The following is a 72089-nucleotide window of genomic DNA, read 5'->3' on the forward strand; positions in this document are numbered from 1 at the left end:
ACCGAGTGGAGCACCAGCTTACAGTTCTCCTTCTCCCCCTGGGGCTTGAATGTGCAAGTGCGCTTGTCCTGACTTAACTCCCCTCCTGCCAAGGGAGAAAGGGATGGATATGGAGTCAGGGAGGCCCAGTAGAGGCTCCCCATGTCCCTGCGCGGGCCTCAGCCCAGGTCACTCACCCCAGAGCACGGTCCGCTCCATCTTTTCCGCCGAGCTGTTGCTGGTGCGGCTCATGTCACTGGGTGGAGCGCTGGGGTGGCAGCTGTGAGAGGGGACTGTGGTTAGGCAACACCCCGGGCCCTGGCTGCCCACTGTCTAGGGCAGTGATGAGCCAGGAACATGCAGGACAGCGGCGCTGCGCAGACGTGAAGATTCCCTCTGGCTCAAACTGCCGAGCTCGCAGGGAGCTCACCTGGCTGTCCTGTGGGCCCTCCCCGCAGCCGGGGAGGGTGCCAGAGGTGCGGACACCTCCATGGGGTCCCAGAGAAAGGGTGTGTCTGGTTTGCCCCGTTCCTCTCAGCACCGGGGGCCCAGCCCTCCCTCTGCTCACCCCTCGGTCCTGCGGCGCGGCTGCTCAGACCCCACGGCCGCATCCCCTCATCCCGTCCCACCGGAGGAGGGCTGGCTGCTGCCCACACGTGGCTGTTATGAAGCCGGGGAAGGGGAGGGGGAGGCGAACAGATGGACCTTAAAGCAGCAGCCCTTCTTTCTCCAGTTCATTCTTTCCTCCTCCTTGGGCCCCAGAATCACCTGGAGGGCTCGTTAAAACACACACGGGGCACCTCTAGTTTCCCGCTGAGTAGGTCTGGGCGGGGCTAAGAGAATTTGCATTTTTAAACAAGTTCTCAGGTGAGAATGATGCTGCGGGTCCAGGACCACTGTGGGAGAACTACTGTCCAGACCTTGGGGACTTACTGGAACTTATTCCCCGGCCTCCCCGTACTAGGAATCGAACCCAGGGACATTCTACCTCTGAGCTACACTCCCAGACCTATTTTATTTTATTATATTATATTATTTATTTATTCTTGCAGTACTGGGAACGGAAACCAGGGGCATTCTACCTCCGAGATACACCCCCAGCTCTATTATTTTATTATTTTTTTAAATGTTTTTTGGTGGTACTAGGGGTGGAATCTAGGGGCTTTTCTACCTCCAGGCTATACTCTGAGACCTATTTTATATTTTATTTTGAAACAGGCTCTCACTAAGTAGCTGAGGCTGGCTTCAAACCTGTGCGATCCTCCTGTCTCAGCCTCCCAAGTGCTGGGATTACAAGTGTGTGCCACCACGCCCAGCTGAGCCCTACCGTTTTTATTCTTTTATTGTGAAACAGGGTCTCACTGAGTTGCAAAAGGCCTCACTAAGTAGCTGATGCTGTCCACAAACTGTGATCCTCTTGTCTCAGCCTCACAAATTCTGGGATTATAAGCGTGCACTACCACGCTCAGCCCTATTTTATATTATATTATATTATTATTGTTGTTGTTATTATTACTATTATTATTATTTTGGTGGTACTGGAGATGGAACCCAGGGGCCTTCTAACTCAAAGCTACACTCCCAGACCTATTTTCTATTTTTATTTGGAAACAGGTCTCTTAAACCAGCTGAGGCTGGCTTCGAACCTGCATGATCCTCCTGTCTCATCCTCCCAAGTGCGGGGATTACAAGCATGCGCCACCGCGCTCGGCCATATTTTATTTTTCATTTTGAAACCGGGTCTCACTAAGTTGCTGAGGCCTTTGCTAAGTGATGGAAGCCGCCCTTGAACTTGTCAATCCTCCTGTCTTAGCATCTGGGATTACAGGTGAGTGCCACCGTGCCTGGCTAGTTTATCTTTTTTTTTTTTTTTTTTTTTTTGTACTGAGGATGGAACCCAGGGGCAATCTACCTCTGAGGTACACCCCCAGTCCTATTTTCTGTTTTTTATTTTGAAACAGGGTTTCACTAAGTTGCGGAGGGCCTCACTAAGTAGCTAAGGCTGTCTGCAAATCGTGATCCTCCTGTGTCAGACTCCCAAATGCCGGGATTACAAGTGTGTGCCACCACGCCTGGCTTAATTTACCTTTTAAATGGTGTTGTTTTAACCTGGCATGGTGGCCCACACTTGCGATTCCACTTCTTGGGAGGCTGAGTCAGGAGGCCTGCTGGTTCAAGGCCTGCCTCAGCCACTTAGAGGGGCTCTCAGCAACTTAGCAAGACCCTGCTTCCAAATTAAAAAAAAATAATAAAATAGGGCTGAGGGTGTAGGTTGGAGATAGAATGCCCCTGAGTTTTACCCTCAGTACCAAAAAAAAAAAAAAAAAAAAAAAGATGTGTTTGAAGAGCAGAGAATTTAAGTTAAGAAAACTCAATCTGTTTTCTTTCTTTTCTCCTTTTTTTGGTACTCTAGCACTGAGCAACCACATGCCCAGACCTTTTTATTTTTCTTTTTATGGCTCAGGCTTTTGGTATCTTAAGACATCTTTGCTTAATCCAAGGTCATGAAGGTTTTGCCCAAATTTCTTTCTAGAAGTTTTGCAGTTTTAGCTTTACTCCAGCCCTATGATATGTTTTGAGTGAATTTTTGTGTATGGCGCTAAGGATCAATGTTGGACTACCCTCCCCCCAAGTGCATACCCAAATCCTCCAGCATCAACTTTGAAAAGGCTGTCGTTCCCTGTCCATCTACCTTGGCATCCTTCTTGAAAATCAATCAACCATATATGTTGGGATATTTTAGACTTTATTCTCTTTCATTTATCTATATTATCAACCCTAGAGCCACTACCACACTGCCTTCATTACTGTAGCTTTATAGTAACTCTTTTTCTTCGGTTGACACTGGGGATTGAACCTAGGGTCATTCTCCTTGGAGCTATACCCTCAGCCCTCTTTTATTTTGATTTTGAAACAGGGCCTCACTAGGTTGTTGAGAGACGCACTACTTGCTGTCCTCAGACCTGGAACCTGTCCTTCTCCTGTCTCAGCCTCCCAAGTACTAGGATTACACATATGCACCGCCACACCCAGTTTATAGTAAATTATGGAATCTTAAATACTCTAATTTTGTTCTATTTTATTTTATTGTGGTACTGGGGATTGAGTCCTGAGGCATTCTACCTCTGAGCTACACCTCCAGCTCTATTTTCTTTTATTTTCTTATATACTTATTTTTGCATTAGTGGGGATTAAGCCCAGTGGTATTCTACCTCCAAGCTATACCCCCAGTCCTATTTTTTATCCTTTACTTTGAAACAGGGTCTAACTAAGTTGCAGAGAGCCTCACTAAGTAGCTGAGGCTGGCCGTGAACTTGTGAACCTCCTGTCTCAGCCTCCCAAGTACTGGGATTACAAGCCTGTGCTACCACACCCGGCTTCTATTTTATCATTAATTTGAAACAGTGTCTTGCTAAGTTGATGAAAGTCTCACTAGTTGCTGAAGTTGTCCTAGAACCTGTGATCCTCCTTTCTCAGCCTCCAAGTACAAGGATTACAAGCATGTGCCACCACAACTGGTTCAATTTTGTTCTTGTAATCCCCGCGCTTGGGAGGTAGAGACAGGAGGATTGTGCAGGTTCGAAGCCAGCTGCGCTGGCTTAAGAGACCCTGTTTCCAAATTTAAAAAAGTAAAAAATAGGTCTGGGAGTGTAGCCCAGAGGTAGAAGGGCTTCCAGGAACCCCAGTACCACCAAAATAATAATAATAATAATAATAAATAAAATAAATAAAAAGTATTTTAGAGCCGGGCGTGATGGCTCACGTGTGTAATCCCTTGGGAGGCAGAGACAGGAGGATTGTGCAGGTTTGAAGCCAGCCTCGCTGGCTTAAGAGACCTGTTTCCAAATAAAAATATAAAAAATAGGTTTGGGAGTGTAGCCCGGAGGTAGAAGGGTTTCCAGGAACCCCAGAACCATCAAAAAAAAAAAAAAAAGATATTTTAAATTCTTGACATTTTCATATACATTTTACAGTCAGCTTGTCAGTTTCTACCAAAACAGCCATTTGGGATTTTTACTGAAATTTTGTGGAATGCAAAGGTCAATGTGTGGATAATTGACATTACAATTTTGAGTTATCCAATCTATCTACTTAGCTTTTCTTTAAATTTCCTCCATAGTATTTTATATTTTATAGATTTTATAGTACAGATCTGTCTTGTCAATATTGTTCTCCTGTATATATATATATATATATATATATATATATATATTTTTTTTTTTTTTTGATACTATAGCAAATGGTATTTAAAATTTTTATCTTCTAATTGTTTCTTGTCTCATCAATAAACAATTTTTTTTGGTGGTCCTGAGGATCAAACCCTAAGTCATGACATCTGTGAATAGTTTTCTTCCTTCTAGATTGCTATGTCTTTTCTTTCTTGTGCTTTATTGATTTGGTTAAGATTGCTGGTAAAATTTTGAATGGAGGTGATGAGGCTGGATATCCTTGCCTTTCTTTGATTTTAGGGGAGACATTCAGTTTTCACCTTTGAGTATGTTGCTGGCGATAGGCGTTTTGTACCTGTCTTTTATCAGGTTAAAAATGTTTGTTTAGGGGCTGGAAGTATAGCTTGGTGGCATACACAAGCCTTTTGATCCCTAACACTAACAAAAAAAAGTTTTTCTATTCCTAGATTAATTTTGGTACTGAGGATTGAACCCAGAGGCATTCTACCTTCACCTGGGATTATTCTTATTCTTATTATTAGTGGTACTGGGGTTCCTGGAAGCACTTCTGGGCTACACTCCCAGACCTATTTTTACATTTTTATTTGGAAACAGGGTCTCCTAAGCCAGTGCGCACGGCTGGCTTCAAACCTGCGCCATCCTCCTGTCTCTGCCTCCCAAGCGCGGGGATTACAAGCGTGCGCCACCATGCCCGGCTCACCTGGAATTATAGATGTGTACCACCACGCCGGCTCTCAATTTCTAGTTTGCAAAGTTTTTTTTTTAAATCATTTAAGTTAAATTTGTCATAGTATTTCTTCATTGAGATGATCTATTATTATTATTATTATTAATTAGTATTATTATTTTTTGCAGTACTGAGGATTGAACCCAGCGGCACTCTACCTTTGAGCTACACGTTGGCTGTATTTTTGTTCTTTATTTTTAAACAGGGTCTGGCTAAATTGCAGAGGGCCTAAGTAGCTGAGGCTGGTCATGAGCCTGTGATCCTCCTGTCTCAGCCTCCTAAAGACTGGGATTATAAGTGTGCACCACCATGCCAGGCTCATCATTATTATTTTTTTAATGTGGTGAATTACATTTTTTTGAATGGTAAGCCAACCTTGCATTCCTAGGATCAATCAGTCCCACTTGATCCTGATATGGTATCCTTTTTATATACTGTTGGAGTTGACTTGCTTATGTTTTTCATTTAAAATTTTAAAGAATACTAGTCTAAAAGGTCTTTATTTTTTCTTCTTTTAATGTCTTTGGCTTGAGAAATGACTGTTTAGTAAAAGGAGTTGTGAAGTGTTGTCTCCTACTGACAATTGTGCGACTGTTACTATTTGTAGGAATCAGTTCTCTTTTTTCGGGGGAGGGGGTATTGGTGATTGAACCCAGGGGGCATTCTACCTCTAAGCTATCCTCCCACTCCCTTTATTTTGAAACAGGGTCTCACTAAGTTGCTGAGGCTGGCCTTGAATCTGTGATCCTCCTGTCTCAGCCTCCCAAATACTGGGATTACAAGTGTGGGCCACCCATCCCACTGGAATCAGTTCTGGACATCTCTCTGTAGCTGCCTGCAAAAGCAGACTTCCATTCAGGCTCACAAAGGCTCTGCTTTTCCTACAAGGCCAGCGTTCCATTACTGCCCTCAGCTCAGGCTTCTTCTTCCTCATTCAGCTGTGCTGTTCTGGAACCTGGGACTCACAGAAGAATCATCTTTTCTTTACCCTCCAAATCCAGCTGGTCTCAAAAGCCCTGTTGACTCCCCCTCTCAGTATCATTCCACTCATTCCCCACAGCCCTTGCCTTGGTTCAAACATTACTCATCACCTGGTGAGTTCAACAAAGATTGGTCACCAGGCTGCTTTGCCAAGTAACCTTTGGAGATTAAGAGCTTTTAGCTGGGCGTGGTGGCGCAAGCTTGTAATTCCAGTACTTGGGAGGCTGAGACAACAGGACCACAGGTTCGCAGCCAGCTTCAGATATTTAGTGAGGCCCTCTGCAACTTAGTGAGACCCTGTTTCAAAATAAAGAATGAAAAGTAGGGCTGGGGGTGTAGCTCGGAGGTTGAATGCTCTTGGGTTCCATCCCCAGTACCGCAAAAAAAAAAAAAAAAAAAAAGGGCTGGGGGCGTAACTTGGAGGTAGAATGCCCCTGGGTTCCATCCCCAGTACTGGGGGAAAAAAAGTTAAGAACTTTTAGGATCAAATCTCAGCCTATTGTGGTAGCCTGCATGTGTTCACGTGCGCACCCACACACAATTATATGGTACTGGGATTGAAGCCAGCCTTATTTATTTTTTTGTGGTACTGGGGATGGAACCCAGAGGGTTCTACCTCCGGGCAACACTCCAGACCTATTTTATATATATTTTTATTTGGAAACAGGGTCTCTTAAACCAGCACGGCTGCCTTCGATCCTGCGCCATCCTCCTGTCTCTGCCTCCCAAGCGCGGGGATTACAAACGTGTGCCTCCACGCCCGGCTCTCAGTTCCTTTTATTTTATTTCTTTTTATATTGTGTACAGGAGGCTTCACGCCTGTGTTCCGCGGCCTCCGCCGGCCAGTCCTGCCAGGGCTGCGCCGGGCGCTGCTCCTGCCATCTAGCTACAGCGCAGCCCGGTGAGCATCCTTTTCAGTTTGCTCGCTCCCCTGAGTTCTTCCACGTCAGGGACCAAGTTCTTACTCCTTGCACCCTAAATCTTGAACAGGACCTGCGATCACGGCTGCGGATACTGGGTGTGACGCCACGACGCATGTAAACTTGAGCTTACAGTCCGCTCCCGGCAGGTTGCGGGCCTTTCCTATAAACCAAGCTGCGTGTGGCCAGCAGGGACGAGCCGTCTGCGCCTGCGCGGGGGCGGCGGGGCGGGGCGAGCACTCGTGAGCGGGTCTCTGTGCGCAGGCGCAAGGGGGCGTGGCCCGTTTCGGGCGCTGGGGACTTGCCGAACCACTTCCGGCGCTGTGGGCCGGTCCCTGGGGCGCGCACACCAGGACTTCTGCGGGTTCCCGCTGGGATCCTCAAGATCTTTTTCCGGTTTTCCCCATAGGGCCCAGGCTGGAGGGCGTCAGCGTGTTTTCTGCTGTTTTCCTTTTGGTAAAGGCAACGATGTGAGTTTAACCGGTCCAAACCAGGTGGCCTGGGTCTCAGCAGCTGAAGCTTTCCACTTTCTCCTGCCATTTTGTGGACTCCCCCACGAGCCGATCCTGCATATCCTCAGCCTTCATGATCATCTGGTGCTGGCTCTTAAGGAGAACATTTTGGTTGCTAGGGCAGGGCAAATGGTGAGGTTAGGAATAGCTCGAGTGAGCGAGTGGGTCTTAAGGCCCCCAGAGAAGTGGGCTCGACTGTGGGGCTTGGAGAGGGTAGTGAGCCAGGGCGTTCTAGGAGGAAGGGCTCTGCAGACTAGGAAAGAGCTGGAGATGGGGAAGTTGGGAGGTGGCAGTTGCACCAGCCTAGTTGTTTGGAAAATTCTGTTGTGGTGTTTAGTTGAGGTTGTAAAGTTTATTGACTTGTTTTGCTTTGTGACACATGCCCCGGGCAGGGAATTTTCTAGTGGATAATGGCCGGTTACACCCTTTCTTTTCTTTTTGAGAGCCAGATTACTCGGGATTGAACCCAGGAGTTCTCTACTACTGAGCTACAACTCTAGTCTTAAAATTTTTTTTTTTTTTTTTTTTTGTTACTAGAGATCGAACTCAGGCACATCCTACCTCTGAGCTACACTCCAAGCCCCGCCCCCCCGCCCCCACTTTGTTTTTGAAAGAGCAGGGTCTCCCTTAGGTTGCTGAGCCAGGTCTTGAACCAGTGTCCCTGTCTCCGCCCTCTAAATGCTGGGATTACAGCCTTGCGCCACCACACCCCTTTTAATTTTGAGACAGGGTCTAAGTTGCCTAGGTTGGTCTTAGATTTAGTCCTCCTGCCTGTCTCTGGAATAGCTAGGATTACAGGCTGGTGCCACCGTATCTGGCTGGCTTTGTTAGAATGGCTTCATTTCCTTTCATAGTTGACACACTTTTTTTTCAGAACTAGTTTGGCCTCGAGTGGATGTTTTACCATTGTTAGAGTTTTAATCTGACAGTTGGAGAGAGAAGGCTTGGGGTTTCTAACTTCCAAGGCTATATTCAGGGTTACCTAACAGACTGCCTAGTGGCCCCTGTTCTCCCTAGGCCAAATCCAGTACCCTATAGCCAGTGCTTATTCTGAACTTAAAATCAGACCTTGAATCCGAATTCCTATGACTCAGTAGTAGGGATTAGGTGATTCCCAACTTGTCATTCTTCATTCCATTGAAATCCAGTAATGAGATGGGTTAGGCCATACAGCTTCTGCTGTGGGCTTAAGTGCATTATGACTTGTCCTTATGGGTATCAAGAAATTAAAAATAACTGTTGTATAAGCACTGTTCATGGGCTTTTTTTTTGGGGGGGTACATTGGGGCTTGAACCCAGGCCCTGACATATGCTAAGCACTTGCTCTACCCCTTAGTTCAGTTTTATTTTTGGGACTGGGGACAAAACTTAAGTGGGCAATTTACCCCCAGCCCTTGAAAAGATAAAATTTCTTGAAACAGGGTCTTGTTGAGGCTGGCCACGAACCTCCCAAACGCTGGGATTACTGGTGCGTGTGCCACTGTATCTGGTTTGGTTGTTTATTTGGGCACGGAGGGTTGAATTTCCTGCTTGTTTCCTTTTGTTGCTGAACATCAGAAACTTATTTCTAGATGCTGAGTATGTCATGAATGAACAGATGACACAGGCAACATTTAGGCTGAACCATAAGGGTTTTCTGAGGAAGTGGATTAATTTTTCAAACTTGATTCCATCCTCCACCTTCATGGTCTGGCAACTACTTCATTTAACCCCACGGTCCTGGAAACACATCAACCACCGAAGGTATCTGAGATGCATGTTAACGGACCCAGAAGAAAACTCAAGGGAAGAATCCCCTAGGATCTTAGCTAGCATCTAATAATTATGGTGGTGGGCACATTTTTATGTATTTTTGGTGCTAGACTTCATACATGTTAGGCAAGCTCTACCACTGAGGCGCATCCCCACCCCAGACCCATTTTGATTCTTTCAAACCCGTTTCTCAGGTCTAATTACGACATTCATAATACTTTTTTTTTTTTTATGTGTGTGTTGGTGTTTGCCACTTTGACAGCATGTGTCAACTTAGGTTAGAAACCCAAAAATCCCAAGTGAGGACCAGGTTGGCTGTGGCAGCCAGGGTCAAGAAAGTGTCTGGCTGTAGGGTTAATTCATGTCACCCCGTGCCCATGGATGTTTTGGAAAGAGGTCTGTGTACCCAGGTGAAATTTCATAAGGTACTGAAACATCTTTTCATTTGTAGAGGGGAAAAAGTCTTAATAATAGTCCATGTTTTGGAGAATGAAAAAATATTATTTCTTAGTAGGTTGTTTTTTGGCATTAGAAAGTTGACAGTTCTAAGTCATTACTTTTTTTTTTAATTATTATTTTGAAACAGGGTCTCACTGAATTCCAAAGGGCCTCACTAGGTAGTTGCTGAGGCTGTCCTTGAACCAAGATCCTCTCAGCCTCCCAAATGCTGAGATTGCAAGCGTGCGCCACCATGCCCAGCTCAAAGCCGTTACTTTTTTTTTTTGGTGGGTCTGGGAATGGAACCGAGAGGCATTTGACCTCTGAGCTACACCCCCTGCCCTATTTTTTATTCTTTATTTTGAAACCGGGTCTCACTTGAGTTGCAGAGGGCCTCACTAAGTAGCTGAGGCTGTCCACAAACCGCGATCCTCCGGTCTTAGCCTCCCAAATGCTGGGATTACAAGCATGTGCCACCACGCCCAGCTCAAAGTAATTACTTTTTTTTTTTTTTTTTGTGGGTCTGGGGGTGGAACCCAGAGGCATTCGGCCTCCGAGCTACACCCCCTGCCCTATTTTTTATTTTGAAACCGGGTCTCACTTGAGTTGCAGAGGGCCTCACTAAGTAGGCTGTCCGCGAGCCTCCAGTCTCAGCCTCCCGAATGCTGGGATTACAAGCCACCATGCCTGGCTTGATTACTTAAGATTTTATTAAAAACTTAAAAATTGCAACCTCGAATCATTTCCCTCCTTTTTTCCCCCTGGTGTACTGAGGATTGAATCCAGGGATGCTCTCTCGCTAAGCTACACCCCCAGCTCAGCCCTTCTGACCTCTTATTTTTGAGAGAGTCTAAGTTGCCCCGGTCAGCCTTGAACTTGTGATCCTCTCACCTCCTGGGCAGCTGGGATTATAGGTATGCACCACTGTGTCTGACCTATTTGCCTTTTAGATTAGAATAATTTTTTTTTGCCTTCCAAACAATTTAGGACCGAGAAGGCGATACAAGTTCCCTGGAAGCTGAAATAGCAAATAAGCATTAGTACATCTAAGTCAGGTAGACGAGAGTGGCACCTTGTACCTGTGGATGTTAATCTGTAGTAAGGCACATCCTGTCTGCACTTTGTCTTCCAATGTCCGTGGCAGTGAAGCTCTCTTACTCGTACTTACATAGATACTATCCAGTGCGGGGACTAGGAGTAGTCCCTGTTCACGAATGCTCTTCATTTGCTGAACCTAGCCTCCCCGCCCCTCGGTCTGCAAAGTATCCAGGGTATAACATCTGCTCTTGAACTTGTCTACTGAGTAAAGTCGAGCCCATATCAGAGGAGACGTCAGGACATTAACAAAGCAGGCCTTTTCCCAATTACTATTTGCCTGTGGTGGCAGTGTTACCCGAAGCTAGTAAAGAGGTGAAGTGGCTTCACTTTCATAGCTGCAAGCAAGTGCTTTGCAATAGGTATGCTAACTTCTAAAAGAAGCTGAGTACCAGGCATGGTGGCGTAGGTTTGTAATCCCAGCATTCGGGAGTCTGAGACAGGAAGAAGGATCACGGTTCGCGGACAGCCTCAGCTACTTAAGTGAGGCCCTCTCCAACTTAGTGAGACCCAGTTTCAAAATAAAAAACAGGGAAGAGGATATAGCTTGGAGGCTGAGTGCCCCTGGGTTCCATCCCCAGACCTGAAAGGGGGGGGGGAGGCTGAGTCAGAAACAAGACAATTTTAGAAGGCAGAGAGGCCCTTGCCATCCAGTGGCTTTTAAGAATGCGGGTTCCAAATGGTGCGTTTAGAGTGAGACATGTTTCTGGACACATACTGCACTTGATTGCTGAAACCAGGTCAGTAGAAACCATTGAAGTTTATTGGCGGTCACAATGCTTACAACTGTATGCAGCAAACACCCTTACAAGTCTATCCGCAACCTGATCACGCGAGAAAGGATTCACCACACAGTCGCCAGGAGAAGGAAAAGAAATTAACAGGCTTGTTTCTGGGGGGTAGCGGAGAGAAATAAAAATAAAACCTAATTGATGAGTGTCCCATGGGCAAGAGCTGAACTAGAGATGTGTTTAACTAGCAGCAACAATTGTGGAAAAAGTACAAGGCAAATAGCTTTCTCCATTAATTTTCCTCTGTAGGTTAATTTTTAATATTCAAAACATTTATTATGGTTTTCATTTTATAAAAATGTATATTTTTCAAGGGGCAGGAAATGTTAAATACTTCATGCTAGGTAGACCTTGTTATTAAGAACCCCTCCCCTGTAGCAACTTCCTCCAGTTCATACATTCACGAGTGCAGGGCACATACATAAATATCCACACGCACACATCCACACACGCTGCCTCGAGGGCTGGGGAAGACAGTTACGGCCGCACGGGCTGGGCCTCTGGTGGACGCATCCAAACTGCTCAGCAGGAGAGCAACTGGCTCAATGACTTCTTTCTGGTCTCTTCCTATGCAGAGACCAAGAACCCTAAAACACAGAGTTAAATCCAACTTTTAAAAGCAAGAGGCATCTGTCGAGGAGGAGGGTAAGCAAAGTGGGAAAAAAGGATGGAGGTAAGATCAAACACTTTTAGCTGGAGTTATCTGTCACGGCAAGAGGCCAGGGGACCTAGGGCAGCATCCGTGGCTAAACGGGAGGGACAGTGCTCTGGCATGGCTTAGAGTTCCTAATAACAAGGGTTAATACAGCAACAGGAAGTGATCACTTTGGGGGTGAGGAAAAGGGCAATAAGAAAAAATATACATTTGGAATTTTTACTTTTTTCTGCCTCTCTACACCGTCACTAAATATATCTCTGCACTTTCACACATCCTTGTCCAGTAAAGCTTCAGGCCACCAGAATACACATTTTCTTCACTCGCATACACAACCCCTCACATCAGCATTGGTGCACTAGACTCTGTAAAAATTTTTCAGTCACACTTTTTGTTTTTAAACTTGAGTCAATATAAACCTTGTTCAAAATGTTATGAAAAAATGTACATGTTTATACAAGGCAGGTTGTGGCAGGACACTGGGGGTTCTCCCCCTGGGTGGCCCTAGGAGGAGGGCTGAGTCTCAGACCCTGGGGTCCGTCTCCTTCCTCCCCTTCCCAGCCAGCCCCAGGAACCAGCAGCGCCCTGCCCTAGCGAGTGCACGCACACCCCACTCCCTGGGGAAGTAGCTGGTTGACCTTTGCCATTTTCCCCACACCCCTGGAAGGAGCCAGGATCAGCCAGGCCCTCTCCCTTGCAGTTGTTCGCCCCTCTGGGCCAGACCAAAGGGACGCTGCTCTGTACAGGTAGAGTCCAGGAGGTGTCAGCTCATCATGTCATTGCTATTCACGCCGTAAGTGGAATTCTTCATCGAATCGTTGACTTCCCGACGAAATGCTGACAGGTTCTGGGTGAACCTGAGGAGAGGATGCATGTGGGTTGGGAAGAGGGTGATAGGGAAAGATCTTTGATTAAAAAAAAATTTTAAAGCTGAAAAGTGAGAGAAGTAGCTACTGAGAATTAGAACACCAGAATTGATAGGTTCTGTTTCTAGACAGTTAACTTTAGTCCTAAGAGAAAGTTGACTTAGTCTCTCCCCCCTTTCTACCTGGTGACTCGATAGCAACCTAGAGATCTGGGGCCCGGAAGGCCGCCTTGGGCCCACACAGGATTGAAGGACATCACTGACAGAGGTGGGAAGTGAGGGTAGTAAGAAGAGGACGCTATCTTGTTTCATAATGCCAAGAGACCAGTGGTACAGAGCTGTGCTGTTCAATATGGCAGCTGCTAACCACATACAGCCAGTGAGCACTTCATCTGTTGTCAGTGTGACTGAAAGCTAGATTAAATCAATAAAATTTAAAATTCAGTTCTCCAATCACTCTTTAACTTTAAATTAAAACACCTTAAAGCTGGGCACTTGTAATCCCAGCATTTGGGAGGCTGAGACAGGAGGATGGTGGTTCTCAGCCAGCCTCAGCTATTTAGTGAGATCCTCCGCAACTCAGTGAGACCCTGTTTCAAAAATAAAGAGCTGGACATGGTGGCAGACACCTGTAATCCCAGCATTCAGGAGGCGGAGACCGGAGGATCGCAGTTCACGGACAGCCTCAGCTACTTAGCAAGGCCCTCTGCAACTCAGTGAGACTCTGTTTCAAATAATAAAAAGACTAAAAAATAGGACCGGGGGTATAGCTTGGTGGTAGAATGCTCCTGGGTTCCATCCTCAATACCACAAAAAACACCTTAATTAAAATTAATTAAAAAACCCAGATATGAAATTCAATTATTAGAAAACTGCTAAGTATGTTTGGAACAACCTGGGTTGGGAATCTACTATAAATTTATGAAACCTATAATGAAGGATTTCCGTTTTTTTCTTTTGTGGTACTAGGGATTAAACCCAGAGCTATACCCCTAGCCCGATTTCCTTCCTTCCTTCCTTCCTTCCTTCCTTCCTTCCTTCCTTCCTTCCTTCCTTCCTTCCTTCCTTCCTCCCTCCCTCCCTCCCTCCCTCCCTCCCTCCCTTCTCCTTCATTTCCTTCCTTCCCTCCCTCCTTTCTTTCTAGGTCTGGGGATGGAACCCAGGGGCATTCTACCTCCAAGCTACATCTCCTGCCCTATATTTTTTATTCTTTATTTTGAAACAGGGTCTCACTTAGTTGGGGAGGGCCTCACTAAGTGGCTGAGGCTGTCCATGAACCACGATCCTCTGGTTTCATCCTCCCAAATGCTGGGATTACAAGCGTATGCCATTTTATTTCTTATTTGGAAACAAGGTCTGGCTAGTTTGCTGAGAGTATTTGCTGAGGCAGGCCTTGAACCAGCGTTCCTTCTGTCTCAGTCTCCCAAGTATAGGGATTACGGGGATGCGCCACCACGCCCTGCTCAATTAATTAAAGATTTCTAATGAAAATTTAGCATTAGAATTGAAGTGTCCCATTACTATAAAGCACATAAGATTTTGATGACTTAGTACAATAAACAATGTTAAAATTCTTAATTTTAAAGTATTGATTATGCTGGGAATGGTGTTGCACACTTGTAATCCCAGCATTTGGGAGGCTGAAACAGGAGGATGGCAGGTTTGTGGTCAGCCTCAGCTACTTAGGCCCTTCGCAACACAGTGAGACCCTGTTTCAAAATAAAGAATAAAAAATAGGGCTGGGGAGTGTAGCTCAGAGATAGAATACTCCTGGCTTCGATCTCCAATACAATGAAAAAATTGTATTGATTATATCTTGACAATGTTTTAGGTAAACTGGGTTATATAAATTATATAATTTTTTTCTTTTTGTAGCACTGGGGATAGAACCCAGGGGCATTCTACCTCTGAGCTACACCCCCAAGCCCTATTTTTTTTCTTTCTTTCTTTATTTTTTTGGGTGGTACTGGGGTTCCTGGAAACCCTTCTGCCTCCGGGCTACACTCCCAGACCTATTTTATACTTTTTTTTATTTTTGGAAGCAGGGCCTCCTAAGCCAGCGTGGCTGTCTTCGAACCTTGCGCGATCCTCCTGTCTCCGTCTCCCAAGTGCGGGGATTACAAGCGTGCGCCACCATGCCCGGCTTATTCTTCATTTTTGAAACAGAGTCTCACTGAGTTGCAAAGGGCCTCGCTAAGTAGTGGTTGAGGCTGTCTGAGAAGTGTGATCCTTCTGTCTCAGCTTCCCAAATGCTGGGATTGCAAGTGTGTGCCACCACGCCTGGCTAATATAATCATTAATAATGAGTTTTGCCTGGGTTTTTCTGGTATTCAGGATTGAATCTAAGGGCATTCTACCTCCAAGCAACACTCCTAGCTCTTTTGATTTAGGAACAGGGTGATCCTCCAGTCTCAGCCTCCCATGTATGGGGATTATATAGGCACTAGCCAGAATGTTTAGCTTTTTTAATTTTTAAAAATGTGGCTAAGAAATTGAAATTACACATATGGCTTGCTTTTGGACAGTGCTGCTTTAGGTGGCCTTCAAATATGCATGTATAGAAACTTTTAAGGAAATGCCCTTGTTTCAATGATTTAAGAAATACCAATTGCCACGATTTCAAGATTTCTCGGCAGGCCCTCTGCACTCACCTGTCTCTGTTTTTTGTTAGAAGATTCCGCTCAATGCCTTCCATCAGGTTTTCAAAACACAAATGCATGGCCTGCTGCTTCTCCGGTGGCTGGCTATTGACGATACTGTTCCTTAGGTCAGAAAAATACTGTGGGGCAAGGAGTGAAACAGAAAATAAGGTGGGGAGGCAGACTGGCCTCGTCATCTACAGGAGGAAGCATGTTCTTTAGGAGAATGGAATATGCTAACTACTAAGACTGGATGCGTTTTAAAGTCCAGGCAGACACTCGCAGGACAGTAGCTCTTCATTCTACCTAAGTTGCTGAGGCTGGCCTTGAAGCTGCAATCCTCCTGTCTCAAGCCCAAGTGCTGACTTTCCTTATACTAGGGATTGAAGCCAGGGTGTTCTACCACTGAGCTATAGTCCCAGCCCTTTTTTATTTTGAAACAGGTCTCACTAAGCTGCCTAGGCTAATCTCAAACTTGGAGTCCTCCTGCCTCAGCCACCCAAGCAGCTGGGATCCTAGGAGTGTGCTGGCTACAAAGCAGTACTTTTTAATTTGTAAGCATTCTATGGGTCTTTGGCTCCAGACCCCTCTTTATGAGAATCTCAAGACTTGTTTATGGCAGAGCTGGAACTAGAATTTGGGTCGTAGGTGGTGATATCCAGCTACATTTTTCCTTGTAAAGGAGTTCTCTTAATAATCAGGGAAATACCTTCCCACCTTTTTACCCTTTGTCTGAAATGCCACATGTGTTGACTTCTAACAGGTGAGCTGATAAGAAGGCAGGTTCAGTAAATAGCCATCTTCCCCAATTTGCCATCCTGGGGCATTACTATGGGCTTTTTTTTTTGCACTGGGGATTGAACCCAGAGACATTCTATTTTCGAGAGATACATCCTTAGCCCTTTTTATTTTGCAACAGGTCTTGCTAAGTTATTGAGACTTGCCTTGCATCTGTGATCCTTCTATCTCAGCTTCCTAAGTACTGGAATTATGGGTGTGTGCCACTATACCCATGTTCTATAAACCTTTATTTATTTTGCGGTGCTGGAGATTGAACCCAGGGTCTCACACATGTGAGCGAGGCAAGGGTTTTCCCACTGAGCTACATCTCCAGTCATCTTTTTTATTTTAAGACACATTCTTGCTAGGCTCCCCAGGCTGGCCTTGAACTTGTGATACGTCCATCTCATCTCCTGAGTAGCCGGGATTGTAGGTATGTGCCTGCCACCACTCCTGGCTTTCTGTAATCCCTTCTCATAGTGCCTGGGACGTGACAGCCAAATGTGCGCTTACTGCCACCTCTGGCTCGGCACCAGGAAGCTGGCTCTCTTACCTTTTCATTAAGTAGTATTAAGCCAAGTAGGGGTCGGGACATGGACCACTGGTTCCTACAATCTTCAAAGATGATGATGTTCAGCACCGTGGACAGCATCTGTAAATGGAGAATCTGGGGCAGTGACCTAGTGTCAAGGTTAAGACAACAGATTCCAAGTAGAGGAACAGAGAGAATATTGTTGGATTGAAAGGTTTTTACGTGAGAGTAAACCAGAAAAATATTTTGTGAAGCTTCATTTTTTCCTTCTATTTTAGTGTAGGTTTTTCTTCCAAGATATTTCTTTTCCTGTTATCAATGGACCTCTCCAGTTCACCCTGACTTGTGGAGAATGGGACAGGGTCAAGTAAACAAATTCCAGTAGGCAAAACCACCTTGCATATGACACTTTGGATATGACAGAGTTGTGAATTATTTCAATGCTATTCAGAGAACAATGGACAATGGTGAGATTAGCTAAGGTATTACTAGCTTAAATATAAATAATTCTACTGACCTCTCAGTTCCATGTCCATTTCAGTATTACATTTCTGCAAGTGGCTTCAAATCCTATTTTGTTACATACAGGTGGAATACGCACAGGCGTATGGTTTGATCTCTGTGTGGTCAGTTCCTGGCCTGCTTTGCAATGGGAGCAGAAGCCGTACGAGTGCTGAACACTGCAAAGTCACACTCCATGTTTGAGAACAGGAACCAAAGTAGTTCCAGGGAAAGATCATGCTCTTGAGATAAGGACAAGGAACAGGGGTGGTGCCATTCAGAAGAACACTTTGGAACCCGAGTTTCCTAATCTAATGATGACTCAGAAAACTCAAAATTCACTACAATTTTGGGACATGAACTGATGAGATGATAGTTATGCACATCATCTTGCTTGGCCTCCCCTCTCCTGCTGAGGTTCTTCCTACTGCAGGACAGCCCACTGCTGCCTCTAAGCCCAGGAGTGTCCTCACCTGTTGGATCATCTCTGGATGCTGCTGCATTATATGCAGAAAGCGGTCACTCTCCTGGTTCAGGGGAGTCGTTCTCTTTTTGGTGCTTCGCGACAGCTGCTTGAAGAGATATGTCACGATGTGGTCCAAGCAGGAGCAGCAACCTGTGCATACCATGGTGTCTGGAAGAGAGCAGGGATGCTGAGCTGCTGATGGTGACTTGGTAGACATGGCTCAGCCGTGGCTGAGGCCCCATCAGAGTACCAGCAGGTGGGTGGCTGTGGCCACTTCAACCAAAGCCACTGCTCAGGATGCTTCTCATTAACCTTTTCCTTATCATACAGCAAGGGCCAAGGTTTAAGTCTGTTTTTAAACCCCAGGCAATTGCTCTGCTACTGAATTCCATCCTCAGCTCTTTTTGTTATTTTGAGACAGGGTCTCACTAAGATGCCCAGGCTGTCTTTAAACTTGTAATTCTCCTTCCTTTGCTTGCTTGCCTGCCTTCTTTCCTTTCTTTTTTTTTTTTTTTGGTACTGAGGATTGAACTCAGGGACATTCTACCTCTGAGCTACACCCCCAGCCCTATGTTTATTTTTATTTTGAAACAAGGTCTCACTAGGTTGACGAAAGTCTTACTATTTGCTGAGGCTGTCCTCAAACCTGTGATCCTATCTCAGTCTTCCAAGTACTGGGATTTCAAGCGTGCGCCACCATACTTCCATTTTAATAGGTATTATATATGTGTGTGCCACTGTGCCTGAATCAATTTCTAAGTTTGAAACAGTGTGTGACAGATAATTCACAAGACAACCAAAGTCATTCTGTAGAGATATACAATATCATCATTCTGCAGCTGATTTAATCTTATTTCTGTTTTACTCAGCCAGATAGAAAAACATATTTATTCCATGAATGTACACACGAGGAATTTCTGAAGTTCCTGGAAGGTAGTTTAGAAACAAAGAAATAGACAGGGACCAATGAACCAGGACAGAAATGCCCATGGGGCTGGCCATGTGGACTTTCACTGGACAGCCCACATGCCGAATGAGGCTACGAGTGCCCTCCTGATCCTCACCTTTGCTCTGTCTACCTCTTCAGCTTCCCCTCATCCCTCTCTAACTTCTGCATTAGTGCATGGCCACGTGGGTTTCCTCATTCCTTCTTGCCAACAGGTGGCACTGTGTGCTGTTCCTGCTACTATGAGTCTGGGCAACACCTGTCCAGCTTTTACGCATATGCTTTGATGCCAAGCACTCTAGTCAGCCCACCCTGACTTCACCTTCTCAAAACTAAGAGCTTAGGCATTCTTCCTGAAGGCTTGCACAGCGCTTTGTACTCACTCCTATCCCAGTGTGCAAGGAGTAAATATGATGGTAGGTGTCTACTGTGTGTCTGTTTCATCTACCAGATACATATACTTAATTACTAAGTGCCTCATATAGTGCTTGGAACTTAAGAGAGGATTAATAAATACTCACTGAATAGAAGATACCATGAATATTTACTCTGTTGTTTGGCACAAACAACAAAGCATTATTCTTTTAGACACTGGCAAGGGTAATAGTCTCCGTCTGTTTAGTTAAGTGGTGCAAACCAGCCAACCCATATGCTTACCAAGTGCAGTAAGTCCTTCAGAAATGGAAGAGAGAATATACATGATAACATGAGGTTCCAGGCTTGCAATAAAATTCATATGGTCCTGGGTCAGGACTTCCAGTAGTGAGTAGTAAGACTGGCTGAGCTTGGGGTAATCCTGTGGTAGAGGAAGACGAAAATCAGCCTAGGCATTGTTTACTTCAGCATGAAGGAAGAAGGCCTTAAATAAGCCGGGCTTGGTGGCATGTGCCTGTGATCCTAGGACTTGGAAGGCTGAGACAGGAGGATTGCAGGTTTGAGGACAGCCTCAGCAACCTACCAAGACCCTGTTTCCAAACAAAATAGATAAAAAAAGGCTGAGGGTATACCTTGGAGGTAGACTGGCCCTGGGTTCAACCCCAAGTACCACCAAAAACAAAACAAAAGCCAAAGCAAAGATATTAAATAAAATAGAAGAGCGTGATGGCGTATGCTTGTAATCCTAGCACTTGGAAGGCAGAGAAAGTAGGATCACAGATCTGCCTCTAGCCTCAGCTATTTAGGCCCTCCAAACTTAGTGAGTCACTGCTTCAAAAAGATAGCGCTGGGGGTATAGCTCGGAGGTAGAATGTCGCAGGGTTCAATTCCCAGTACTCAAAACAAACAAACAAACAAACAAAAAACCTGCCTTTGCTTTTGGATTCAATTCCTAGTACCACATACATGGAGTCATGGTCTCAGGTTAAATAAAAACAAACAAAAAACCATAATGAGGGGCAAGATGCTTCCAATGAGGCTCCAGGCTTACCAGGAGATCACTGTGGGGAATGGAGAGGAGCAGCTTAATGAAGGTCTGTAGAGCATTGTCAAGGGCGTCGTCTCCATAGAGACGAAAGACTCCAAGATTGACGTAACTCCCACTGAGAGCAGCCTTCAGCATGGAGAAGCAGATGGAGATGCCCTTGAGCTTCAGGGCATAGACCTGATCCTTTGGGACCTCGCCTAATGTCAGGATGCGATTGCCTGAGTGGACATATAAGACAAATATTTAATCAACCGCATTGATTGGTAGCTTCTATACCAACCCAACCTTCCTCCAAAGATATACCACTGTAGCAGGCCCTTGGTAGCAGCTGGCGCCCTAATTCACATGTATGAAGAACATAAATGCTGTCTGGCTACTGCCAGGCTAAACTGAAGCCACACACTGCTGACGGCGAGGTGCTGAGCCAGATTCCCTTCTAGGGCTGTGCTCCTTTAAAGCGCTTACCATACATCGTTATCATCTTGCTGGTTTCTCGGAAAAGTAAGATGCCATTGGGGGAAGAAACATCAAACTGGAGCCGCTGAGATCTGGGCAGAGAATACAGAAGAAGAAAAAGTCAAAGGTGCTTTCTTGGTGTACCTGGGGTGATTCTGCATTAGGGATTGATTAGAGACTGCCTATCCCAGTATGGGAATACCAAGTTAGCTAGAGGTATTTAACCAATGACTGGTTACATTTTGAAGCCCAATATGCTAGATTCATGCTTCTGCTACTCAAATTGAAAACACTTTTAAAAAACAATGGAAAGGGCTGGGATGTAGCTCTCAATGGTAGATCAGCTGCCTAGCATGCATGAGGCTGGGGCTCATCCCCAGCACTGGGGGGAAAAGAAAGAATAAAAGGAGGCAGCAGATGAAATTATTCATAAAATTCTCAATTTTATTTGAAGTATAGCTTTTTCTTTTATTTATGTTTTCTGTGGTACTGGGAATTGAACCCAGGGGCATTCTTTCTCCTCTGAGCTACACACTCAGTCCTTCCTCCCTTCTTTTTTTTTTTTTTTGCAGTAATGGGGATTGAACCCAGGGGTAGTCTACCTCCTAGCTACATCCCCAGCTCTATTTTTTATTCTTTCTTTTGTTCTCTCTTTCGCTTTCTTTCTTACAACTGAAGATTGAACCCAGGGGCATTCTACTTTCTCTGAGCTACAACCCCAGCTATCTATCTATCTATCTATCTATCTATCTATTTATTTGGTACTGGGTTCCTGGAAACCCTCTACCTCTGGACTACACTCCCAGACCTATTTTTAAACTTTTTTATTTGGAAACAGGGTCTCTTAAGCCAGTGTGACTGCCCTCAAACCTGCACGGTCCTCCTGTCTCTGCCTCCCAAGCGCAGGGATTACAAGTGTGCGCCACCATGCCTGGCTTATTTTTTATTTTGAAACAGGGTCTCACTAAGTAGTTGAGGCTGTCTGGGAACGGAGATCCTCCTGTCTCAGCTCCCCAAATGCTGAGAGCACAAGCGTGCAGCACCACGCTTGGCTGAAGTATAGCCTTTTAATAGTCACTTCTTGATACTAATGCAGAGCCTTGCAGTCGTTAATTTATACCCAGGGTCATAGCTTCAATGGCAAGTGAAGAAGGTGCACAATCATTACCACTGTACAGGAGGCAAAGACCCAAAGAGACTTGGAATGCTGCGACCGAAGTTAGGAAGGAAGAAAAGCTTCTGAGTTCTGAGCTCTTGACTCTGTTCAGAGACCACAACACCTATTTCTTTGTCCGTTCTACTTTCTTTTTTCTTTTCTGGTCTGGGGGTTGAGCAAGCCTAGGGGCGGTCTACCATTGAGCTACATCCTCAGCCCTACTTTATTTGGAAACAGGGTCTCGCTAAGTTGTTGAGGCTGGCCTTGAACCTGTAATCCTCCTGTCTCAGCCTCCCAAGTGCTGGGACTACAAGCATGTGCCACTGTGCCTGGCTAATGTGTGAATGATTCCTGACTATAAGAATCACTGGGGAGGTTATGGTCTGAGAATTCCCTACTCCATCACCAAGGTAGTTTTAAATACTGATTCTTTCAGAGTGTCATGAGGGACAGATGCACATACCTCATATTCTAGCAAGGCTTAGATGCTTTCCATATATATATATATATATATATATATATATTTATTGTGGTACTGGGGATGGAACCCAGGGGCCTTCTACCTCCAGGCTATAATCCCAGACCTATTTTATATTTTGTTTGGAAACAGAATCTAAGTTGCTGAGAACCTCCCTAAATAGCTGAAGCTGAGCTGGGTGTGGTAGTGCACACTTGTAATCCCCGCGCTTGGGAGGCGGAGACAGGAGGATTGAGCAGGTTCGAAACCAGCCTTGCTGGCTTAAGAGACCCTGTTGCAAAAAAAAAAAAAAAAAAAAAAAAAAGAATAAAAAAATAGGACTGGGGTGTAGCTCAGAGGTAAAATGCCCCTGTACCAAAAAAAGTCTCACTAAATTGCTGAGGGCCTCACTAAGTTGCTGAGACTGGTCTCAAACCTGCAATCCTGTGTCAGCCTCCCAAAGACTGGAATTACAAGTGTGCACCACCACACCTAACTTGTCATTTTTTATAAAAGTAAGTCTTAGCTGGGCATTGTGGTGCACACTTGTAATTCCAGTACTTGGAAGGCTGAGATAGGAGGATTATGGAGTCACAGCCAGCCTTAGCTACTTAGTGAGACCTTGTTCCAAAATAAAGAATAAAAAATAGGTGTGGGGGTATAGCTCAGAGGTAGAATGCCCCTGGACTCAATCTCCAGTACCTTAAAAAAAAAAAAAAAAAAAAAAAAAGTAAGTCTATTGATCCACTTTAGCTCACCTTTCTAAAAGAAAGAATATTTAGCTGGGCATGGTGGCGTGCACCTGTAATCCCAGTACTTGGGAGACTGAAACAGGAGGATCCCAGGGAACAGCCTCAGTAACTTAAGTGAGACTCTCAGCAATCTGCAAGAGCCTGTTTCGAAAACAAAAAATAAAAAGGGCTTGCTGTGTAGCTTGGAGGTAAAGCACCCCTGGGTTAAATCCCTAGTACCACACACACAAACACAAACACAAACAAAAACTAAGAGTAATTTAAAATATTTCATATCTTTCTCTATTTTCTCTACTCTGAAATGTGCAAGATAAGGCATCACTACTATAAGTTAACTTTTATTTCTGTGGGCAGGAAAAAAAGAATCTTGGTTGCCAAACCCCACCCAAAATTGAGATTCTTAAGACTCTAATAGGTGACTTATTTCCTGCAGGCAGCTATGACTTTGTGTGGCTGGGCATGTTCTTTTTTCAAACAAAGGCACAAAGTTTTAGCGATTTAAAAAAAAATTTTTTTTTTTGGTGGTACTGGGAATGAAACCCAGAGGCATTCCACCTCTGAGCTACAGCCCCAGCCTGATTTTGAAACAGGATCTCACTAAGTTGCAGAAGGCCTCACTAAGTAGTTGAGGCTGTCTGTGAACCACAATACTCCTGTCTCAGCCTCCCAAATGCTGAGATCACAAGTGTGCGCCACCACGCCCAGCTTGAGATTTTCAAACTTAACAGCGCTACATCTTATCTCCCACAATCTGCCCAAAGCAGTGCATAAAGCAAATTCTTTCAGGGCTTCTGGACAGAAGAGCAGCTGTGCCCTTGAACATCTTCTTGCTGCTTACCTATTATGAACAAGCTCAGCCATCAGCTTGAGCACAGGCGTGGTACAGGCTGGGTCATGGTACCAGAGCTCAATTGCCCGTTGGAGGATTGGCATGTATGATGGATATCTGTAAACAGGAAGCTAAGGAAGAACTTCCAAACCCAGAAAGATACAGAATTTGAAATAATTTCTCAGCACCAGCCATGCACAAGCTCAAACTATAGTTGTCTTCTTTTCTGTCTCTTGCTTGCCTACCTAGGATCTTTCTACATAGAAAATGCTAAAGTGATTTTATGTCCTTTAACCTGCAACAGGCATCTAATAATAAATCTTAATTTATACAGTGCCTTTCTTTCTGTGAGCACAATGTATTTTATATTTTTATTATTCCTTTACCACTTCTATGAATGATAGGGGACTGGCTATTTTCCTTGCATAAATATCAGAGGAATAGAGGCAGATTTAAAATAATCTGTTCAAGGTTATGAAATCGGTTAAATTAGACTCCCCAATTCCTAAAAGTTGTTTTTTAGTTTCTAATTTTCTTTTTTAAATTTTTTAAATTGCAGTACTGGGGATTGAACCCAAAGGCATTCTACCTCCAAGCCACACCTCCAGCCCTGTTTTTTATTCTTTATTTTGATACAGGGTCTCACTAAGTTGCAGAGGGCCTCACTAAACAGCGGAGGCTGGCCATCAATCTGCAATCCTATTGTTTTAGCTTCCCAAGTACTGGGATTACAAGCTTGTGCCACCAGGCCCAGCTTTTTTTTTTTTTTTTAAAGTAGATTGAAATATCTCTCTTTTCTCAGTGTACATGTACCAGTTCCACAGCAGTATTCAGTTCAACAGGCATTTATGTACCTGAGACCCAAAAGAGAAACTGGGCCATTACCACATTCACATCCTAATCTTGGGAACATTATGCCATTAGCCCCTATGCAGTGGCACCTTACAGGCCGTAGGGGAGATCTTATGGGTAACTAACTTCCTCTCTCACTGTGCCTCCTTCCCTGACCCTCCCCACGATGACCCCATCACCCAGCCGCACTCCAGTTAAGGCTTCTATAGCACAATACTAGTTTGAGTGAGGATACATCCATTCAAACAGCATCATGAAGCTGGTCTTGGCATTGAAGGCGAAAGCTATCCCTCTCAGGTCTCTCACTAGGCCAACTAGAGTTCGCTGTAGTAGAAGGAAAAAATATGTTAAAATAGAAGAAAAGCCAAATCTATAACCGTCTAATGGAGATTTCATACATCTTGTAATCAAATTCTTCCTCCCACAAATATTCTTCCCTGAATCAATCTCTTCCACTCTAGAATGGAATTGGAATCTTTTCACTTGGAAACAGTTCTGTAAAGCTTGTTACATAGGTTGAGAATTCTTCATATAAAAATCTGAAATTGGAAATGCTCCAAAATCCAAAGTTTTAAAAAATCTGCTTATTGGAGCAGTATAATTTTCCATCATAGTGAGATTCAAAGTGATATTCTCAACCATGCACGCAACACACGGTGTATTTCCCTCTGCATCCAGCCCGCTTCCCTCTTACCTCCCTGTAAAGTCAGTGAGGCCAGAGCGATACCCTCATATACAGACAGAACAATGCTTACACTCTTCCCTGCCTCAAGCCTTGCTCTTCCTTTTCCCACCTCCCTCAGAATCGGAAACTTTTGGGCATTGAATCAAAAATGCCTCTACAAGTAGAAACTTCTACATCAAAAAACTTTGTTTCATATAAGTTATTTTAACTATTGTATAAGATGGATATAAAACATAAATAAAATATTTTGGGCCCCATACCTAAGAGCTCTCTCCCTATATGTGTACACACACACACACACACACACACACACACACACACACACACACACGTGCAAATATCCCCTACCCCCCAAAAGTCCCAAATCTGAACTTCTTTTGGCTCAATCATTCCAGATAAGATCAGGGTATGTTGGTGCATTGCAATCCCAGTATGTGGGAAGCTGAGGCATGAGTATCACAGGTTTGGGGCTAGCCTCAGCAACTCAGTGACAGCCTCAGCAACTTGTTAAAAAAAAAAAAAAAAGAAAAAGAAAAAAGAAAAGCAAGCTGAGCATGGCAGTGCACAATTGTAATCCTAGTATTTGGGAGGTTGAGTCAGGAGGATCTCAAGTTTGTGGTGTGGCCAGCCTCAGCTATTTAAATGAGTCCCTTTGCAACTTGGTGAGACCGTTTCAAAATTAAGAACAAAACAGGGCTGGGTTGTAGCTCAGAGGTAGAATGCCCCTGGGTTCAATCCCCAGTATAAACAAACAAACAAACAAACAAACAAACAAACAAACAAACAAACGGGCTGGGAGTGTAGCTTAGAGGCAGAATTCCCTGGGCTCAATCCCCAGCACCAAACAAACAAAAAGAAAATAGAATGATTCTTGGTTTAGTAATAGTAAAAACAGAAGCTGATATGTTTTAAGATATAAAAGGGATAAATTAAATGTAAAATGTGGAAATGCAAAAAGCCTATTTAAGAAGAAAAGGGGGGCATGGTGGTGTACAAATGTAATCCTAATACTTGGGAGGCTGAGACAGGATTAAGGTTTGTAGTCAGCCTCAGCTACTTAGTGAGGCCCTCTGCAAATTACTGAGACCCTATTTCAAAATAAAGAATGAAAAACTGGGCTAGGAGGTAGAATGCCCTTGAGTTCAATTCCCAGTAAATACACAGAGAGGGGGAGGGAGGAGAGAGGGGGAAGAGAGAGTGAAATGTGTTTGGTGTGTGAGGGGAGAAGTAATTACCCTACCACAACCACACAAACAGAAAAACCATGGATTCTTGTCCTAAGCTAAGAATAAATATGCATAGCTTGGACAGTTGCTGAAGATTTAAAGAAGTTTATTAAAAAGATAGAAATACAGGAGATAGTTACAGCCTTGTGCCCGAGAGAAAGGCACAGGGGGGCAATTCGAATGGAAATACCGAAGAACTCCAGTATACTGAGTGTTTTTATCCAGACCAATTCTGCGGCAGGTCCTTTGATCTATCTCTAGCCCAGTCTCTGCTATCTCCAGCCAGATTTGCCCCGGAAGGGGGGAGGCTGTCCTCTGTCCTGCCTCCAAACACAGCAGCCCTCTACACCTCTTGTTCCATCCCCCAAGATGTATGAAATTGCTTCTCTGGGATCTGGGATTTCCTCCCATCCCTGGCTCTGGCTTTCTTTCCTTTTCTTTAGAAATGTAAATTACAAGTGCCTCCTTCCTGCCAATCCTGGTTTTTCTAGTACAAATGATAAATTTTTAAAATTGGAAATCTTTCCCAATACTGGTACATTAATACATTTTAAAACCTCTTCCCAATACTAGTACAAGAGGGAAAGGGAGAATAGAGGGAGGGAGAGGGAGAGGAGAGGAAGAGAGAGACCGAGACCTGTTATATATGACAGGATAAAGATCTGTGTGACCAATATGGTCCATGGCCAAGGAAGTTCTTTTGAGTAATTTTATTGGCTTTATATGGAGTCAATATGATGGGAAAGGAGCTGATATTCACGGATATTCCCTTTCCCCAGATAAGTTCTTGGTACTGGTTGATACTATAGCCTGTTAACAATGTTCCACACTGGCCCTCCTCCCTTTGCTTGAATAGTATCTGCCTTAGACTCTCCTTGAGAAAGTATAAGGGGAGAGAGGTAGACCAAGTGCTGCTGCTGACTGCTGTGATGATTTGAAGATGGAAAACTATGGGGCTTCTCAAAGATGGAAACAGGAGAATTTCCTGTTAGGTGAGACGTGGCCTGATTTCTGGCAATACCCCTGGCTACTGGGTGGCTCTTCTAGTTGGCTTTGGTGTCTGAGGAACTGCAAAAGGCACTGCCAATATTAATACCTTGGCACCCTCTGATTTAGCACAGGCATCCATAGGCCAGGAGAGCAGGCATGTGTAAAGTAAAAAGATGAGGAAAGCAACAATCACAAATGACAGTGCTGAGCCAGAAACTAAGAACTAAGCCGGGCATGGAGGCACACGCTTGTAATCCCAGCATTCGGGAGGCTGAGCCCGGAGGATCATGGTTCACGGACAGCCTCAGCTACTTAGTGAGGCCCTTTGTGAACGCAGTGAGACCCTGTTTTAAAATAAAGAATGAAAATTAGGGCAGAGGGTGTAGCTCAGAGGTAGAATGCCACTGAATTCCATCCCGACACACACCAAACAAAAATAGAAATCAAGAACTAGAGAGAACTTGAGATTCTGTTCATCTGGAAATTCAAAAACAAAATCTTCATGAAAATGGGAAGTTACAAAGAACTAAAAGATTCTGGAAATGTTAAGTATTAAAACTTGTGGATGTTACAGAAGTTACAACACTACAAGAACCACACGCCTGCCCTGACCGCGTGTGTGGGAAGGACAGACGGCGCAGACTGCTGTAGAGGCCCAGGCAGTGGGAGCGCCCTGCGCCCAGCAAGCTACCACCCACTTGGGCAGTCACTGAGCCTCACTAAGATTTCTGTGTGTGAGGACATTTTGGGTCGTTGGTTATTAATATTATTTGACATTCCTCTCTTGGGGCATTATAATAGGCTGGGGAAATCCAATAGGCTTGTCCCAGTGTAGAGATAAGAGGAGGAAACTGGTGGGTTCTAGCTGAGAGTCAGCACAGCTGTCACAGGCCGGATGTGGCCACTGAGCTTTTTGAACCCTGCTGCTCTGGCTCCAAGCAGAGACACCAGATGGAAAATAAATATTCACTAATACATGGTGTACTGATTACATTTTTTTTGGTGGTACTGGGGTTCCTGGAAACCCTTCTACCTCTGGGCTAAACTCCCAGACCTATTTTATATTTTTATTTGGAAACAGGGTCTCTTAAGCCAGTGAGGCTGGCTTCAAACCTGTGTGATCCTCCTTCCTCAGCCTCCCAAGTGTGGGGAATGCAAGTGTGCACCACCATGCCCGGCTATTGATTACATTTTGAACCAGTATTATTCTGGATATACTGGATTAAATAAGTTATATTATTATTAAAAAACTTGTGGATTTTGATTTCATGACAATGTAGAAAGACCACTAAACTGTAGATGTAAATTATTTAAGATGGTAAGGTTTTTTTAACCACAACGAAAAAGAAAACAACTTGTGGAATAATATGCCTAAAGGCACTTATATAGTTTTAAACAATTTTATCAAGAAAAAAGGGCTGAAAAATTAAGAAGTTAGAACAGAATAATTCAAAGGAAAATACATGGTAATAAAGAAGAGAGTAGAAATGAATATTATATAAAAACATTAAAAAAAGAACTAAAACAAAGCCAAAAATGCTTTGTTTTTTGCAAAGACTAATAAAATTGACAAATCTCTGGCAGAACTGATGTAGAAAAAACAGTAAAAGTTATAAATGTTATTAAAAATGAAAGGGGATATAATTAAAGATATAGCAGTGATTAAAAGGAAGAAAACAATAAATAAACTCATACAAATATATCTGAAAACACAGATTAAGAAAATCCTAAGAACTCCTTAAGAATATACTTTAAACTTGTTACAGTAATACATGCCTGTAATCTCAGCAACTTGGGAGGCTGAGGAAGGAGGATTGCAAGTTCTAGGTCAGCCCTGGCAACTTAGCCAGACTCTGTCTCAATTAAAAAACAACAAAAAAAAAGGGCTGAGTTCAGTGGTAGAGGATCCCTGGATTTAATCCTCAGTACCATACATATACACTCAAGAAGTCTGTATTAGTTCTATTTCAAAATGCCAAGAGCCCAAGAGATTTAGTTAAGAGCTAACCATGCAGGCTGCAACAGGAGGATGGCAGGATCGCAGACAGCTTTATCTACTGAGGCCCTCTGTAACTTAGTGAGACCTTGTTTCAAAAAAAAGAGTAAAACAGGGCTGGGGTGTAGCTCGGAGGCAGAACGCCCCTGGGTTCCATCCTCAGTAACACACACGCCCAGACGCGCACACATGCCCCTCGTGGATAGTTTATGGAGAACACTATTTTGCGCAGGCTGGCCGATCTGGGTTCTAACCAGAGGCTGCTCAAGACTTACCTTTGCTTCTTGCTCGTTGAAAGTGTTGGTGCTGAACATCTGGGCCACAGCCTCGAACGCTGCTGTGAGTGGCAGCATGAACTGCTCATACTGATCTTCGTCCTCTCCTGCAGGGAGACAACCCGGGTTTGACCCTGATTTTAACAAGTCCAGGCCGACGAATATGAGGCGGCCCCTGGGCAATTCAAGGGGACCCTTTGTAATGCCACAGGTGTTTGTAGTAATTTAAGAAGAAACTGTATATACAGGAACAAATTTTAAAGCAAAAAACAGGGATTTTTTTGTGCAGGAATGTCCTAGGTTTCTGAGGTTGAGCTATAGTATCTTGGATTTATACGTGTATAGGGTACTTTGCAATTTACTATTTAGCCTTCGGTTAGAAGTGGAGTCTGTCGAGAAAGGACCAAGGCTGAAAACAAGGCCAGGCTCAAACCTGGAGCGAGTGCTCGTGGGCTTTCCTTACACTCGCTTTTCTTTTGCTAATCTTCTTTCATAAACCTAGAAGGATTCAAATGTCATTTTTTTTTTTTTTTGGTACTGGGGTACTGGGGATTGAACCCAGGGGAATTCTATCTCCGAGCTATACTCCCAGCCCTATTTTTTATTCTTTATTTTGAAACAGGGTCTCACCAAGTTGTAGAGGGCCTCATTAAGTGGCTGAGCTGGTGGCGAACCTGCGGTCTTCCTGTCTCAGCCTCCCAAGTACTTGGATTACAAGCGTGAGCCACCATGCCCGGCTCATAATGCTATTTAGTAGGATTAAATTAATCCTACTAAAATTAAGAGTGGCACTACTGTGTTTCAATTATTAGTCGGCCCCAAACCATTTCTATCACTACGAGTGTCATGAAGATAGTTTAAACCCTCCTGGTGAATAACAATGAAACCTTTGTTGACTGTGTCAAGGGGGTTGGATCTCAACAAAGGGTCAAGGAGGCATAAGGCCAACAACAAGATGTATTTAGGACTCTCAAAGTGAAATTCCCTTACTTTGGAGATGAGGAATATCAGGAAAACTTTAAAGCCATTGCACATCAGGTAAAAACGGTGGGAGTATACTCTTACAAGGACCATGACAGCATGATGCGCTGTTGGTGGAATTAAACTGTTATTTCAGTAGCTTCATTAGTTTTGAAACAACAGAGAAGACTTCCCCCACATCTAGTTTTCTGTCTCAAATAAAAATTTAGAACAGTGCCAGATTACTTTATAATTCTCTATGGTTTGTTGCAGTACCTAAGTCCACCATGAGGAGACGCCCAAGTGCTGTGTAGAAGGTAGTCCGACACCGCATGTCTGTCAGATTGGACTGATTGTTAATACCCAAAAATGAAAAGTGCTCGCTCTATTGAAAAAAAGAGAACAAGTTAAAAAGGTAAAAACATAGATTAAAGGCAGAATGCAAGCCAGTAATTTGAGAATTACTGAGCCCTTTTAGGCTAAAGCCTCCATGGTTTTCCTTAAGGACCTTTCTTTTTAAATTATCATAATTGTTACCCACTCCTAATTTATCTAATAATTCAGGTTATCCTGGTCCCCAAGAGTAGCTCTGATGATGCTAGGTGTAATCTGGCAGTGTGATGGGAGTCAGGGCCAGTCCTTGCTGCTACAGCACCCAGGACCTCGGTGCGAATGTCTCTTGTGTGTGGCTGGACAGAGGGAGTCCAGGGGGAAAGAAGGGCCGATCACTCACCGTGTGATTGTTGAGCATGAACTGCACCGCACTAAGCTTCACTAGCTTCCTCACACTACTGTACGTAAAGACAAGGAGCAGGTCAAGGAAAGTGGGAAGCAAACTGAAAAATTTTTAGGTAGATAGCAATGTTCCAGGACTAATAATAGTTTACCCAAAAGTCTTATTTTCTGAAACCACTTGAGAATACCACTGCCAAATAGAAAAAGAAAAAAAAGTTCTCTTCTAAGAAACAGTCAATTGATTAGCAAGAGAATAACCACACCAAAATCAGTTCATACCAGAGTATTCTCCCACCTAGACTTCTTTAGAGCTCATCACTGAATTTGAAGTTTCTTTCCTGGCTGACTCTTACTTTTTTTTTTTTTTTTTTGGTGGTACTGGGGGTGGAACCCAGAGGCTTTTCTACCTCCGGGCTATACTCCCAGACCTATTTTACACACTTTACTTGCAAACAGGGTCTCACTAAGTTGCTGAGAGCCTCACTAAATAGCTGAGGCTGGCTTCGAACCTGCACGATCCTCCTGTCTCAGCCTCCCAAGCGCAGGGATTACAAGCGTGCGCCACCACGTCCAGCTCCTGGCTAACTCTTGCTGAGAAGTTATGACATACCTTCTTTGCTTTGTCAATTTTTAAACACAGCTTAATTCCTGAATTAAAAAAAAATACTCACACCAAACTCTAATTGGTATGAAAACCAATAAAACCCAGCAGTTTTCCCTAAGAAATCATGATATCGAGAGACGCTTTTCTTGGTGGGGGTTCCAAGACAGAATTTAAACCCCAAAGCCTTGCCTATGGTAGCACTGTGTATCATGAATGAGCTTCTATCCTGGTTCAGAATGGCATTAGTGGTATATAATCTCTGGGGGTAATAAGAGGAAAAAAACTCTAACACTTTTACAGGATTTACTACTTTGCAGATCTCTGCCTATGAAAAGCTGATCTAGAGCAATTCAAACTTTGCTGTAGACATCATCCAAGCCACAGAGCCACACTACAAAGGATTTTCCCACCAATCAGCTGAGGAACTTTGTTTCCACTGGTATGCTAAAAACTCAGGCACACAGAGTGTATACCTGTGAGCTAGGTCTCCTACGTATCTCTAGACCTGAGGATTAGCCAGGAACAAATCTATAGTAAATTGTTAGTTGTGTGGTGGCTCGTTTTAGGGGTCTGGAATTATTCTGGATTCCAGAATAATTATTACCTTTGATTCCTAGAATATGGAAGCTACTGAGTATCTACCCTACCACACTAATGAAAGTGGCAATAGGTGGAGGCCATGATTCTAAGGACTGTCATGCCATAATTTTGTTGCACACAGAAACTGGCTTAGAAAAGGATATCCAATGGAGAGGTCATTGAGAAGCTGTAGTGTCTTGGAGGTGATTGGTTCACAACGGCCCCAGTACTTCAAGTTGGTGATGCTGGAGGACAAAAACAAAAACAAAAAAAGCAAGAGATGCTTTTGATTTGCCTGGTTTTCTCAAAAGCTGAGAGAAGAAAATCATCTATCAAATCACCACACATCTGCATTACCAGTTCACAGACATCACAACCACAAAAAAAAAAAAAAAAAAAAAAAAAAGTGGGTATAAAATCTCCGTACTTACATTTGGTTGACTAGAAAAATTATCCTTCAGATAATCTTCACTACTTGGTTCCAAAGCTACACTGGCCCATACCCAGGCCCTTGGAATTCTGGGGCACTCCAGGGCTGATTTCTGCAGCAAGGGTAAGAGATTTCTGCGGCAGTGATAACATGCAGACGTATGCAATTCTGCACCTGCACCATCCACTGTCAGCTGCAGAATTCTAGTAGCCCTTGCTTCTGGATTCTTGGCTGGCAGAGTCCTTTAGACCCCCTTTGCCTTTTCCATCTTAAATTATTAACCAGCTCAAAGATATGACTGTTTAGGGCTGGGCTAGTCAGAAAGAGGCAAAGTGTCTCTTTGCACACAGCCCTGGGTAATACATTTGGCTCTTATTGTGTGCTTTAATAAATTGAATTCCTAAAAAGAGGGGAAATATAACCAAAGGGGCATAACTTAAAAACAAAAACAAAGAAACAAAAAAGGCCAATTAGGAGCACCACCTGTGAAGACAGTTCAAACAACAGCACTAGATTTTGAAGACTCAAGACTCTGAGCTGTGTGATGCTTCCTGAGGAGTAAGACCATCTGAAAGTGGGGCTCTCCTCTGGGGGTGGGATGAGGGCACAGTGGACACAAATCAGCATCAGAAAGTGAATGCCTACTCTGGGCATCCCAGGCCGCTCAGGAGAGAGGCTGAGCACCGATCACAGTGCAGGGATGTCTATTTGCTGATGCCATGACAGGGTTTCTCCTGTGATCCCAGAGGCTGAAGAGGAGATTCTGTACAAGCCTGGAATGCTCTGGGGCCGGGCCATATCTCTAAGCACAGCTTGTCACACACTCAAAGGCACAATTTTCTGACGCAAACGATCAATGCTGGAAAACCCAGGCACTGCAGCACAATGCCCAGATCACATCTTACAATTGCAACAGGACTGCAAGGGCCTCTTGCTGATGGCGAGCTGAAACACTTACATCTTTCCTATGAAGACGCTTAGGACCATTGTCTCATCATTCAAACCCAGAACTTCTGAGAGCCGGCGGTAGAGCTGGTGCCATGTTGAAGGAAGAGAAAGTAACCATAAAATACAGATTAGGACCATCATATCTCTGGACTGTTTTTGTCCACATTCAGAGAGTAAGATGTGGAAGAAAATGGATGACATCCTGGGAATGCTTGCTGAAGGGATGGGCCAGTTTCTAAGAATTACTAAGTTACTGGATAGACGCTGAGCTCTCTTACTGGTCCATTTCAATACTGAAATCACAAAAATTCTGCCAAAAACTTCTGCTGCTCCCAATATTAACTCATAATTAATCGATAGTATAGAGATAATCAACTGCCAATTTGAGGAGAGAATAACACATGTTTTGGCTGGCCATTTGTTAAGCATATGGAGCACAGGAAGCAATGGACCCAACTCTTTGATAAGTCTCCTAGAATTCTACAGACTAAGGAAACATTTGCACTATCCCAGTGCCTAAAATCTGGAGGCTACATTTCCAACGATTTCCCTCAATCAGCAGTTTTACATGTGAGAAGTGAGAGAACTCAATGGAACCAGTTCTGAGTCTGTTACCTTGGAGGACTTCTGCACCTGGTCCCCAATGTAGATCTTACGAAACTGTTCAAAAAAGCTCAGCATAGCCAGTTCGAGCTTCTCATTGCCAGCCTGAGCCAAGCGAGAGTCTGTCAGGTTCATCAGCTGGAGCACCCTAGAGGAAGAGGAGGAATGATTTTCAACAGTAGGACATCCTGGTCACTCTAGCTGATCCAAGCTACCCATAAACAGTCACTCCTAACTCCTCTTGCCAGGTGTGGTGGTACATGCCTAGAATCCTAGTACTTGGGAGGCTGAGACACAGGAGGATCACAGCTGTGAGGCCAGCCTCAGCAACTGTTTCAAACTAAAAAATAAAATAGGGCTGGAAGGGTGGCTCAGAGGTACAATGTCCCTGGGTTCAATCTCGAGTACCACACAAAACAACATAACTCCTCCTTACCAATGCTTTCTGAAAGGCATTCTCCGCCAGCTCTAAGCTCAGTTGGGGAGAATTCTCCATTTCTGCCCCACAGGAACCATAGCCAAGGAATGGTTAGATGCCTTGTTAAATGGTTAGATACCCATACGTAGGGGCAGAACATATAATTAGCTTAAAAACAGTGAGAAATACTGGTATTAGTGCTAATGGTCTTTCCCGAAATTTCTATGAGACCTTGAATAGATCAATTTTTGTACTTCATTTAATCTATAAAACAAGAGCGATTAAAGTAGCCCAGCGTTTTTTCCTTTTTTTCCCCCCTCACAGAGCCATGAACGGAGAAGAGACACATGAAGGATAATGTTCATAGCCAGGTAACACTTCCAGGGACAAGTAGCAAATATGCTACTGCCTGTGTCTTCATCCCTTTTCGCTGTACTTCTCTCTCCCAAAGAAAGCAAGATAAAATGCTAGTGAGAGAATGTTAAAGAATAGGAATGTTATTATAAGCGAGTCATTTGACACTGTGATAGTATGAGAACAGGAAGCAAACTATTTGTGACATATGATAAGTGAATCACTCTTGAACTGTACTGTAACACTTGAGCCAGTCTACAAGATGTAGCGAAACCAAATTTGTATTCTGACACACATACAGCATCACAACTGGGCTGTAGAATCAGAAATACATTAGACTTCATATTCTTGTTTTTTTTTTTTTTAGTACTGGACATTAAGTCCAGGGCCTCACATATACTAGATGAACACTCTTATCAACGAGCTAAGTCCCCAGCCCCCTTCCCTTTTTTTTTTTGCGGTACTAGGGGTGAAACCCAGGGGCTTTCAAACTCTGGGCTATACTCCCAGACCTGTTTTATATTTTATTTGGAAACAGGGTCTCACTAAGTTGCTGAGAGCCTCACCAAGTAGCTGACGCTGGCTTCGAACCTGTGTGATGCTCCTGTCTCAGCCTCCCAAGCGCAGCGCCACCATGCCCGGCCCCCAACCCCTTTTTAAATTTTATCTTGATATAGGGTCTTGATAAGTTGTCCAGGAAAGCCTTGAACTTATGAAACTCCTGCCTTGGCTTCTGGAGTAGCTCGGATTCTAGGTATGCTCCACTGGCTATCCTTTTTTTCTTTTTTTACAACTAAGGGTTAAACTCGGGGGCATTCTACCTCCAAGCTATAACCACAGCCCTATTTTTTATTCTTTATTTTGAAACAGGGTCTCACTACGTTGTAGAGGGCCTCACTAAATAGCTGAGGCTGGCTGTGAACCTGTGATCTTCCTGTGTCGGCCTCCCAAGGACTGGGATTACAAGCGTGCACCATCACACCCAACTTTCACTAGCTATTCTTATTAAATCTTTCCTCAGCTCTTTAAATAGTGCCAGTGGGAAAATGCCACAGAAATTTTACTTAGTATTAGGTCAGGTAAGGGCAAATGGGCATCTATAAACAAAATGAGTATGGAAAGACATAAATGGGGATTTTTAGGAAAGTAAGAATGATAGATTGAGGAACTGAGGATGTAGCTCAGTGGTAAAGTACTTGCCCAGCATGTTTAAGACCTTGGTTTCCATCCCCAGCACCTCAAATAAAAATAGTGAGGCTCAACTAGTCTAGCCATAGGCTCATTAAAAAAAAAAAAAAAAAAAAAAAGCCTGGTCTGTCTGGTGGCACACACTTGTAATCTCTGCGCTTGGTAGGCTGAGAGAGAAGGATTGCACAGGTTTGAAGCCAGCCTCAGATACTTGGTGAGGCTCTCAGCAACTTAGTGAAATTGTTTCCAAATAAAATATAAAATTCCAAATAAAATATAAAATAGGTCTGGGAGTATAGCCTGAAGGTAGAAAAGCCCCTGGGTTTCACTCTCATTAACACGCACGCACGCACGCACAGCTTGAGATGTCTGAAGACATCTCAATAAAATCTAAGGCATCAGGTTAAACTGTGTGTGTCCCTGTGTGTCCTGTGAAGAACATCTGAAAGTCTTTTATAGGGTGGTGGCTCACTGCGATGCCACAAAATCATTTTCGTAACTGAAATATTTCTTGCCCTTTTCATTTATATTCTTACTTGAGTATACAGTGGATTTCCCAGGTTACAGGACATTTCGTATCACAACAGATTGAACACGGAAGCAGATAAGAGAACCCTGCTGAATTCTACCCTGCCAGACATGTAAGAAATTTGCAAAGTATATAAAGCATTGCCCTTCTGATTAATTTTTTGGAAAACATTCTTTTTTGGTACTAGGGATTGATCTCAGAGGCATTCTACCTCCAAGGTATACTCCCAGCCCTATTTTATTTTTATTTTGAAACAGGGTCTGGCTAGGTTAATGAGGCTCACTACTTGCTGAGGCTTTCCTTGAACCTGAGATTTTCCTGTCTTAGCCTCAGCTACTTAGTGAGGTGAACAGTACTGGGATTGTAGGTATGTGCCATAAGACACAACTGGGAAAACATTCTTCATAAAAATGTATTTATGTTGTTATGTAATGGGCTTATAATATTTTAAAATGAATAAGTAAATGTATTTTTTAAGAAAACTCAAATGCTCTTTGAGGTTATCAATACTTTTTAAGAGGGCAAAGTAAGCCAGAGGTGGTAGCGCATGCCTGTAATTCCAGCATTTGGGAGGCTGTGACAGGAGGATCATAGTTCAAGGACAGTCTCAGCTCCTACTAGTGAGGCCCTTTGCAACTCAGTGAGACCCTGTTTCAAAATAAAGAATAAAATGTAGGGCTGGGGGTGTAGCTCGAAGGTAGAATGCCCCTGGGTTCCATCCCCAGCACCACAAAAACCGAGGGCAAAGTAATTCTGAGATGAAAATGTTCAAGAACTTCTGCCTTAGGATATTAAAAAATCCTGCGTTCTATTTCTCTACTAGGTAAACTTTTAGAATTGTATTTCTAAATACTAAATTCTAAACAGAAATAATTATGTTCCACTTTTCCTTCCTTCAACTTCAAAAAGTTTTCAATATGTTTTAATGTTCACTTGAAGGCTTTTAATAAAATAAGAATTACACAGTACAAAAATAATCTGAAATCCTGACGGTGGATGAACACATGTCTAAGAGATCTGAAAGGCTGCAGAAGCTCTGTATTTCTACCTCTGGAGGCTTTTGAGGAACCAGTTTCCTTTTAGATTTGTGTACCCTAACTCCTAGATACTGTCCTTAAACAGAACTAATGGTTGTTCCCCACTTTAGTTTGCCTAATTCGGCAGCCATCATTTCCTTGCAGAATTATTGCTAGGATGTTCTTTTAGTATGCTTCATCGGCAGAGTTCTTCCTACACTCATAGAAAGCTTAGAGTTGGACCTGTAGCAGACTTTCACTTTTGGGAGTGGTCAGCTTCCTAAGCTTGCGTTTTGTAAGTGGGGAGGAGAGCACAGCAGGGCCCAGCAGGGGCTGAGGAGTGGCCAGAGAAGTGAAAGGAGGGTTCTGCGGGCATACTTACCGACAAACAAGCTCGCCATCCATAGCATCTTGCTCATCAGTGCTGGCAAAAGAAACCCGGCCGCCAATCACGGCTCCAATGATGTACACCAGCCACGTCAGCCGCCCTGTAGCAGAAAAAGCCTCATCAGTGTCCTCTACAAGGACAATTTCATGAAGAAATTCCTCACTAGGAGCTTCCTCAATCTAATACTCTGGTAAAGCCATACAGGCCTACTTTTCTCACAGAGAATAGCTACTTTTCTCCTCTAGTAAGGGTTATGCCAAGGAGGAAATTCATCAGGTAATATTCCTGTATCAGACGAGGTCATTATTTTTAGAGTGCAGGACTTCCTCAGAGTTGAAAGCACGCACTGCAGATATGGCATCAGTCACTCTTCCCTAGCCCCTGTGTACCTGGAGGTAGCCCAGGCTGAATGAGTCCTGGAGGGTAGTAAATAGGGAGGTGGCAGGGCTGAAGGATTACCAGTAGCTCCTCCAAGATCTAGAGCCCTCTGCACATTGTACTCACCCTCTTGCACCGCAATGTCCATCGGGCTGGCACTGGCGCTCTGCAGCAGTTCCTGGTAGGACTGGGCCGACTGGTCAAACAACTGCACAAGGAGCGCACATGTCTTCTCGTACTCACAACGCCCAATGGTAGACAGCTGGTCCAACTGCTGCTGGACCAGCCCTGTATCCTCCAGGGGATCTTCCAGGCCATCTCTACTCCAAAGGATGAAAGAAAAGCAGCACTCTTAAGTTGGTGTTTTTAAAAAATTTGGTGCTGGTGATTGAACCCAAGGGCATTCCACCTCTGAGCTATAACCCCCAGCTCTTCCTCCTGACTCAGCCTCCCAGGTAGTGGGATGCAGGCATGTGCCTCCAAGCCCGGCAAGGCAGCTCTCTTAAAATGTGCAGGTTTTGCTCTATCTACCGGTTCCTGGATTTTGCCATTCTGTCCTATGGTGAGCTCGACTGTTCCATCAGAGTAGGACAATGCCAGCAGCACCATCACCACATTAGCATCTGACTGCGGTGTGTTTACCACGTGCTACAGACCATGCCAGGTCACATTAATTTAATCCCCTACATTATGAGTTAGGGCTGTTATTAACTGTACCTTACAAATAAGAGTTACACAGAATTAACTGGCTCCCTGTGCCCAGAGTCACTTCTCTATCTCCACACTGTCTCCCAGAAACCAGCTGGACTGGACAGTGCTTTCAAGTAAGTTTTACGAACACTCAAGTCCCCCCCCCCACCCCAGTACTGGGGATGGAACCCAGGCGCATTTTACCTCCAAGCTACACACCCAGCCCTATTTTTTATTCTTTATTTTGAAACAGGGTCTCACTGAGTTGCAAAGGGCCTCACAAAGTAGTAGCTGAGGCTGGTCCACGAACTGTGATCCTCCTGTCTCAGCCTCCCAAACGTAGGGATTACAAGTGTGAGCCACCAAGCCCAGCTAACACTCAGTTCACATTAAATGCCATACCTTCACATAATTCTTACCACCTATAACCAATAAATGTTTCTCATGTATTAAAAAAGATCAGTGGCAAGGGCAAATATTATATGGACATGCTCTGTGTTCAAAGTCATTGCTACTGAGGGCAAAAAGGAATATAAATAGGATGTTAAAGGAAAGACTTCATTCTTTGAGTTTATGCTCTCATATGCCACTCTGCTGACAGGAAAGATAACCATGCACAGCACCAGCTCTGACAGGACTCACGTCAAGCCCCCCTTTGCCAACTGAGTGTCTGATCTCCAGGCTAGCAGTGAGGGAGTGAGGGAGGCTCATCCTTACCTTAGTATGATGTGCACAGATTCCAAACGAGATGTGATGTAGGCTTTGGTGACCTCAGGAGTATAAGTCTCCAGCATGTGGGGTTCTGTGGCTTTGACGTAGGGCACAGAGGCTGCCAGCCTCTGCCACAGGCTCAGGAGATAGTGCACACTATTTGGGGCAAATTCCCAGTGCTAAGGACAACCAAAAGAACAGAAGGCATATTTTCAATTCTGTACATAGTCCTAGGCCACATGACATAAATCATAAAGACTGGTTCCAGACATTAGTATGCAAAAGAACTGTCTGGTGAATGTGGTAAAAACAGAGACGCCAATGCTCCTTCCTGGGCCTAGGGAACAAGAAGCTCTGGGGTAAGACGCAGGCACCTGTATTCTTCACCTAATGACCAGATGATTAAGTCATAATCTGAGACCTGGTGTCAATACATTGCATGACTAAGACAGAGAAGACACTAACTCTTTGCTCTTCCATCTAGTTCCCTGTGTAGCTTGTCGTTTTCAGGGAGGTTATAAGAAAATTCTCTGCCTCAAATCTAAATATTATCCTTGTAATTCCCATCTGTTTCTTTAATTATTCCCCTAGCACTTTATTTATTTTTCTTAAACTTTCTTGCCAGTGCTAGAGATCAAACCCAGGGCCTCATGCACACTAGCCAAGTGCTCTACCACTGAGACACATCAAAAATCTCTCTCTGCACTTTTGTAAATATAAATTAATAGTCTATAACAGAAATGACTCTGCAGGATATTTAAAGTTACCTTTGCCAAGGAAGCAGGGGGAAGAATAATTTTAAAAGGTTTAAAACCAATGAGCAAGAGAAGAGATGCCAATGCTTAAAAAAGGAAAATCAACCAAAGACAAACCTGAAGGCTGGTCACTGTGAAATTGGCTATCAACCGGATGACCTCGGGGTAGTTTTCCACCTTTACTAGTTCTCCCAGTTGGTAGTTACTTTTCAATCGGGCCAGTAGTCTGCAAAACTCATGGTAATTGTTTGGGTCTGATAAACTCTGGCAGCGGCACAGGGAAAAAACAAAATGGAAAATGTGACTCACCACACTTTACGTATGACATGTATTTGGGATCACACAGGGAAAGGGGAGTCTACTTTTTAACTTCTGGGCTGTAGATCACGTTTTAGAAAAATATATCTGTACAGTGCTTAGAAATATTTTTCTTAAAATATCGTTTTTCAAAGAATGGTCATATTTATCACCCCATCTGTTCTTAACAATCACTTAGAAGACTGGTCTATTAGCCTCAACGGGCAGAGTTTGCACGGGTTGTCCAGAAGAATCTCGTTACTTGCCTATGTCTGTAAAGCTGAGTAATGGCAGAAATAGGAACCATCTTAGATTGGCCTGTTTGCTTCCCATTAGTCAAATGAAATCTAAAATAACTTTTCATTTTCACACTGAGCACTAAGCACAACGCTAGATTACTACAGTGGCAATGCCAACGGTGTTTCATTTATTTTCATCACCCTTACTATATTATTCATGTTAGTATGTTTAAATATTTTATTATGCAATTACATCAAAATATTATGACTTGTTTTTATATTATACCAGTACATTATGTTTCCTTGTAAATGTCTTCCTCTATTAGTATGAGTGCAGAAATTTTGTTTTGTTTATCATAGAAGTACCTGATACAATTTGCTGAATGGATAAGAAAATTTTAAACGTGACAGAATGATTTATAAATAAAATGATTTTATAATTTTTTTCTATTTTAGAGAAGTCATAGTTTGAAAAATAGGTATTAGCTAAAATTTGGGGGCTGAGAAAGATAGAAAGGGCAATAAAGTTATAGCTTGAATAATTTGAAAAGAAAATTATCTCCTTTCCTGCCAAAAATAGCCCTATACAACTAGGTCTGTACATTTTTTAAATATAAAAAAACAAACTTTAGATGTTAAATTTCTTGGGAAAAATGACTACATCCACTTTTATATTTCTGTATCAGTGTGATCCCTCCCCCCCATGACTCCTGCATTTCTGAAACTGGAGGTTACAAACTCCTGATTGGGGCAAATACTCTCAGATCTGCCTACAGATTCACAGAAATCTTCTAAAGAACAAGACTAAACTGTTTTCTGGGCTTTCTGCTAAGTACGGCCTCTAAATGGATTTCCTTCTGATTCCAATAGCTAGCCATACATTAGTCCTATACATAGATAAGTTTTCAAAAATCTCACCTGTGGATTTTCCAGTATTCGTTTAACACCATCGACAAGATGAGAGAGAAACTTGGCCCTCTCGGCATTATTAAACAGGGATCTTCTGACAGAAGCGATCTGTACTAAGCAGGATAACACCTGAAAGCAGGGCACAACACAACACACTGACTAAGATGGCCCAGCTGTGTCTACCATGCCATGGCCTCTCCCACGGTACTTCTTGGGACAGCTCCAACAGCTTTATAAAAGAGCACCAGACTGAAGTTGATCAGAATAGGTACGGCTGGTAACATTATCAGTTGGGAAAGCAACCTTAAATGTTATGCTTGGACTATCCCAATGGCTTCTTTGATTCTTGCTTAGTTATAGGGCTTGACAAAAATCAAGCAAATTAATAAGTTTAAATAAAACTCAAGATTTTTCTTTTCTGTTTTAGTAAGGTTTTTTGGCTAATCAGGCATTACTATTGTAGTGCTATATAATGAAATAATCAAGTCAGATCTATGCCAGAAAAAAAAAAAAACAGCTTTTATACGGAAAACATTTTTCCCTTTCCCTGCTGTTAGATATTTTTATTCCCTTTGCCCCCTCTCTCCGGCCTCCCTGGGTCTATTTTCTATCCTTCCCCATCCTGCTCTGTTCCCTGGGATGCTGACCTCTGTCTAAAACAGCCGAACTCTCTTTCCTCTGGCTTCTGACATTGCTAGGTGCCAGCAGGAGGTCAGAAGGAAAGAAGTGCCCCTACTCCCCTGGCTGGGCTGCGGGCTGGCTGAGTTCCTCTACAGATGGCCCAGCTCCTGCTGCTCAGGAGCCTGTCTCTAGCTGTGGCTTCCGCTCTCTCTGGGTTCTCCTGCCAGGCCCGGGCTCAAGCCTCACCACCCCATGTGGGATTCCCTTTATGTTTGCCAATAGTCCTTTCACTGCTTAGCCCTCTGGACTATGCTACCTTTTCCTGCAGTAACCTTAAAGATATGTACACACTGAATTCACATTTTACCTAAAGTGAAATTCTGTATTTATTTGGGAAAGCATTAAAATGACCAGAACAGTTCTGCATACAGAACACTCCCCACTTTACTGCATTTTGTGTAACTTGTGCACAACAGTATTTTATTAACCCAGGGGCATTCTACCTCCAGGTTACACCTCCAGCTCTTTTTATTTTGAAACAGGGTCTCTCTAGGTTGCTGAGGCTGCTCTTGAACCTGAGATCCTCTTGTCTCAGTCTCCCAAGAACTGGGATTACAGGTGTGAGCCACCACACCCAGCATGCGCAACAGTATTTTTGACCAACCATCTAAATCCTGGGCCAACAGAGTTTTAGAACCTGAATGATTTTGAGATGAATTATTGCTTTTATTTTTTATTTTTTGTCGTACTTGGAATTAAACTTAAGGGCATTCTACCTCTGAGACAGACCCTTAGCCCTATTTTAAATTTTGAAACAGGGTCTCACTAAGTTCCCAAGAGCCTCTCCAAGTACTTGCTGAGGCTGGCCTTGAATTGCAATCCTCCTGTCTCAGCCCCCCTCAAATACTGGGATTACAGGTGTGAGCCACCACTCAACTTAATTATTGCTTTAAAGGAAAAATATAACATTCCCAATAGGTTTTGAATGTTATTGAGGGTACGTAGGCAATTATCCTTCCTACTACAATTTCCATTATTATTACCTAATGTTTGCCTGAGGTCTTTTCAAAGCCTTTCTCAGAACAATCTTTTCTTTTCTCTTTGGTACTGGGATTGAACCCAAGGTGTTCTGCCTCCAAGCTATAACCACAGCCCTTTATTATTTATTTAATTAAATTTTATGGTACTAGGGATTGAATCAGAGGTGTTCTACCTCCGAGCTATACCCCCAGTCCTATTTTATTTTTTATTTGGAAACAGGCCTTTGCTAAGTTGATGAGAGCCTCATCAAGTTGCTCATGCTCTCTTCAAACCTGCAGTCCTTCTGTCTCAGCCTCTCAAGTACTGGGATAACAGGTGTGTGCCCAAAGCCAGCTTCTTTGCCTTAAACCTGTGGTCCTCCTATCTTAGCTTCCCATGTACTGGGATTACAGGCATGTGTCACCATGCCTGGAACCTCAGAAAAATCTTAATGGTTCAGCCAAGAAAGTATCAGATGAATTTCCCACTCTAACTATGGCAATCAACATAAAATATGTAGTACAAAGTCAGACACAGATGAAAAGAAAAAAAAAAAAAAAGAGCTTGATCATCTACAGCCACTGGCTAGAAGACAGAAATAATTAAAATATAACTCACAAGAACCTTTAGGCTCTAAAGCTTAATTTCATAAGGCTAGATTACTAACCTTAGTATTTCTATGCTTTTCCTCTATAATTTATAAAAGTAGAAATGGGCACCATCTCAGATGTGAATGGCCTGTATAGCTCATTTGCATTGCTACCTCTAGAAATAATTTTGTTTTTACAAACAATGGTCCTGACTCACCAGAGGAGAGAATGAAGGAGGGATGGAATGATACAGGTCAAAAAACAGCTGCAGAGTTGAAGAATCTAAAAATGCTGGAGAAGAGAAAAAAAAAGACAAATGATGTCACTTTATTAGGCATGAACAGGGCTCGGGCACTGTTACTGTTCTGGAAATCACAGGTTAGGGAGCATATCCTTCTGCTTACTTATCTTACAGAACATAGAACTCCTTACAAAGTGATAAACTACCAGGGGCTGTTTGCTTTCCTTTTTTTTGGTGTGCTATTGGGGACTGAACCTATGGGTATTCTATGTCTGAGTTATACCTCCAAACCTTTTACTTTTTTAAGTCTTGCTATATTGCTAAGGCTGATCTTGAACCTGTGATCCTCCTATCTTAACCTCTCCTAATTATTGGGAATACAGGTGTGCACCACCATACCCGACTCATATTCATTTTTTTTTTCACTGTGTATGTGTGGTGCTGGGGATTGAGCCCAGCGATACACCTCTGAGATACACCTCCAGCCCTATTTTTTATTCTTTATTTTAAAACAAGGCCTCACAAAGTTGCAGAGGGCCTCACTAAATAGCTGAGGCTGGCTATGAACCTGAGATCCTCCTGTCCCAGCCTCCCAAGTCCTGGGATTCTAAGTGAGCTCCATCACACCTGGCTCATATTCACTCTTTAGATTCTAGTGAACTTTTCATTCATTCTTTTGATTCTACGTAATCCTAACACCTCTGTCCATAGCAAGGATTTAAGAATTTTATCTTAGGAACATAAAAACAGATAAAGGATCTTTTTATTTTATTTTTTGGAAGTAGGTACTGAGGATGAAACCCAAGTGTTCTACTTCTGAGCTGCATTCCCAGCCCTTTTTATTTTGGGTCAGGGTCCGACAGAGTTGCCTGTCAGGTTCCTAAACTGTGAACCTCCTGCCTCAGCTTCCTGAATAGCTGGATTACAGTATGTATCACCATACCTGCTACTCTTTAAAAGCTTTGCAGCTGGGCATGGTTTTGCACACTTGTAATCCCAGTACTTGGGAGGCTGAAACAGGAGGATAGCAGGTTTGAGGACAGCCTCGGCAATTAGTGAGACTCCCAGCAACCTTGTGAGACCCTGTTTCAAAATTAAAATAAAATAAGAGTTGGGTGTGTGGCTTAGGGTAGAATGCCCTTGGGTTCCATCCCAAGGACCAAAGGAAAACACACACACACACACACACACACACACACACACACACACCAAACTAACAAAAACTTTGAAACAGGGTCTTGCTAAATTGCTTGATGTTGTTTTTAAAAGACAGGCATTATCTTAAATAGATGACAAAGGACACTAGACCAAAGAATGCAAGAAGATATGACTACTTCTTAGTAATTAGGAGTTTTCCCATGCTAGGGAATCTTTAAGATTTCTCCAACAACCTTTCCCTCTGTATTATAAAAGTAGACATATGTCAAGCATGGTGGCGCACACCTGTAATCCCAGTACTTAAGAGGCTGAGACAGGAGGGTTGCAGGTTCAAAGCTAGCTTCAGCAGCTTAGTGAGAGGCCCTCTGCCACTTAGTGAGACCATGTTTCCAAATAAAATATAAAAATACATATGGAGTATAGCTTGGAGGTAGAAGGCCCCTAGGTTCCACCCTCAGTACCACAAAACAAACAAACAAACAAACAAACAAACAAACAAACAAACGTAGACATAAAATTCTAACTTTTATATCAAACAAGGGAACCACAGGAGTTCTTTGGGTTATCACAGACACTCTGTGGGGTGCCTGGCAGACTGCTCTGGTGGTTCGTGTTCTCTATTACCTGATCTCCAGCTGGTGGGAATCTGTACTGTACATAGGTCATCTGAGGACTCATCAGTAGATGTGCCGATGAAATCAAAGTTCAGGCAGTTATGGGTGAGTTTGAGCAGCTGCATGAGCAAGCCATGCTGACTTTCATCATTCAAGTTCAGATTCTTTCCTGAAGCCTGGAAAAATGGCCATACAATGAGCCCCCAAAAATTGTTCCTTTCTTCCCAGATTGCTCCCAGGTTTAGGAGCAGGATGTTGAGCCCGAAAAGGAGTGCTGTATTACAGCACAGCAAAACAATGGCTTCCCGCAAAAGATGTTCTACTGTTATCACCTTAATTTTACTGTAAAAATACCTTCCCCTCCCCTCTGCTATCAACACACATTTACTATAGCATGAAACTGGTACTTTAAGAAACTCCCTTTTAAACATATTTTACCTGTGGTAGCCATTATTGCCACAGGGAATTCTGAAGCTATATGGGATGTGAGATCCTAGTCTAATTTTTGGACAGGGCTAAGATAAAAACACTGAAGGGATCGCTGAGGAAGTTTTGTACCTTGGCCAACCCTTCTTCTTTCCTTCCTCTTTTTATTATCACCATTCCTACCATCACTAGAAATCTTTGCAACCAAAATTAAAACAAAGGGCACTGTTGAATTTTATTTTTTATACTGGAGATTGAACCCAGAGCTATTCTACTTCTGAACCATACTTCTAGACTTTTTATTTTTGTTTTTAAATAGGGTCTCATTAGATCACTGAAAGTCTAGCTAGGCTGCTGAGGCTAATCTGAACCTACAAACCTTCTGTCTCAGCCTCCCAAGTACTGGAAATCAGAGGTGTGGGCCACCACACTGGCTCCTTTTTATTTTGAAACAAGGAAGGTCTCACTAAATTGCTGAGTGTCTCACTAAGTTAAGGAGGCTGGCCTCAAACCTGTGATCCTCCTACCTGAGTATTCCTTAATACTGGAATTACAAGTATGTGTAACCATGTAGACTACAGCTGAATATGGGCCCAAAGCTATGGTGCTGTACATCCCAAGATTTTACCAGCTGTGTCTCAGGGACCAGCTGGTTACTTATTTGCTTCTAATAGTACTAGTGAGGAAGATATGACCCTTAGTTTTCTTAAAAGCTCTCGCCCTGCTTGGCCAGGCAGCTTGTCAAACCTCAGGAGTGTTTAGAATAGAAATTCAGAGGTAAAACTAAGTAATTGAGTAAATGATGTGTATCATTAATAGGAACAACAGAAAGAATCCAAATTTGCCTCTAGAACTGAAATTGGAAAATACTGAAAAATGTTGAGAAAAAAAAAAAAAAAAAAAAACACACACACACACAAAAAAAAAAAAAAAATAGAGAAAAGAAAAAAAGCCATAGGTTAATCCTATTTAGTTTTCCACTGGGATAAAGCATCTGAACACTGCCATAAATATGTACGACTCTTAGGTTAACACTTCTTTCCTAGTTCAAGTCTATCAATAAATGAACTGAAAACCAACCTCGCTACTTTAAAATAGGTAATTTCCTTATGTGGTACTGTTTATCCCTTCAGGTTATTAAATCTAAATGGATGTTAAAAATTCAAAATCTACTCATCCTACAGATGTTGCTTGTTTATCTGCTGCTTTTAACTCAGCAGGGGACGGAGGAGTCAACCTAGTTTTGTATGATAACAATGTATTCTGAACCTGCTTTCAGAGCACTAAGAATTCAAACACCATAAAGTGAACATGCTTTCACTCAGAATATAGAGGTTTTATGTGGTTTTAAAAAACAAACACCAAAATTTCTAACTTTGTAGTAAGCCAGATTCCTGTTGGGTAAAAGCATGGGATTTTTACTGCTATTTACTTACCTAGGGGAATGAGTTTGAATCTTTTCTCTAACTCCAGTGGTCTAACTAGCTTTTCCTGTATCTCTAGATGTGTATTATGTGAGACTTGATGATTAAAGTGATGCATAAACTCTGAGGCTCAGTTATGAGTGGACCACTAACAAATTCCCACCCATTTGTATCTTTTAAAAGAAATAGGGGCCGGGCGTGGTGGTGCACACTTGTAATCCCAGCATTTGGGAGTCTGAGACTGGAAAATCATAGTTTGCGGACAGCCTCAGCTACTTAGTGAGGCTCTCTGCAACTTATTGAGACTCAAGTTTCAAAACAAAGAATAAAAATTAGGGCAGGGGGTGTAGCTCGTAGGTCGAATGCTCCTGGGTTCCATCCCCAGAACACCCCCCCCCCAAAAAAAAACCTGAGAAGCATGATCCAACCCACATCTTACCTGTTTTAGTAAATTGCAGGAGAGCGTGAAGATATCAAACAGTGATGAATCTCGAAAAGAGGAGGCTATTTTTCTGTGTTTGGTTAAAGGATGGGTAGTATCTGCCTGTGTAGAAAAATAGACCAATGCAAGTTTTAAAACTGCTAAAAAAAAAAAAAAAGAAAACTTTTTATGTATACTCTGTAAACTAAAAGGATTTCCAATAAAAGTGACATAAATACAAAATACATTTTTAAAGCTGGAACTACTGTTAAATCATATCCAGTACAAAGATGCAGAGGGCAGTGAGCTCCGGTAGGTAGCCATAATCTCATTTCTCTAGCTTATAATGAAAAAACAAAAGGAGGTATACACGTTTTTACTGCAAATTTTTATTTTACTCTGTACTTAGGTAGGTAAAACTTAATAAATTGTTGGCAGACACTGCTAATAATTACTGTTATGTCATATTATAGCTTAGTCTCAAAAACAGAGACCCACTCGGGGCTAGAGTTATAGGGCTGAATTTCCCAAACAGTATTAAACCAACAGCCATTGGCTTATAATAACTGATAATAGCTTCTAACACTATCTTCCTGCTCCAACATACTTCAACACATAGTATATATACCACAGAAGAGAGAATTTAAATGGTTGGTGTATTGGTTTAGTTTAGTCCTTTGTCTATGTCTTTTTTTGTTTTGTTTTTATGGTACTGGGGATTGAACTCAGGGGCATTCTACTTCCAAGCCACACCCCTAACTCTATTTTACCGATTTATTTACTTTTTTTTTTTGTGGTACTAGAGATAGAACTCAGGAACATTCTACCTCTGAGCCACATCCCTAGCCCTATTTTACCTATTTATTTACTTTATCCTATGGTACTAGGAATTGAACTCAGTGGCATTCTACCTCTGACAAACAATAAACAAAGAAAAAAGAAAGAAAATCTTGTTACTTAGAATATTCCAAATTAATCAGAATATTTATTATTCAAAAAATTCTAATTCTAGCTTCAGTGTCACTCATGTTATCATGTATGCCTTAGATATGAAATGTACTGCTAAATTACATGATGTGCCATATATATGTGTTGTACTGACTGATCATATAGAAAATAACTACACATTAACTATCTATGCCAAACATATTTGAATCACTTTCTTAAAAAGAGAAGTAGGATGGGCATGGTGACCCACACTTGTAATCCCAGTACCTAAGAGGCTGAGACAGGAGGATCACAGCCTCAGTAACTTGGTGAGGTCCTCTGCAACCAAGTGAGACCTTGTTTCAAAATAAAGACTAAAATAGGGCTGGGGGTATAGCTCAGAGGTAGAATATCCCTGGGTTCAATCTTCAGTAACACACACATATCAGAAACAAAAACAAAACCATGGAAATCAGGGGCATTATACCACTGAGCCTAGTCTAATTTTATGTATGTATGTATGTATGTATGTATGTATGTATGTATGTATGTATTTATTTTTGTGGGTTTGGGGATGAAACCCAGGGGCATTTGACCTCCAAGCTACACACCCTCCCCTATTTTTTATTCTTTATTTTGAAACAGGGTCTCGCTAAGTTTCAGAGGGCCTCACTAAGTAGCTGAGGCTGTCCGTGAACCGCGATCCTCTGGTCTCAGCCTCCCAAATGCTGGGATTACAAGTGTGCACCAGCACCCCTGGCTTAATTTTATTGTTTGAAATGGGTTTTGCTAAGTTGCTGAGGCTGGCCTTGAACCTGTGACCTTCCTGTCTCAGCCTCCAAAGTACTGGGATTACAGGTGTGTGCCACCATGTCCAATTGAGAAGTAAAATCTTAAACAGGTTTTTTTTTATATCAACATTTATGTATTTTGTAGGAACAAAATTCAAGGAGGAGAACATTAAGTCCACAATATCTGCATATATTTAATGCAGTTTCTCCTAGTGCAAAGGTAATAGTAGTTAAATAGTAAGTTAGCCAGGTGTGGTGGTGCAGGCTTGTAATCCCCATGGTTGGGAGGCTGAGAAAAGAGGATCGTGCAGGTTTGAAGCCAGCCTCTGCTGGCTTGAGAGACCCGTTTCCAAATAAAAAATATAAAATAGGTCTGGGGGTGTAGCCTGGAGGTAGAAAGTCCCTGGGTTCCATCCCCAGTACCACCAAAAAAATAAAAAAAAGAAAAAGTTAGTTGTTAAGAGCACAGACTCTTTTTTTCTTTTTCTTTTTTTTTTTGCGGTACTAGGGATGGTACCCAGGGGCATTCTACCTCTGAGCTACACTCCCAGCACTATTTTTTTTTGTTTGGTGGTACTGAGGGTGGAACCCTTCTACCTCCGGGCTACACTCCCAGACCTATTTTATATTTTACTTGGAAGCAGGGTCTCTTAAGCCAGAAAGGCTGGCTTCGAACCTGCGTGCTCCTCCTGTCTGTGCCTCCCAAGCGCAGGGATTACAAGCGTGCGCCACCACGCCCAGCTAAGAGCACAGACTCTGGAATAAACCTATCTAGATTTGAATTTAGAACTGTGACACTACAGGCAAATTACTTAAACCTTTATGTGCCTCAGTTTCCTTATCCAGAAAATGGAATAACCATAGTACCTATCTCACAGACTGTTACAAGAATAAAATTAGTTAATAAAAAGTGCTTAGGACAGTGGCTGGTACTTCATAATCATGGAAAAGTATAAGCTATTATTATGATTTTTTTAGTACTGATGGTTGAACCCAGAGGCATTTTACCTTTGAGCTATACCTCCAGCCTGATTTTATTTCTTATTTAAAAACAGGGCTCGCTAAGTTGATGAGTGCCTAACCACTTGCTGAAGCTGTCCTCGAAACTGTGACCTCTTATCTCAGCCTCCCAAGTACTGAGATTACAGGTGTGCATTATCATGCCTGGCTAAGCTTTTATTATTTTGACAATCACTGATCCCAGTGTAGATTACATACGAACACATTATGGATCCCAGATTTTAATAGGCTATATGCTAATGCATTAGACTATCAACTCAGTTAAAAATTTGCAGTGTTAATAAAATCTCTGCATAATTATGAGCAATAGCAACAGTAATGCTAATGTAATTAATACACTGACAACTTAAGAGTGAGATGTTATACTAATGTTAAAATTGGCCTATTTAATAATTATAACATTTTACCTGGATTCAAGAGTATATAACTGAAATAAAAACGAGCAGGGAAAAAAGAAAGCCACTGGTTTTTCCTCTGTAGTAGTTCATGGCATCAATAACTATTTAAAAAATAACTGGAGGGCAAGAGGTATAGCTCAGTGGTAGAGTACTTGCCTAGCATGCATGAGGCCCCGATTTGATCCCCAGCACTGCAAGTAGAAAATTAACTGATATTTAGCAGAATGTTTTATGCATTCTGAAAAGATTATAAGCAAAATCTTGTGTACATGGGAATTATTTTTTAAATGACTATAACACATATTCAAGTATATGGGACTAGGAAGGCACACAAATGATGCTGGCTTCACTTTCATGATTTCTGTTTTGGACTCATTGTCTCTGTTAGCATGGCAAGGCAATATTTCATTATGGTTTTCACTTAGGAGTAACGTTCTCATCTCTGAAACAAACATGAACACCACCAAGGAAAGCTGAGATGGGAGGTAAGATATCCTCGTGTCAGAGGACTAGCCAAAGTACGAGTCTAGGATGCACTTACAGAGGAAAGCCCAGTGGCACTAGTTTTGTTTCAAAAGAGCCATTAATGACTTACCGCAAAAGCACACGACTGCCAAAAAAGATCATCCCACACATAGCAGAAAACACCAAGACTAAGAAAAAGTATGTCACTTACTTCAATGAAGAAGGCTGTAGCACTTACTTGATTAATTTCATTGGTTAGCTGAGATAAAATTGTGACACCAATGATGCAGTATTCAACACTGTCCTGGTTAAAATGAAAGGTAAGGCAGAAAGAGTTGGCACGTGTGCTTGATTTTGGCTTTTGGAATATACTCATGCTATTGAGTGACAGATTGCTGTGTCACAAATAAAACAGTTAAACAAACCAGTAAGGAGTTACAGTTTAAACCTGTTGCTTTGTAGGACATAAAAGTTAACTTCCATAAAGGAAGACTGCTAAATCTAACCTCACCAAAATTTAAACACCCCCCCCCCACCACACACACAAAGTTCCCATAATACAGCAATGGTGGCTGATGCTTGTAATGCCAGTACTTGGGAGGCTGGTTCAAAGCCAGCCTCGGCAACTAAAGAAGACTCTATTTCCAAACAAAAAATAAAATAGGGCTGGGGCTGTAGGCCAGAGGTAGGATACCCCTGGGTTCAATCCCTAACAGCACAAAAAGAAAGAAGTTCCTATAAACATTATAGATAAACTGTAGCCGGGCATGGTGGCACATGCCTATAATCCCAGTACTTGGGAGGCTGAGATAGAAAGATCACAGGACAGCTTTAGCAAGGACTGAGATGCTCAGCAGCCTACTGAGACCCCATTTCAAAAACAAATATTAAAAAAAAAACCAAATAATAAAAAGAGCCAGGGCTATAGCTCAGAGGTAGAATGCCCTTGGGTTCAATCCCCAGTACTTCCCCTCACTGAGTGAGGCTCTCAGCAACTTAGTGAGACCCTGTTTCCAAATAAAATATAAAATAGGTCTGGGAGGATAGCCCAGAGGTAGAAAAGCCCCTGGGTGCCACCCCCAGTAACACACACACACACACACACACACACACACACACACACACACACACAAAAAGATTCAATTTTTGTATAATTTTTACAAAGTAGATAGGTATTACATAAGTTTATTTCTATCGCTTCTCCCATTCCTATTATATCAAATAAACATGACATACCTGTAAAAACCTTGTCACATCTGTGATCGCATTTCTGAAGACATAGTCATCCTTCTGACAGTCAAACCAGCCCAGTTTTGTGATTCTGGCATATAGCTGGATAAGTGCTTGTGTCACAAACGTAGCCAGCTTTGGCCGCGTGGCAAGGTAGTTGAGCACATAGTTTCCTATGAAACAAATGGTAAACTTAGACTATTTACCCTTATCTCTCTTAATTCTTTATGCTACAGAGAAATGGAACCTTGAATTTAAGATTGGTAGGCTTTCAAATTCAGAATTTTATATTGTCATTATGAAGGATATGAGGTACAGCAGTCTTGACTCTCTCTTACGTGATGGCTAAGTAATACGGTCCATAGAGTTACAAAATCCTTAGCAAAGTTTTTCTACAAAGCAGTAACAATAAAAAATGAATGAAAGAAAGCTTCTGATAACGAAGAAATGACTTAGGATTTTTATCTGGAAGTAATGATACTGGGTCCACTTCATACGCCCAAAATTTGTAAAGAACCCTTGAAATCTAGATATTTCATGTGTTTAGCAATTTCAGCACATTATCAAACAACCTATATTCTACATTACTGACAAACTTAATTTCTTCAAACATAACAGAAAGTTCTCTACTTACGAATATCTACCCGTTGTTCCAATGGCAGGGGGTTGTTTGTGCGTGATACAAGCTTGGTAAGGCATGTAGCCGCCAATAACTGGGAGTAGGATGACTGTGAAAAGAGGAGTAAGGAGGACTTAAAATTATATAAGCTATGTTAATTATAAGGTTTGTTACTTGGTGACACAAGGTGATGTTTTGCCTCAAAATATAGAGGGAGTTATCACATTATGTTACACAGTTAATTTCTAAATTATATCTATCTCCAGCCCTTTTTAATTTTTTGGTTGGGGATTGAACCCAGGTGTGTTCTATACCCCCCTGGCACTATTTTATTTTGAGACAAGGTCTAAGTTACCGAGGCCCTCACTAAGTTGCTGAGGCTTGCCTTGAACCTGTTATCCTACTAGGTACTGGGATTCCCTTGTAAATTTTATTTAAGACAGGGTCTCACTACGTAGCACAGGTTATCCTCAAACTGGTGATCCTCCTGCCTCAGCCTCAAGTATCTGGGATTACTGGTGTGTGCTACCACTCCCAGGCTAGGGCTAAATATTTTACTTTAGTAAGTAAAATATAATGTATATGATAATTTTTTTGGGGGGTGGTACTCGGGGGTGGAACCAGGGGCCTTTTCTACCTCCGGCTATACTCCCAGAGCTATTTTATACTTTATTTAAAAACAGGGCCTCACTAAGTTGCTGAGAGCCTTACTAAGTAGCTGAGGCTGACTTCGAACCTGTGCGATCCTCCTGTCTCAGCCTCCCAAGCGCTGGGATTACAAGCATGTGCCACCATGCCCGGCTGTATATAACTTAATAGCAAACTTCAGAACAATTATTTTGTGAGAAAAGTTATACCCTAAGTAATCGAATAATATCACATTCTCAAATGTGGCTTTTAATGAATTTTAGCCGTACAGTGCATCACTCTATCTGGTAATAATGTATAAAAGAGAATCATGTAAGAATTCCTCTATGTGACATTTTATATAATATTATAGGACAGAAACAGATTCAGAGCCATTAATAAGATAAATTAATCAAAACAGACATGATAAGCACCTGTAATCCTAGTACTTGGAAGGCTGAGATTGGAGGACTGCAAATTTGAGGACAACCTCAGTAACTTATCAAGACTTTGTTTTAAATTAAAAGTGTTTAAAGAACTGAGAATACAGCTCAGAGGTAGAGTGCCACAAGTTCAATCCTTAGTACCAAAAAGAAAAATCTAATCAAGGGTTGAGGATAATTTTTCATGAAACTAAAAATCCTCAGGAAAAGCAGGGGCGTGGTGGCACACACTTGTAATCCTAGTACTTGGGAGGCTGAGACAGGAGGATTGTAGGTTTGTGTTCAACCTCAGCAATTTAATTGAAGCTGTCTGCAACTTAGTGAAACTCTGTCTAAAAAATAAAAAAGGGCTGGCGGTGTAGCTAAGAGGTAGAATGCCACTAAGTTCAATCCTCAGTAGCGTGCACACACACACACACACACACACACACACACACACACACATGTACACACACACAAGAAAAAAAATCCTAAAAAGAAGTAGGCTATCCATTATGTTACAATATTATATAATACTACCAGGTGTAAGAAAATCCTTTAAGATTAAGGAAAAATTTGTAAAAGCAATGTTGACATGTGATACATATTTGATACACTTGAACATGGTTTAGAGTGAGTTCAAGCAGGTGTGTCAAACCACTAATAATACATGAGGTACCACAACCATAGAACAGTAGGAGTAACTATATACTACCCAACGTCAGCATATCTGCCATGTTCATGTCTAAGAAGTCAGTAATGACTAAAAAGGAAGAATCACGATGATTGTTTCTGCACTGCACCAATCCTGTTTTCTTCTTGCTTTCTAACTGTCAATGAGAAGCCAGAGTTAGAAGACCAGAGGTTGCACATGAGGAACTCTGGCAGGAGCCAATGGAAGAGCTGCTCGTCTCTCTCCATGGACAAATGCATGGATCCATCCTAATACTGAGTGACTTAAAAGAAGTGCACAAAATATTTTACATGTGTAACTCAGAACAGACCACTAATCAATCTGTAACCCTGAGATATTTAAAAGAGATCTTAGTTACTAAAGATAATTTGAACCACTATAATTTATTCTACTTATTGCACAAACAACATTGTGACAATACTAATGAAAACTCAAAGTTATCTAGAATTTTACCCCTCAACAAATTAACTGCTTTAATTTTTCATATTTCCATTCTGAAGAATAATTTTTTGGAAAATAAATTTTTATTAACCAACTTTTTACAGATATATTGTGGTTCAAGATGCGACATTACACTACTGTTTCTATTTTCGCCTTTGCTACACTAATAAAATTATTGCTACTATTTACACGTTTTTTGAGTTTCTTTCCTTTAATCTGTGAAACAAGATAATCCAGGTAGGCATGCCTAAGGTTGTTTGAACATTAGGACAAATAGATTTCGCCTGATTATGTTGTCACTTTGTCAAAAGAATGCTAGCGACAGGCAAGCACAGTGGCTCATACTTGTAATCCCAGCGCCTGAAGAGGCTGAGGCAGGAGGATCACAAGTTTGAGGCCAGGCTGAACAACCTAGTGAGACCTTGTCTCAAAACAAAAATCAAAACAACTGGGGATATACTCAGTAGAGGAGCACTTGCTTAGCATGAGCAGTGTCCTGGGTTCAGTGAGTGACAGAAGAGTGAGCAAGCAGGCAGGCCAATGCTACTGCCATCGCCTAGTCAGGATTCTCACTCTTGATGCCTTTCACATTACCCTGGGGGAATCTTACTAAGATCTCCTTCTCACCAAAAATAGTAGTTTTATCAAATTACGCCCCACTAGAAGTGATGATTTCAACTGCTGCAATGTCATTTTCAAGCTGGAAGAGGCTCTAATTCTGAAAGCTAAACTTCCTGTGATTTTCAGTGTCAAGGTCATTTTTTCTAGTCTCATAAGGCAACAAAGCAGCAGCTGTGGCACAGAGGGAAAAACAACAAAAAGACCAAGAAGTTTATGTGGAGACAAAGACTTTAGGTAGAAAAGGTCTTCTGTTAAGGCTAAGACATGGCAGGCACTTAAGATAGAACCAGAAAAGGAACCACAAAACTGGCACAACATGAAAAGGACAGGACAGAAATGCAAGTTTGAGCTGGGTGTGGTGGCACACACCTGTAGCCCCAGAACTTGGGAAATGACACAGGAAGACTGCAGGTTAAAGGCCAGCCTTGGCAACCTAGGCTGGGAGGCAGAATGCCCTGGTTCAATCCTCAGTACCAAAAACCAAACCAGAAATGCATGTTTGAGATTTTCTTGATGAGGTCATATGGCCTTTTTCACCAACCTGGCAGGCATGGTGTTTTTAAACAGTGAAATGGAGAGGGCCAGGACACTCAGAAGACTCAAGGAACAGAGGTTATCCCGACCAGCCCTAGCTTAGGACTACACCGTTGCCCTCCACGGTCTGTCAAGCCTTACGTACACTGCCTCTCTCGAGGAGCAGCTGGCACTTGCTCAGGCAATCGGGGCTGTTGGTGAATTCAACCAAGGCTTTTTCTGCCTGTAGTCGAGTGGTTGTATCTGTTGTTTCATACAGCTGTTTGCACAGATTCTCTAGTTGGGCCAGGCTCTGCAAAAGATTGGTCAAAAAAGAGTCAGTCCAGCCTACTATCTACCCAAGGCACCATGCACAAACTTACTGGTCAAAGATAAATAACAATCAATAAAGAGAGAACTGCTTCTCGTTTCTGAGAAGCCAGATAATCTATTGCTCATTTCTGAGGAGAAGCGAGATAATCTACTGCTCTCTTTATTTGATGCTTTAAAAGACAAAATGACATATTAAAAGACCTATATGTTTTCAGTTATTCCCTTGAAGATCAATCAAAATGATACATTTTTTTCTTTGCAAGTACCCATCCTCCTAAGCTTTTCCAAAAGGCTTTCGAATAAAAATTCTAAATTTACTTATTCAACCATCAATTTCAAAAGTATGAATACTAGAGGCACTGCTGCTAAAATTCAACACATAAACACACAAAGTGCCAGACAAACCTTTACACAGCTTAAATATTTTCCTAGCTGGGCATGGTGGTGCATGCCTGTAATCCCAGTACTTTCAGGGATGAGACAGGATGACCCCAGGTTTGAGGATAGCCTCAGAAAAGTTAGCAAAACTCTCAGCAACCTAGTGAGACCTTGTTTCAAAACAAAAATTAAAAAGCGCTGGGGAAATAGCTTGGAGGTTGACACTTGCCCCCCCCCACTACAAAACAAACAAAAAATTTCAAAAATTAAAAAAAGCTGGGAGTGTAGCTCAGAGGTAGAATGCCCCTGGGCTTGATACCCAGTCCAAACAAAACAGAACAAAACCTTTGCAAGTAAGAGTTATTAGCTCCTATTTATCTGTATGTATAAGGATGGTCATTTCTAAGAAAACCTCTAGAAAAGTATTTCAGGATGTGGGTACGCACCTTCCTTCCCAGGTCCCTCATGTCTAAAGTTCAGCAGATTCTCTTCTGTTGTACTTTACACTCTGCCTCGGATCCAAATTTAAATGGAAGGGTCAAAATAAATTCAACCCTAGCATCTGCTTACGCAGAGATAAGACAAGGGAGACGCCCCAAACGAACCCTTCTCTCCAAATCTTGAACTAGTTCCAGAAAAGCAGGCAGGGTATGGGTGTGTTTTGGTTAAAAACCTAAAGGGATGCAAGCAGATCTATTTCCACTTCACATGGTGTTCAAGGCAAAGAGGAGAGAACCAGGACCACACTTACTATCACCTTTCACTGACTGAGGAGAGTAAACATCTGTTAGCCTTTAAAGGAATGGTTTGGACTTTAAGAAGAAATGTGAGCTTATTTTCAATAGTAGCAAACAAGATCTAGTTTAGGTAGTTAGAGAGATCCTACTATTATAATGACTGTTGTAACAGAACAACAACAATAATTATTAATCCAACCTGTGTAAATTGCCTAAAATATATTCATAGCCAGTCTGCTCAAGGCTTTTCATTACCACCTTTCGTTCATTACGCTGTGACTTTATAAATCACAGCTTTACCACTAAGCAAAAAAGCCCTTAGGGCAGGATTCCTATTTTACTCAACCAGATTAATAAATTCCCAACATTTGCTTAAAGGAAACAAGAAAAGACAAATACACTCTAAGATCATCAGTGCCACTTTAGAAAGCCCCTAAAAGAATAAACAACACTCTCTACCCTCAAAACAAAACCACCCTTCAAAATGTTCTGGGTTTTTGATAAGCTTTATACATAACATTTCTTTCTGACTTCCTCACTTACTATCTCTTGAACTCAAAAGCACTGAGAAGACTGCCATTGTAAAGTCAGACCTCCAGCAATGAAGTTTTATAATCAGCATCTGCCTTCATGTGGCTTACAAACACAAGAAATAAAGGATAAGGCTAATTTCACATATGCCATAAAATACACATTAAAGTCACTTTTATGCTTGCTAGTACTGGCTCAAGACCCTACTGAAAATGAAATCATTTTAATAATTATAAATCCCCACATTCCTAAGAAAGGAATTAAGTCTCCTTCACAAGGTTTTGTTTCAACACGGACAGGTTTCTTATTCCTCCTATAAAATGGTTCACTTAAAAAAAGAAACAGATTATTTAAAACATAGGTAACATAGAAGACATCAACAGAAGGATGCTTTAACTAAAAATGAAAGCTGTCTACAGACTCTGGTCCTAGGGAGCAGCAGCAGCAACACCATAGCTCCACAAAGCCCTCACACCCTGCGGTTTCCAACATCTTGAACAGACATTCCCTAAACAGACCTGCTGCTCAGGGTACAACGACTCTCTTTGGGTCTGATCAATCAGTTCTGGTGGCTCCCCCATTGTAACTCTTGTTTATGTTTATGACAGCAAAGTTGTTCACATGACAATGGCTAAGCATCTGTCACCAGTGGTTTTTTACTGCTAAAAACCTACAAGCAGGTTCTGGTAAAGCTTTTGTTGTTTTGTTTTGATTTGCTAATTTAGCAGACAAAACATACTTCAGGGCAAGTCTGGTGATGAGTACTCAGCATAAAAAACATGACTGTTTTAAAAAAAAGTAATTTGATCATTTACACAGTTTAAAGAACTACAGCTTTATATTTCTTTGTATGCAGAAGAAGAGTTCTGTTTTCTCAAACAATTAGTGGAAACATCTAAACAACACAGGGTTAAACACAGGGTTATTTGTCTGGGTGGCCCACACTATCAACGGAAGGAAAGAGGAATGAGCCTGTTGATATTTATGGTCTCTAAGTTCCGTGTTTCCAAACAAATCTGATAGTTAGGATTATTTTGAGTAACTTTTTTTTTGACCCAATATAATTATCTTACAATTATTTAATTAGCTATTGAAACTGGTGTTTTACATGTAGGGTGGCAACAACACACCACAGCATTCTCCCTTGCTGTGTCGACACTGACGGTCAACCTTCCCCATTCTGCAGGTCTTATTAAAGACATCTATTACGTGATGCCACTTTTGTCACAAAAAAGACTCCAGAGAATATCTATTTTCTGTTCCTGACAATGCCAGGCCTATAAGTCACAGAAAAACTCCCATCTGGTGCCATGGGAACAGAAAGGCACATTTACAAAACCAGAAGGCCAGCAGCACAGTGGCATACACCTGTAATCCCAATATTTGGGAGGCTGAGATAGGAGGATTACAGGTCAGAGGTCAGTATTAAGTAACTTAAGGACACCTTGTTTCAAAATAAAAAGTAAGGGCTGTGGGTGTAGTCAGAGGTTAAATGTCCTTGGGTTTAACCCAAGATCCACCAAGAAAACAAAACAAAACAATACCACCACCCAAACCCCCAACACTGGAAAGTGATCTTCAACTAGCAAAGTATTAGAACCGTACTTCTTATACTAAAACAGTGTAAGAAATTCAGCCAACTAAATCCCAAATTTAGAACTAGACTGACTTTGCAAATAGCTAAAGTGAAGGTATTTGAAAAAAACCACTTTTAATTTTTAGTAACATATTTTTTTACTTTACATAGTCTTTCAACTTGAATAGAAGATGCAGCCCAGTGCAATCTGTTGAGACTGCATATCTCAGAGTATAATGATTTATTCAGTGGCCAGATTAGAGAAAAACGAAGATTTTGTTTATACATTGGCTGTTATCCTACTCTACAAAGCAGAGTACCTTAGAATCTACTTTAATACTACATTGTGTGTGTGTGTGTGTGTGTGTGTGTGTGTGTGTGTGTGTGTGTGTGTAGCGCTGGAGGTGGAACCCCAGGGGCCTTCTACCTTCAAGCTATATCCCCAGCACCAATTTTTTTTTTGAAACAGAGTTTTACTAAGTTGCTAAATTTACTAAATTATCAGCCATCCTCCTGTCTCAGCCTCCCAAGCATGTGGATTACAAGGGTGCTCCACCATGCTCGGCTCTAATACTACTTTTTAAGTCTCTCTAGCCTGGTGGCACATGCTTGTAATCCCCAAGCTTGGGAGGCGGAAACAGGAGGATCTCGCATGTTCGAAGCCAGCTGTGCTGGCTTAAGAGACCCTGTTTCCAAAATAAAAAAGTATAAAATAGAGGTCTGGGAGTGTAACCCGGAGGTAGAAGGGCTTCCAGGAACCCCAGTACCACCACCAAACAAGCAAACAAACAAACAAACAAAAACTCTATACTTTTAAATTAGTCTCACTGCCAAACAAACAAACAAATTCCACCTGGAGATTTCTAATCAAGACCAGGATATTTGATTTTAAGAGGAGTTTGATGACACCCCAATAATGCCAAGTACTGAATTAGAAGAAGCGCAACTCAGGGATGAACATCATATTTACGGAAAGCTCTTGTAACCTATCATCTACCCACCTGGGATGAGCAGAAACAACCATCACTTACAGAGTAAATGCAATTCATAAGTTTCAAAGAAGAGCTGAATCTTCATATTGGAATACCTCAAGTATAAAAACATCTGTTGAAATACCAAGCCACTTTCACCTGTAATTTAGAACCTTCTTAGTGGAAGGAATTCTTTTGTATATAAGGAAACAAGTGTTAAAATTAAAAGATGGCACTGGACTTTTCCAGAAAATGAGCCTTTTTTTGTGTGTGTGTGTGTGGTTCTGGTGGTGGAACCCAGAGGGGCTTTCTACCTCCGGGCTACACTCCCAGACCTATTTTACATTTTATTTGGAAACAGAGTCTCACTAAGTTCCGGAGAGCCTCACTCAGTAGCTGAGGCTGGCTTTGAACCTGTGCGATCCTCCTGTCTTAGACTCCCAAGCACAGGAATGACAAGTGTGTGCCACCACACCCGGCTGAAAATGACCCATTTTAAGGGCCCAGAAGCTTAATAAGATTGATATATAAATTACATTAAAAAATCTATTCAACAAGGCACTTTTATTGTAACAAGTACATAATTATCATAGATAATTTTTAAAGACTTGAAAATTTAGGATCAATATTTTGAGGTTAAAAAGTGAGTGGTAGACATATAAAAGTTATTTGTCATATGTTTATAAATTAAAATCTGGATTGATAAAGTCAAATTTAATGACCTCTGAAAGGTGAGATTATAAGACTTAAAAATTATTACATATTTTTATAACTTTTGAATTTTTGACTACAACTCTGTGAAAGTTTACATTACAGTATACACACATGGATTGACCCCAGAGGCATTCTACCTCCAAACTACACCCCCAGCTGGGTGTCATTAGGTTACCCTGGCGTGTCTACTCTGTAAATATCTACTGAGTTATACATTTATAATTTGTGTACTTTAAATAAACTGGGTGCATGAATGTCTTAGTTCTCCTAACATTCTTCAGGTATTTATTCTCATTTATTATTTTCTGAGATTACTGAAAAAGAAGTTTATAAATAACCAGTAGCTAGTTGGGTGTAGTGGCAACCTGTTATCCCAGTACTTGGGCGGCAGAGACAGAAGGATTACAGGTTCAAGGTCAGCCTAAGCAACTCAGTGAGACAGACATGCTTCAAGTAAAAAATAAAACAGAGCTAGACCCCATAGCGCAGAGGTAGATTTCTGGATGTATTTTGGGGACATTCTACTTTTGTGAGCACTGAGGGCAACACTTTTTGGCTGCAGGTGCTCTATAATGTCTACTGCCCCAAACAAGATAAAGTACATACTTTGGCAAGTGATAATGCAACGCCACAGCCTTGCATGCATTAGATAACGTTGGCGAGTCTGCTAACACATGAGACTGCAAATTCTACGTTCAACTTCAAAATATGAATCAATTCTAACATAAACACAATCTTTGGATTATGGGTAATATGAGGCCAAAACATGTGTAAACAAATTCCACAGGCAGACTGATCATGCCTGGTTACTTAATGTGCGTGTGCGTGCGTGTGTCTGCATGTACGTGTTATGAGGGATTGAACCCAGAGGCATTCTACCTCCACGTTATACTCCCAGGCCAATTTTATTTCTTATTTGGAATCAGGGTCTCATTAAGTTGCCAAGACTGGCTTCAAACTTGTGATGCTCCTGTCTCTGCTTCCCAAGTACTGGGATTACAAGTGTGTGCCACCATGCCAGGCTTGCTTAATAGTTTTTGACTTACGGTCACTTAACAGATAGGTTAATCCAATAGCATTCATTTAGTCTGTTACCAGGAACTGGCCTGGGTCCTTCGCATAGTCAGTGCCGGTGCAGAGGACTGAAAGCTGCAGTTCAAGAGCAACCTGCTATAACAAAGGTTTCAGCCAGGTCACAGACATTTCTGGTTTTAGTCTTGCAGTGTGGTTTTAGAGTATGACAAAGTTGCTGATATTAACAATATCTAGTTTTCTCCCTTCCTACAAAAATGTAGAAAGGCCCAAAACACTGGTCTTGCACTACTAAGTGTTATCGCCAGATGCCCTGAGACAGCAGACAGGAAACATTTCCAGGCGGGCTCTCCCTGGCCAGAGCGCCCTGCAGACATCTGGCCTCCCCGCTCTGACCTGGTGTAATTCTGTCCCATCGCTGCTTCTTTCCAGAATGCCAGATGTAAAATGTAGTGAGGGCAAAAAGTCCAATCGATTTTGGCTTAACGTGGGCTACTAACTCTCCTAAATTTTGTTAAAATTATCGTCTGACTACAAGCAGCTACATAAAACAGGCAGAGAAAAAAAGCTGAGAATTAAGCAATTTGGATACTGGTCTTGGCAATGTGACTGGGGACATGTTAATTTCTAGGAGCTTCAGTTTCCTCATGCGTAAAGTAACTGAATTATATTACAGGAATTATAAAGAATAAAATTCTGTGATTGTTATATATAGCACTCTTATTCTTAATTATGCATAAGTAAATCAGAATTAAAAGCAAGCAAAAATTAAAATTAAGATAATTAGCTGAGCATGGTGGTGCATGTCTATAATCCCAGATGGGATTATAATCCCCATTTGGGAGGCTGAGTCAGGAGGACTGCAGGTTGGAGGACAGCCTCAGCAACACAGTGAGACACTGTTTCAAAGAAAAACTAAAAAGGAGCGGGGAGGTAGAAGGCCTCTGGATTCAAAGCAGAGCACCACCAAAAAATTTAAAGTAATCATAAAGACAACAGTTAGGTCATTTTTTTGGCAGTACTGGGGATTTTATTCCTTATATTTGAAACAGGGTCTAAGTTGCAAAAGGCCTTGCTAAGTAGCTAAGACTGGCCTCAAACCTGGGATCCTCCTAGCTCAGCCTTCCAGAGGGCATTTTTTTTTAAACTCTTTTTTTTTTTTTTTTTTTTGGTGGTACTGGGGTTCCTGGAAGCCCTTCTACCTCCGGGCTACACTCCCAGACCTATTTTTACATTTTTATTTGGAAACAGGGTCTCCTAAGCCAGCGCAGGCGGCTGGCTTCGAACCTGCGCAATCCTCCTGTCTCTGCCTCCCAAGCGCGGGGATTACAAGCGTGCGCCACCACGCCCGGCTAACTCTCTTTTTTTTTGGTGGTACTCAGGGTGGTACCCAGGGGCTTTTCTACCTCCAGGCTATACTCCCAAACTTTTTTTTTTCCTTATAAATTTGGAAACAGGGTCTCACTAAGTTGCTGAGAGCCTCACTAAGTAGCTGAGGCTGGCTTTGAACCTGTGCAATCCTCCTGACTCAGCCTCCCAAGCACTGGGATTACAAGTGTGCGCCACCATGTCTGGCTAGAGGCATTTTTTTTAAAAGAGAGAATTACACTTAAAAATAAATAAGGTGCCAGACATGGTGGCGCACGCCTGTAATCTCAGCACATATGTGGGAGGCAGAAACAGGAGGATCCCAGGTTTCAAACAAGTCTCAGCAACCTAGACCCTGTTTCAAAACCAAACCAAACCAAACCAAGGGACTTGGAGTATGGCTTGGAGATAGAACACACCCAGGTCCAATCCCTAGTACCAATGAATGAATAAATAAAGTAACAAACATATATCCTGTCACAAATGTAGCACAGTACATTTATTCATAAACAACTTCAATGACCCATCAGCAAGAAAAAAGGGTCATTTTGAGCTGAGGTTCAATACTGAGTATGGTGTAATACTGTATGTATGTATGTATGTATGCATGCATGCATGTATTTATTGGTGGTACTGGGGTTCCTGGAAGCCCTTCAACCTCCGGGCTACACTCCCAGACCTATTTTACATTTTTATTTGGAAACAGGGTCTCCTAAGCCAGCGCGCGCGCGGCTGGCTTCAAACCTGCGCGATCCTCCTGTCTCTGCCTCCCAAGCGCGGGGATTACAAGCGTGCGCCACCACGCCCGGCTATGGTGTAACACTTTAAAAGACAGACATAACCCTACTCCATCTGTTATTAGCTGTGGAAAATATACAATACTGAAATCATTCAAACAAGTTTTTTTTTCTTTTAAAGAGAATACCTATTTAATAGAGTTGTAAAAGTCAATGAATATATGTAAATTGCTACATACTGAGTTTATTACTGGCTATTTCCTATTATATTGGCCACTAAAAGTTCTGAAAAACAAGAGCTTTTGTATTTGGCTTGCATAAATGTACAAAAAATCTGCAATGGTTCTTCTAAAGGGATTACAAATGCCTTTCCCTGTAGAGATAGAGTGAATGGGAACAGGATATACAATTGGTACTCATGGCTTCCATTTTTGTGAATTTACCTATTGGCTAAATCTATCTGTAACCCACAAATCAATATTCACTCAAGGAGTTTTAAGTCATTCATGGACAAGCACAGAGAAGCAAAAAACCTGAGCTGATGGGTAAATTTCCAGCCGAGGTTCAACAGTGAACGCTCAGCTTTCTAGTTTCAACTCTTGCAGTGTAAATAAGTATACAGGGTTTTTTGTTTGACTGGTGGTTCTGGGGATTAAACCCAAGGACATTTTACATCTGAGCTATACCCTCAGCCCCTTTAAAATTTGTTTGAAACAGGGTCTCCCTAAATTGCTGAGTCTCACTACATTGCTGAGGCTGGGCTCCAGACTTGTGATCCAACTTTCCTAGCCTCAGGAGTACTGTAGTTCTCCACCACCATGCCTGGCTGTACTTAGCTTTCTTGTTTCAACTCTCACAGTGTAAACCAGTACAGAGTAACTATGTATGTATGGTCCTGGGAATTATATGCAGGGGTTTTCTACCTCTGCACTATACCACCAACCCAATTTATTATTTTTGTGTGTATGGTAACTAAATGCCACTAAGCTGCCAGTGGGCTGGCCTTGAACCTGATCCTCCTGTCTCAGCCTCTCAAGTACTGGGATTAGAGTAGGCATGCACCGCTGGGCCCAATTTTGTGTTTTGTTTAGTAGCCTTCCCCCTTTGTAAATCTGTGCCTTTCGTGGTTACTTCCCTGCTTAAAATGGACCCCAAGCACAGAGATGAAGCGTTGCCCAGTGTTTCCATTGCAGGAAGGCTGTGATGTGTAGAGACTAATTTGTATGTTAGACAAAGCTTTGTTGAAGCCTGAGTTACAGTGCTTTTGGCCAAGAGATCCAACTGTACATTTTGGCCAAGAGTTTAAGGCTAATAAGGCAACAATATAAATAAATAAGGTTCCTTTATGTAGAAACACATATAAAGCAAGTTTACATACTGACTGGTTGATGAAAATGCTGCAAGCAGAGGTTGGCAGGAACCTTGCCTTGTATTTCCCCTATGAGCAGTGGGTCAGTGTTTGCGAAGTCAGTGTTCTTGGTGATTTTATAAAACACACTTACAAAGATAAAAAATAATAAAATTAGAATACAGCTGTATTTCCGGCCTCACTGGGTGGTATCAAGCATAATTTTCCCCATAAAACAACTGTATTTACTGTCATTGTTTAAATGCATTTTTCAGGTTTTTATTAACCTGTGCAGCTTTCACATGAATATTTATTTTGTTGCCTCAAATTCTTGAACAATTGCCTCAAATACTTGCTTAGAGTAACATTCATATAAATGATGTATTAATAAGCACAAATGCACAAGCTGGATGGGAAGGTCAAGAGTGTCTAGCACACAATAGTAACTTTATAGAAACATCACACAGAAATGGGTAAAACTAATCTTTTTTTTTTTTTTTTTGGTGGTACTGGGGGTGGAACCCAGAGGTCTCACTAAGTTGCTGAGAGCCTCACTAAGTAGCTGAGGCTGGCTTCGAACCTGTGCGATCCTCCTGTCTCAGCCTCCCAAGCGCAGGGATTACAAGCGTAAGCGGTAAAACTAATCTTGAAAAGGCTTCTAAAGGGTCTTTGAGTTAAAATGACAATTGGCTACATACTAAGTCTGTTCCTTCCAAACACAATTAAAGCAATACTACAGGGATTAAAAAAAAAAAAAAAAAAAAAAAAAAAAAAAAAAAAAAACCTCAAACTCCCACAGGATTGGGAAGATAGGAGAGGGGGAAATAGCAAAAATAAATAAATAAATACATAAAAAATAAATTGTAATACACACACATCCCAGTGGTAACTTACGTGAATGACCTAAGAAAGTCAGATCCCTTTCTAGCTGTGAGAAAAGCTGAGGCCAACCTGTTGTACACTCCACATTCGGACATCAAGGTGAAGTGGGGTAGCCCAGCAAGTGAGGGCAATGACTGTGTAACTCCCAGATACCTCCCTTATTCTCTGCCTCTGAATGTCTTCATCTGTCTCTGGACAGGGAAACACCATGCCAGCTGGGAGAACACCTGAGGATATGAACACCACTCACCAATCACTCTGATTAAGTGGCCATGTGTGCTCAGTGTGGCTGAGACCTCCCTCACTGGTCCCATGCAAAAATGTCAGCCTAGAGGGCGCTCTAGGCAGGAACCTAGGAGACTCCCTACAGGAGCTCAGCAGCCACAAAACAAATAGCTGAAGAAACAGCCAGGAGCAAGCAGTGTGAGGGCTACCCCAGCTCTCAGAGATTCCCAGGCTTGAGTCTCTTTATCTTGATGTGAGGACATAATCAAGGATTACTAGTAAGGAGAAGAAAGCCTTTAGGCAGGTTGGGAATACAGGCACACACCTGTAATCCCAGTACATGGGAGGCCGACACTGGAGAGGATCAGGTTCAAGTATGTAGGAAAAAACTATACAGTGTAGCAAGATTCTCAGCAATCTAGCAAGACCCTGTTTTAAGAAAAAGGCTAGGGGTGTAGTTTGGAGGCAAAACACCCTTGGGTCCAATCAGCAACAGAACAACAAGAAGAACAAGACAAGGAAGATGACCACCTTTAACATAAGGGAAAGATAAACAAACTATAATCCCACTTACTCAAGAGGTTGGGTGAGGCAGGAGGACAGCAAATTGAAGGCCAGCCTGGGCAATTTAATGAAACACTGTCTGAGCCTCCCAAAAACTGGGATTACAGATGTGTGTCACCAAGCTCAGTTTGTAGATCTATTTTCTATTAATCCTGGTAGTTTTAAGAGCTAGTAAATAGAAAAAAGAGAAACCTTGAGATTCCTTGAATATTTTCTTTTTGTTTTTTTGGTGTTGGTACTGGGGATTGAACCCAAAGGCATTATACCTGTGAGCTACACTCTCAGTTCTGTTTTTTTCATTTGGAAATAGGGTTTCACTGAGGTTGCAGAAGGCCTCATTGCATTGCTGAGGCTGGCCACGAACCTGCGATCCTCCTTTCTCAGCCTTCCAAGTACTGGGATTACAAACCTGCGCCACGACACCTGGCTCCTTGAATATTTTCTAAATCTACCTGCATTTACTTGATTCTCCTTTTTTTATTTTTGGCACTAGGCACTGAGCCCAGGAGCACTCTGTATCTGCTGCCTTTTCAGGATCTGAAGTTAGATCAGATGTGTGAGCATGGGAGGGTGAAATAACCTAACTTACTTGTAGTTTGTGCTGAGTCTCGTTTATGGTGGCCTTTTCTGTATGGGTGTGCATTCCTGTTTCTGCTAATGCCAGGGAGTGCTAACAACTCCAACTGCTTTCCAGGATTCCAACAGACAAGAAAATCTCGGCTTTAGCTTCCTTGCTTTGTAGCAGGCAGAGTGTTGTATTTTTGTATCTGACAACAGAAACTTGACTTCACTACTCCCCACACTCCCGAGTATGTTCATTTAAATTAATTAATGAGGTGAAGGATTTAGAAATTTCGCTCACTTCTTGCAAGCGTGTCAATGCATTAAAAAGTAGGCGGATAGCTGGGATTAATGGTGCACATCTGTAATCGCAGGACTTGGGGGACTGAGATAGGAAGATGGCAGATTCGTGGCTAGCCTCAGCTACTTGGTCAGGTGCTCGCAACTGAGTGAAACCCTGTTTGAAAATAAACAATAAAGAAAAGGAGTCGGGCATAGTGGCACACACTTGTAATCCCAGCATTTGGGAGGCTGAGACAGGAGGATCTCGGGTTCGTGGCCAGCCTCAGCTACTTAGTGAGGCCCTCTACAACTTAGTGAGACCCTGTTTCAAAATAAAGAATAAAGCTGGGCGTGGTGGTACACGCTTGTAATCCCAGCGCTTGGGAGGCTGAGACAGGAGGATCGCACAGGTTTGAAGCCAGCTTTAGCAGCTTAGTGAGGCTCAGCAATTTAGTGAGACCCTGTTTCCAAGAAAAATATAAAATAGGTCTGGGAGTATAGCCTGGAGGTATAAAAGCCCCTAAGTTACACCCCCAATACCACCACCACAAAAACAAACAAACAAACAAACAAATAAACAGGCCAGGGTGTATAGCTCGTTCCACCCCCAGACTCGCAGGGTATACCTTGGAGGAGGAAAGCTCCTGGGTTCAATCCACAGTACTAAGGGGAAGGAAAAAAATTTTTCCAGTAGTTGGAAGGCTGAGACAGGAGGATAGCAGGCTTGCAACCAGCCTCAGAAACTTAGCAAGATTCTCAGCAACTTAGTGAGACCCTGTTTCAAAATAAAAAAATTAAATAGGGCTGGGGGTATATCTAGCTCAGAAGTAGAATGCCCTGGGTTCAATCCCTGTAACCTCCTTCCCCCAATAATAAAAATGAAAGCATGTTGGAATATATAGCTCACAAAAGATATTCAATAAATACATACTAAATACAGGTCCTTAAATCAGTGGTAAAAATATATTTATCAGTTAAAAAAACTATAAGCCAGGCTTGGTGGTGCACACTTGTAATACCAGCATTTGAGAGGCTGAGACCAGAGGATCATGGTTCGTGGACAGCTTCAGCTACGTAGTGAGCTCCTCCGCAACTTAGTGAGACTGTTTCAAAATAAAGAATAATAATTTAAAAAAATAGGCCAGGGGGTGTGGCTCGGAGGTCAAATGCCCCCAGGTTCCATTTCCAGACCAGCAAAAACAAACAAAAAAACAAAACAAACAAAAAACTACAATAGAATAAATCAATGGTCAGAGTCCTGTGCCTTAAGAGTGACCTTATTCCTGGTTATCTATCAATGATTCACCCATTCACTGATTAGTACACCTGGTATGGCCACTTGACTAATTCTTCAATGGTCTCACAAATATTTTATTCTTTTGGTACTGGGCATTGAACCCAGGGGCATTCTACCTCTGAGCTACACTCTCAACTCTATTTTATTTTGTTGACGTTTCCCTTTTCTACTAACACTGCTGGTGTGTCTGACATTCCACGTGAAGCCTTTCTGGATCTTCAGACCACACTGGTCTCTCTAATACTCAGCAAATATGCTTTACACCTTGGCCATATGCTGCCCTATTCTTCTTAATGAGTTTGTAACTTTCTCCTGATACTCAACAGTGCTGAACATACAGCAAGCAGTCAATAAATGAATGCTTTATCATAGCAGAATGTCTTGTAAGTGTTTGTATTTGGGGAGAAAATGAGAACTCTCATCATAGCCCTATTCTCGCTAGTGGGAAATTGGGAGGGAAGAAATAGAATTATTCTGTATTTGGTTACTCTCAAGGGAAGGAAATAAGCAAATGTGTGTTTAATAAAACTCACTCTTTAATAATATAAAAATCTACTTCTATATCTTTATATCTTATTTCTTCAAATATATTTACAGGAACAAACACTTATGAGAGAAATTAATTTAGTTACAGCAATCCAATGAGTAAAGGGGCTTACACATTTCTCAGATC

At 42.2% G+C, this 72089-nt stretch overlaps 2 protein-coding genes across 3 annotated transcripts in view; both read right to left on the bottom strand.

The window, feature by feature from the left end:
* The window catches only part of NPM2 (nucleophosmin/nucleoplasmin 2), a gene marked incomplete at both ends in the record, with an annotated part of 10199 nt that extends 9728 nt beyond the window's left edge, over positions 1–471 (bottom strand). Inside the window, 3 exons of the mRNA XM_080710215.1 lie at positions 3–85; positions 177–259; positions 410–471. Coding sequence (XP_080566341.1) covers positions 3–85; positions 177–259; positions 410–471 — 228 coding nt within the window. The remainder of the gene's footprint in view (positions 1–2; positions 86–176; positions 260–409) is intronic.
* A 12332-nt stretch (positions 472–12803) lies between these two features.
* Positions 12804–59058, bottom strand: XPO7 (exportin 7; the record flags this gene model as incomplete). 2 transcript variants are annotated; one of them, XM_080710862.1, is made up of 28 exons in its annotated part: positions 12804–12897; positions 15557–15684; positions 16878–16976; positions 17831–17991; positions 19427–19565; positions 20196–20410; positions 20658–20740; positions 23852–23959; positions 24930–25018; positions 29867–29973; positions 31103–31211; positions 31560–31617; positions 32885–32989; positions 34133–34206; positions 34738–34873; positions 38613–38718; positions 39123–39316; positions 40404–40576; positions 41270–41416; positions 42607–42726; positions 45046–45119; positions 46852–47017; positions 49131–49235; positions 52952–53017; positions 53950–54116; positions 54578–54671; positions 58047–58193; positions 59038–59058. In XM_080710862.1, the coding sequence occupies 28 exons, from the start codon at positions 59056–59058 to the stop codon at positions 12804–12806; spliced, it is 3285 nt and encodes a 1094-aa protein (XP_080566988.1). The 2 variants fall into 2 exon arrangements, with proteins under 2 accessions (XP_080566988.1, XP_080566987.1); XM_080710861.1 differs by having other exon boundaries at positions 52925–53017.
* Positions 59059–72089: the final 13031 nt, after the last annotated feature.

Source organism: Muscardinus avellanarius (assembly GCF_963383645.1).
Source record: "Muscardinus avellanarius genome assembly, chromosome: 14".
Lineage (NCBI taxonomy): Eukaryota > Metazoa > Chordata > Mammalia > Rodentia > Gliridae > Muscardinus > Muscardinus avellanarius.